At 42.9% G+C, this 72,089-nt stretch overlaps 1 long non-coding RNA gene across 2 annotated transcripts; it reads right to left on the reverse strand.

Annotated features, from left to right (window-relative positions):
- Positions 1-2,945: 2,945 nt before the first annotated feature.
- LOC134346191 (uncharacterized) lies at positions 2,946-51,692 on the reverse strand. 2 transcript variants are annotated; one of them, XR_010017852.1, is made up of 6 exons: positions 51,574-51,692; positions 47,499-47,649; positions 36,209-36,282; positions 32,288-32,370; positions 7,669-7,829; positions 2,946-3,510 (listed from the first exon to the last, which is right to left on the reverse strand). It is a non-coding gene; the product is annotated as an uncharacterized LOC134346191 (long non-coding RNA). The 2 variants fall into 2 exon arrangements; XR_010017853.1 differs by lacking the exon at positions 7,669-7,829.
- Between the last annotated feature and the right edge of the window lie 20,397 nt (positions 51,693-72,089).

The following is a 72,089-nucleotide window of genomic DNA, read 5'->3' on the forward strand; positions in this document are numbered from 1 at the left end:
ACCCTGGGAAACAGATACTCTCTGTCCACTCTATCTATCTCAGCCTGTCATAATCTTGTAGATCTTTATCGGATCTCCCCTCAGCCTCTGGCACTCTAGAAAAAAAACACCCTAAGTTTATCCAGCCTCTCGTGATAGCTCATGCCCTCTAAACTAGACAGCATCCTGGTAAACCTCTTTTGCACCCTCTTCAAAGCCTCAACATCCTTCCTATAGCGGGGCGACCAGAATGTAGGAAGTACTCCAGATGTGGCCTAGCCAGATTTATAAAGTTACAAAACAACCTCTTGACTTTTGAACTCAATGCCTTAACAAATAAAAGCAAGGATTCCACATGCTGCCTTAACTACCTTATTGAACTGCATAGCCACTTTCAGGAAGCTATGAGCTTGGACCCCAAGATCTCTCTGCTCAACAACATTGTTAAGGCTGGTGCCCTTACAGACCACTGTCTCCTTGCATTGGTGCTACTGAGATGCAACACCTCACATTTATCTGGGTTAAACTCCATCTCCTACATCTCTGCCCATATCTGCAACTCATCTACTGTATATTGTGCTGTATTCTTTGCCAGCAGAAATGGTCACCACACTTAAAGCAGGGCAGAACACAGTATATTGCTAAGTGCCTCTCAATGCTGAGTCTAACAGGATTTCAAATGCAGGACACCTTATATGGAACTTATCACAGTGTATCGCACAACTTGTCTCATTGTTATTTCTTCAGCCCTTTACCTCTTCCACGTATCCTCTTCCAGCTTCTCACACAATTCCGTTTCATTTCCCATTCCCCACCGACCTATCTTCCCCATCACCTGGACTGGCTTGTCACCTGCCAGCTTGCAGATCTCCCCCCTTCCCCTTCCTTTTTATTCTGGCTTCTCCCTAAAATGTCAACTGTTCATTTCCCTACACAGATGTTGCCTGACCTGCTGAGTTCCTCCAACATGTTCTTTGTGTTTCTCAAGATTTCCAGCATCTCCAGAATCTCCTGTGCCTTTGACTCTGCTGTTGCTCAAAAGCCTTGCATTACCAATGTGTGTTTCATCCCTTTTGCTGCCGAGCCACTGAAATGCTTTTCCACATGCAGTCACCACTGTACAATGGTGGAGGATTACAAATACCTGGGGATACGAATTGACAATAAACTGGACTGGTCAAAGAACACTGAGGCTGTCTACAAGAAGGGTCAGAGCCATCTCTATTTCCTGAGGAGACTGAGGTCCTTTAACATCTGTTGGGCGATGCTGAGGATGTTCTACGAGTCTGTGGTGGCCAGTGCTATCATGTTTGCTGTTGTGTGCTGGGGCAGCAGGCTGAGGGTAGCAGACACCAACAGAATCAACAAACTCATTCGTAAGGCCAGTGATGTTGTGGGGATGGAACTGGACTCTCTGACGGTGGTGTCTGAAAAGAGGATGCTGTCCAAGTTGCATGCCATCTTGGACAATGTCTCCCATCCACTACATAATGTACTGGGTGGGCACAGTACATTCAGCCAGAGACTCATTCCACCGAGATGCAACACGGAGCGTCATAGGAAGTCATTCCTGCCTGTGGCCATCAAAGTTTACAACTCCTCCCTTGGAGGGTCAGACACCCTGAGCCAATAGGCTGGTCCTGGACTTATTTCCTGGCATAATTTACATATTATTATTTAATTATTTGTGGTTTTATTTTGCTATATTTATACTCTATTCTTAGTTGGTGCAACTGTAACGAAACCCAATTTCCCTCAGGATCAATAAAGTATGACTATGACTATGACTATGACTACAAGAGCATAAGCCAGTTTCAGCATGGTGAACTCCCTCAAAATGGATGGTTAGATTATAGCATTTCAATGCCTGAGGGGTAGATTGTGTTCATCATGGTGTCCCTTTGGTCCTAGTCACAGAGAAATCAGTATGTGGAGCCCTATTACATGACATCCTGGGCACCTCATTCATAAGATGTAGGAGCAGAATTACTCCATTTGACCCATAAAGTCTGCTTCATCATTTTGTCATGGCTGATGTTTCAACCCCATTCTCCTACCTGCTCCCCGTAGCCTTTGAATTTCTTACTAATCAAGGACCTATCGACTTCTGCTTTAAACATTTCCAGGTCCCTTCAGCAGTGAGGCAGCAGTGATAAATGCAGAGCCCTGAGCAGGTATTAATCCTAATGATGCCATGAAGCATTGGAATAAGTGTCACTTGAACAACTTTTTCATTCAACACTAACCTGGCACAAGAGTATTTGTCACTAATCACACTTTGCAAAATCAGTTCTATGGACTTCAATGTGATAACACAAAAAGAAGGGATCGGTTCTCACACAAGTTTAAAGTCAGCAATCTTGAACATGATCCTCAACCCATGAACATAAAAATACCGAAGGTAAACAACTAATAACATTTTTAATATAACATGTATAACCTGGAGGCCTAAATGTTAATCCCAGCGAAATCCAAAGGGAAAAGCTGAAGGTGGAAGTCGAGAGCACAGTGACCCTGAAAGCAGAAGCCTGAAAGTAGAGGCTCGAAGGAGTCATGAGGGCCTAAAGGAGTCATGAAGGCCCAGACAACTGGGATTGGGGGTCCATCCGAGTCTGGAAGCTGAGGGCTGTAGGATGTATCCATGATTGGCAAAGATCAAACCTATGAGTGGTAAGTCCTAGGGTGAAGCCTGAAGTTCAGCACTGGACTGTCATTCAGCTATACTCCCACCACTTCCGGACAATTATGCCCTTGTGTTTCAGTCTCTCTATTCCTGCACAGCACTAAAAACTGTGTCCTGCAGTCCTTACTGTTTCTACCATCAATATTGTGGCATCATTGGATTTCAAAAGAAGCTGGCTGAATTCTCTTGTGTAGGAGGGATAATTGCCTGGCACGTGATGTACATGGTGTTCACCAACTTGGAGTCAAAGTTCAAAGCCAGAGTTGAGTTTATTGTCATAGGCACAAGTGCAATGGAAAACTTCTTGCAGCAGCTTCACAGGCACACAACACAAGAAAAAAACTTAATTAAACATAGATTATACAAAATTATGCAAGACAGAATAAAATTAGAACAAAATAATCTAAGTTTATTATAGGGCAAAGTCATAGTGTTGGTCGGCTAAGGTAGTGATCAGGGTTTTGCAAATTGGTTCAAGAACCAAATGGTTGAAGAGAAGTAACTGATCTTGAACCTGGTGGTGTGGGACTTTGGGATTCTGTACCAACTCCCAAATGAAGCTACAAGATGACAGCATGTCCTGGATGGTGGGGACCTTTGATGACTGATCTTTGATGCTTCTTGAGGCAGTATATGATGGAGACACTGCCAAGAGTGGAGAGGAGTGTGACCACTATGTATTGGCCTGAGTACATTCCTCTCTGCAGCTGCAAATTGCAGGACCAGTCCATGATGCAGTCTGTCGTATTTCCACTGTCCAGGCTTGCTGCCCATTTCACTTTCTCCAGCTGGAGCTCACCAAACACCCACTTATCATCTCATCCAAAGAGAGTCAAGTAGATAAGAATCTGAAAGATCGAGGTATAACAGATAATGAGAAATGGATACGGAGGAAGAGTTGATGCAGCATAGATCAGCCATGGAAACATCAGATCCTACAGATGCTAGATCTGGAGCAATGCTGGAGGAACTCAGCAAGTCGACCAGCATCTTTGCAGGAGTGAGGAATTTTCCACCATAGATCAGAAGATCAGCTATGTTTATTGTGAAAGGTGAGGGAGGCTTGAGGGACCAAGACTTGTCAGTGGTGCTAAATTAAATGGGACTAAATTTCTGAAAAAAAATATATTTGCACACCACTGCCTTTCCCATTTCATGCTTGCAATCAAGGGCAGATTAATAAACTCTGTGCAACACAAACAAAATGCTGGAGGAACTTAGCAAGCCAAGCAGCATCGATGGAAAAGAGAAAATAGTCGATGTTTCGGGATGAGACTCTTCATCAGGACTGGAAAATTTTTTTCAGTCCTGCTGAAGGGTCTCAGCACAAAATGTTGACTGTACTCTTTTCCACAGATGCTGACTGGCCTGCTGAGTTCCTCCAGCATTTTGTGTGTGTTGCTTGGATTTCTTGCATCTGCAAATTTTCTTGTGTTAATAAACTCTGCCTTGTTTCTAAAGTCACGGACACCTATCAGGGATTAACTCAGTAGCAGAGTTTCTACTTTATTTGCATCAAGAGAGATGTTATCCTTGACCTGCAAAAGATTGATTTGATGTTTCTGCATGACATGGCATGACTAATGTTAGCCACACAGCATAGATTTGGGCTATCAAATACAGTCAAGTTGTTTTGCTTCTGGGTTGTCTTGTTAAATAGTGCAGAGTGTTCACTAATAGGATTTCCAGCGGGACCGGGAGAGGTTTTACTAATCATTTATTTTTGTCCACCTTTGTTGACTTTGCCTGATCCATTTATTCAGTCAACAGCTTGAGTCTCTGCTACCTACTCAACCTGAGGATTGTTTGTTCCCTTGGTAATTGCATGCCTCTTCTCATAAAGTCTTAATCAACCCTTCCACCTTTCACTAATACCTGCTCCCTGACTGAACATGGTCTGGAATCCCCAAGGCAGAGCCAAATTTAATATACCAGCAAAGAGAAAACAGGCAATGAAGAGAAAATGTCCCACCAAATCTGCATACATTCAAGCCTCTTTCTAACACAGCACTGTTATTATTTAGCTTGTTTTAAATAGTGGAAATGAAGGAAGTCACAAAGACACTCAATTATACTCTCTGTAGGAGTCAGTTTCTGCGGTAATTTAATTTCTAACCTTTCCTCACATAGACAGATAATTGCTACCACATGTCGTTATGGGCAATATATGCATTCACTGTGAACATCTACCATAAGCAGAAACTCTGTGTGACAAAAAACTTCTAAAAAATCTGCAGGAGGTGCTGCTGTTCAATCAACACTAATAAACACTGCTTTTCTGGGAAGGTTTATCAGAGCCTTTCGAAAGGAAATGAATTAGTCTATGCTTCCAAGAAAAGGGAATCATTAAACACCTCAAGAAGTTTTTGATAAACTGCCATATTTTTTCATAGTTTCAAAACATCTGTACTCCCCATGAATATTGCCTTTACCGCAGTTGCCATAATGATATGTATGATTTGTTGCTGTGTAAAAAAAGGTGTAAAAAAAACAAACAAGATAATGAGATGTGTTATTACAATCTATCTATTAACCGTTTTGAAGTTGAATTGTGTAACTTTCATTCAAATACCTGCATTCCTATCTATTCATCTGGCTTCTTGATCTGCACATTCAAACATTGTTAATCTGTATTTACATAGCAACTTTGAAGAACAAAGTTCTTCACAGGAGAATTAGCAAACAACATTTAACACAGATTCTCAGAATAGATTTCTGGAGGTATTGGAATTAGAATTCTTTTATTATCACATGTATTGAGGTGTAGTGTATGGTACCGTGCAAAAGTCTAAGGTGTCTAAGCATAGTACTGCAGTGTTTTTATGTATTGCACTGTACTGCTGCCACAAAACAAAATTCCAAGACATATGTCAGTGATGTTAAACATGAATAACTACTTTGGTTCTGTCTTCAGTAAGGAGGACATAAATAATCTTCCAGAAATAGTAGGGGACTGAGGGTCCAGTGAGATGGAGGAACTGAGCGAAATACATGTTAGTAGGGAAGTGGTGTTAGGTAAATTGAAGGGATTGAAGGCAGATAAATCCCCAGGGCAAGATGGTCTGCATCCCAGAGTGCTTAAGGAAGTAGCCCAAGAAATAGTGGATGCATTAGTGATAATTTTTCAAAACTCGTTAGATTCTGGACTAGTTCCTGAGGATTGGAGGGTGGCTAATGTAACCCCGCTTTTTAAAAAAGGAGGGAGAGAGAAACTGAGGAAATATAGACCGGTAAGCCTGACATCGGTGGTGGGGAAAATGCTAGAGTCAGTTATCAAAGATGTGGTAACAGCACATTTGGAAAGCGGTGAAATCATCGGACGATGTCAGTATGGATTTGTCAAAGGAAAATCATGTCTGATGAATCTCATAAAATCTTTTGAGGGTGTAACTAGTAGAGTGGATAGGGGAGAACCAGAGGTTGTGGTATATTTGGATTTTCAAAAGGCTTTTGACAAGGTCCCACACAGGAGATTAGTGTGCAAACTTAAAGCACACGGTATTGAGGGTATGGTATTGATGTGGATAGAGAATTGGTTGGCAGACAGGAAGCAAAGAGTGGGAATAAATGGGACCTTTTCAGAATGGCAGGCAGTGACAAGGGGGGTACTGCAAGGCTCAGTGCTGGGACCCCAGTTGTTTGCAATATATATTAATGACTTAGATGAGGGAATTAAATGCAGCATCTCCAAGTTTGCAGATGACACAAAACTGGGCGGCAGTGTTAGCTGCGAGGAGGATGCTAAGAGGATGCAGGGTGACTTGGATAGGTTAGGTGAGTGGGCAAATTCATGGCAGATGCAATTTAATGTGGAAAAATGTGAGGTTATCAACTTTGGTGGCAAGAACAGGAAAACAGATTATTATCTGAATGGTAAACAACAGGAATTCTGCAGATGCTGGAAATTCAAGCAACATACATCAAAGTTGCTGGTGAACGCAGCAGGCCAAGCAGCATCTATAGGAAGAGGCGCAGTCGACGTTTCAGGCCGAGACCCTTCGTCAGGACTAACTGAAGGAAGAGTGAGTAACTCTTCCTTCAGTTAGTCCTGACGAAGGGTCTCGGCCTGAAACGTCGACTGCGCCTCTTCCTATTATCTGAATGGTGACCGATTAGGAAAAGGGGAGGTGCAACGAGACCTGGGTGTCATTGTACACCAGTCATTGAAAGTGGACTTGCAGGTACAGCAGGCGGTGAAAAAGGTGAATGGTATGCTGGCATTCATAGCAAGAGGGTTCGAGCAGGTAGGTACAACTGCAGTTGTACAAGGTCTTGGTGAGACCACACCTGGAGTATTGTGTACAGTTTTGGTCCCCTAATCTGAGGAAAGACGTTCTTGCAATAGAGGGAGTACAAAGAAGGTTCACCAGATTGATTCCTGGGATGGCAGGGTTTTCATATGATGAAAGACTGGATCGACTAGGTTTATACTTTCTGGAGTTTAGAAGATTGAGGGGGGATCTGATTGAAACGTATAAAATTCTAAAGGGATTGGACAGGCTAAATGCAGGAAGATTGTCCCCGATGTTGGGGAAGTCCAGAACGAGGGGTCACAGTTTGAGGATAAAGGCCTTTTAGGACCAAGATGAGGAAAAACTTCTTCACACAGAGAGTGGTGAATCTGTGGAATTCTCTGCCACAGGAAACAGTTGAGGCCAGTTCATTGGCTATATTTAAGAGGGAGTTAGATATGGCCCTTGTGGCTAAAGGGATCAGGGGGTATGGAGAGAAGGCAGGTACAGGGTTCTGAGTTGGATAATCAGCCATGATCATACTGAATGGCGGTGCAGGCTCGAAGAGCTGAATGGCCTACTCCTGCACCTATTTTCTATGTTTCTGTGTTTCTATGATTCTGATATGGGTCTCTACTGTGGACTGAGAGTGGGAAGGGGAAAGTGAGAGGGGAATCATGGTAGAGGAAAGGGGAAGGGAGAGGAGAGAGAGCTGAAAGCACTAGAGAGACATTCTGTGATGATCAATAGACCAGTTGTTTGGAATCAAGTGACCTTGTTTGGAGTCTCAAAGCAGGGTGCGTCTGCACACGTGCCCTGCCCTCCGCTCCAGCACTCCTTCACTGCCACCTGTCCGACACCCCTTTCACCGTGCTTCACCCTCGACATTCCCAACATCCTTTGCTCTCGCCAGATTTACAGATTCGCTTTCCCCTCTGCGATGACAAATACAGTACTGTAGATCATGAAAGCAACAACAAACCTTGTGAAACATCCGTATACTGAAAATCATACAAATCAAGTCATTACACTGTGCATTGAGATAGAACAAGGTAAAGCAAAAGCACAATGCAGAATAAAATACAACAGCTGCAGTGCAGGTAGACAATAAGGTGTGAGATCATACCAAGGTAATTGTGAGGTTAAGAGTCCATCTTATCAAACTCGGGGATAGTCTTACAACCATGGGATAGCAGCTATTATTGAGTCTAGTTCTAAGTGCTTTCTGCCTTTAGTATCTTATGGTTGATGGGAGAAGAGAGAAGAGAGAACATTCAGGGTGGAGGGGTCTTTGATTATGCTGGCTGCTTCTCTGAGGCAGCGAGAAGGCAGAACCCATAGAGGGGATGCTTGTTTCAATGTTTACTATTCTCTGCAATTTCTTGCGGTCTTGGGCTCTGCAGTTGCTATACCAAGCTGTCTTTGCTTTGAGAGACAAATGGAGGTAAAATTTGAAGAGTGTCTTAAAGAAGGAGAGAGAGAGACAGAGAGACAGAAATAGTGATAGAGGCATAGTGCAGGAATTCCAGAGTTTGTGCGCAGGTTGCTGAAGACATGGCCAGTAATGGAGTTGGAATAAATTGGGAAATGTCCAAGAAGGTCAAAATTTGAGGAAGGGAGGTAACTCAGATAACAAAGCTCTACAATTTTATGATCCCACCAGCTGATCCTGAGTAAATTTATGTCCAATACATTATTGTGCAAGTTTAATCTCAAATATGGTATCGGAAACACTGCCATCAATTTGCATATATCAAGCTCCAATGGATAAAAATATAGCCATGATTAGAACGTTGTGTTAGGTAAGAGATATAACATTTTGACATCACTATTCTTCATCTGAATAGTAGCATTGAATGCTTTAACAGAAAGAGAATGTTGATCTGTTTAACATCTGAACCAAAAATAAAACACCTTTAACATCACGCTGTAGATTCTGTCTGGCAAATGACAGCCCACTGATCATATTTTGAATAGGTTCAAAGTTCAAAGTTAATTTGTAATCAAAGTTCATATACAGTGCATATAAAAAGTATTCACCCCTCTTGGAAGTTTTCATGTTTTATTATTTTACAATATTAAATCACAGTGGATTTAATCTAGCTTTTTTGACATTGATCAACAGAAAAAGACTCTTTCGTGTCAAAGTGAAAACAGATCCCTACAAAGTGATCTAAGTTAATTACAAATATTAAACAGGAAATAATTGATTGCATAAGTATTCACCACCCCCCCCCCCTTTAATATGACACACCAAATCATCACAGGTGCAGCCAATTGGTTTCAGAAGTCACATGATTAGTTAAATGGAGATTTTTTTTGGAGATCTGTGTACAGTCAAGGTCTTTCAGTTGATCGTAGTAAAACTACACCTGTACCTCTGTACCTGGAATGTCCAACTGCTGGTGAGTCAAAATCCTGATAAAAACTACACCATGCCGACAAAAGAACACTCTAAGCAACTCGGTGAAAAGATTATTGAAAAATATAGGTCAGGAGATGGATACAAGAACATTTCCAAGTCACTGGATATCCTTTGGAGCACAGTTAAGTCAATCATCAAGAAATGGAAAGCATATGGCACAGCTGTAAATCTGCCTAGATCAGGCCATCTTCAAAAACGGAGTGACCTTGCAAGAAAAGGACTAGTGAGGGAGGCCACCCAGAGACCTATGATAAACCCGAAGGTGTTACAAACCTCAGTGGCTGAGTTGAGAGAGACTGCGCATACAACAACTGTTGCCTGTGTGCTTCACCAGTCACAGCTTTATGGGAGAGTGGCAAAGAGAAAGCCACTGTTGAAAAAAACTTGCATGAAAGCTCGGCTAGAGCTTGCCAGAAGTCATGTGGGAGACACTGAAGTCAGTTGGAAGAAGGTTCTGTGGTCTGATGAAACCAAATTGAGCTTTTTGGCCATCAGACTAAGCACTATGTTTGTGGTAAGCCAAACACCGCACATCATCTAAAACACAACATCCTACCATGAAACATGGTGGAGGCTGCATCATGCTGTGGGGATGTTTCACTGTACTAGGCCCTGGAATACTTGTGAAGGTAGAGGGTAAAATGAATGCAGCAAAAGACAGGGAAATGTTGGAGGAAAAACTAATGCAGTCTGCAAGAGAACTGCGACTTGGAAAAAGATTTGTTTTCCAGCAAGACAATAACCCCAAGCATAAAGCCAAAGCTGCATAGGAATGGCTTAAAACAACAAAGTTAATGTCCTGAAGTGGCCAAGTCAGAGTCCAAACTTCAATCCAATTGATTATTTTTGGCTGGACTTGAAAAGGGCTGTTCACTCGTGATCCCCGTGCAATCTGAGAGAGCTTGAGCAGTTTAGTAAGGAGGAATGGGGAAAAATTGCAGTGTCCAGATGTGCAAAGCTGATAGAGACCTGAAGCAGTGAATACTTATGCAATCAACTATTTTGATTTTTATATTTGTAATTAACTTAGATCACTTTGTAGAGATCTGTTTTTACTTTGACACGAAAGAGTCTTCTTCTGTTGACCCGTGTCAATAAAACCAAATTAAATCCATGAGATTCAATGTTGTAAACAATAAAACATGAAAACTTCAAAGGGGGAGTGAATACTTTTTATAGGACTGCATGTCACCATAAACTACCCTTTGATTCATTTTCTTGCAGGTAATCACAGTAAGTACAGAAAAACACAGTAGGATCAATGAAAGACTGCACACAACCAAGACGGACAACCCAATATGCAAAAGACAACAAATCACACAAATATAAGCAAATAAATAAATAAGTATTGAGAATATGACTTGCAGAGTCCTTGAAAGTGAGTCCATCTGTTATGGAATCAGTTCAGTATTGGGGTGAGTGAAGTTATCCACTCCGGTCAAAAGCCTGATGGTTGAGGGGACATAACTGTTCCTGAACCTGGTGGTGAGGAATGAAGAACCTAAGGCTCCTAGATTTCCTTGCTGATGGGAGGGGTGAGAAGGGAGCATGGCTTGGATGGTGGAGGTCCTTGATGATCGATGTTGCTTTCCTACAACAGTACTCCTTTCCGATATGCTCAATGGTGGGGATGGATTTTCCCGTGATGGACTGAGCCATACATATAGGTTTTTGTAGGCTTTTCTGTTCAAGGGCATTGGTGTTTCTGTACCAGGTCAGGATGCAACCTGTCCTTATGCACTCCACCGTGCATCTATAGAAGTTTGTCAAAGTTATAGATGACATGCTGAAATTTCCCAAACATCTGTGAGAGTAAAGGCACTGCCCTGCCTTCTTTGCAATGGCATTTATGTGCTGGGCCCAGGACAGATCCTCTGAAATGATCAGGCCGAGGAATTTAAAGTTGAAGACCCTCTCCATCTCTGATCCCCTAATGAGGACTACCTCATGGACTTCTGATTTCCTATTCCCATTGTCAATAAGCAGCTCTTTGGTTTTGCCGATGTTATGTGAGAGGTTGTTGTTGTGGCACCATTCAGCCAGATTTTCAATCTTCCTCCTATATGTTGATTCATCACCACTTGTGCCAACAATAGTGGTGTTATTAGCAAACTTAAATATTCTCCAGATAACACTCAACCAATCTGAATTCCTCTAACTTCCGATAACTGCACCGTACTATCTGCCCTTTGTTTCTCCTTATCCCATCGGCCTTATCACCCCTTCTCTTTCCCCCTCCTGTGCCATCTTGATCTGCCCATCACCCATGCATTCCTCCCACCATTCCCCACCCCACCTCCTTCCCTTTATTCTATCCTCCACCACCATCTCCTATCAGATTCCATCTTCTGCAGCAGTTTGTGACTTCTACTTATCACTTCCCTGATTCTTACATTGTTTTCAGACAACCCCTTCCTTACCTGCCTGTCACCGCACCACACCTGGATCCATCTATGATCGGTCAATGTTTGCTCCACTCCTTTCCACCAGCTCTTTATACTCCCCTCTTTCTTTCTAATCGTAATGAAGGATCTAGAAGCAAAGCATCTGCTGTTTAATTCCCTCGAAGTAAATTCTGCCTGACCCATTCAGCTCCTCCAGTATTTTGTACGTTGTTCCAGATTTCCAGCAACTGCAGTCTCAAGTATCTCCACAGCTGAGTTCATGCAGGATTAAGGGGTGGTTGATGGTTGGCGTTGGATTAATGGGCTGTAGGGTCTGTTTTCAATGTTGTATCTTTCTATAACTCCATCATACGTACCTGGACCCTCATTATTAACATCTTTATTTCAATAAGTGAGTTAATTTTTCAGTCACTCTATTCTCCCATGTTTCATGTGTTATGTGGATACTGTTAGATTGTATTTTCCTTATTTGGTCTTCTGAAGCTCAGTAGAGATGAAAAACCTGAAAAGAAGAACATTTGAAGCTGCCTGCCACCATCAAACTTTCATCTTATAAAGATAAATGGTATCATTTTGCAAAGAAGAATTCATGCGAGATGCCTAAAGAGATTAAACAACAGACACTGTAGAACAAGTAACTTTACAAAGGTTTTGAAATAAATTTTTAATGAATCTTGCAGAAGATCAAAAGAGAACAATGTCAGCAATCAAAATAAATAAATTAGATGATTTGAAAAGATTAGTGGAAAGTAAATTCTCTCAGATATGTTTGAGCAGGTGTTGCAAGGCTTATTAACAAGGTAGTTTCATGTAACATGAAATCAACCTGAAATATTAACTGTTTCTCTGTCCCCAGATGCTGTATGACCTGTTGAGATTTTCCAGCATTCTTTGTTATTATTTTAATTTCCTACATTGCCAATTGTTAATTGCAATTCCGGAGGAAGAACTACAAAACTTAATTGATATAATTGTTGAAGAAACTGCAAAAATGGGTCTATCTATCAATTGCAAAAAGGCAGAATGTATAGTGATATCCAAAAAGAAGGAAAATCCTTTCTGCAGGTTGAAAACAAATGGGGAAGGCATAAAACGAGTACAGAACTTTTGCTACTTAGGAAGCTGGGTGATATCAGATGGCAGGTGCGATGTGGGCATCGAAAGAAGAATAGGGATGGCAAAAGACACCTTTACGAGAATGAAGAGTATACTGACCAATACTAGGCATGACAACCCGCCTCAGAGTACTGAAATGTTACGTTTATCCAGTTATGTTATATAGCTCAGAATGTTGGACAATATCTAGTAACATGAGGAAATGCATTGAAGCAGCAGGGATGTTATTTTTGAGGAGGATGCAAAGAATATCATAGATGAAACAAATATCTAACGAGAATGTCATGAACAGAGAAAATACAAAAAGAGAAATGATGTACCAGATCATGAAAAGGCAATGTAACTTCATTGGACATGTGATTAAGAAAGAGGAGTTAGAATGCACAGTATTTATGGGAAAGATTGAAGGGAAGAAAGCAAGAGGAAGACAAAGACAAATGATGATGGAAACAGCAGCCAGAGAACTGGAAATGAATACAAATGAATTGATCCACTTGACCCGAAACATGAGTATGTGGGCCATGGCAGTCAAAGCTCAAACTGGGCACGGCACCTGCTGATGATGATGATGACATTGCCAAAAAATATATATTACCTATTGTGTCTTCTAAAGTTATAGCATGTCTGTAAGTGTTCAGAATTCATAAGTGTCGTGGAAAAGGTAGTGGATTCAGCCCAATACATCACGGGTAAAGCCCTCCCAACCATTGAGCATTTCTACATGAAATGCTGTCACAGAAAAGCAGCATCCATCATCAGTGATCCTTACCACCCAGCTCATACTCTCTTCTTCCTGCGGCCATCAGGTAGAAGATACAAGAGCCTCAGGACTCGCACCACCAGATACAGGAACAGTTACTACCCCACAACCATCAGACTCCTGAAGAAAAGAGGATAACTATACTCACTTGCCCATCCATTGATGTGTTCCTACAACCAATGATTGTATCTGCCTACCTGGACTCCATTTTGTCACCCATAGTTCAGTCCCTCCCCACCTACATCCGAGATACATCCCATGCCCTCCACCTCTTCAATTACTTCCAGTTCCCCGGTCCCAACCACTTCATTTTTACTATGGATGTCCAATCCTTATACACCTCCATTCCCCATCAAGAAGGCCTCAAAGCCCTCCACTACTTCCTGGATAATAGACCTCACCAGTTCCCCACCACCACTACCCTCCTCCGGTTGGCAGAACTGGTTCTCATACTTAATAACTTCTCTTTTGGTTCTTCCCACTTTCTTCAGACTAAGGGTGTAGCTATGGGAACTCGCATGGGACCCAGCTACGCCTGCCTCTTCGTTGGTTATGTGGAACAGTCTGTGCTCCAAACCTATTCTGGTACTGCTCCCCAAATTTTCCTTCAAAACATTGACGACTAGATTGGTGCTGCTTCCTGCACCCATGCTGGGCTCGTCAATTTCATCGTCTTTACTTCAAACTTTCACCCAGCCCTCGAATTCACTTGGTCTATCTCTGACACTTCTCTCCCCTTTCTCAATGTCTTGGTCTCCACCTCTGGAGACAGACTGTCCACTGACATCTTCTACAAGTCCACTGACTCTCATAACTACCTCGACTATACCTCTTCCCACCCTGCCACATGCAAAAATGCCATTCCCTATTCCCAGTTCCTCCGTCTTTGCCGCATCTGCTCCCAGGATGAGGCTTTCCGTTCCAGGACATCTCAAATGTCTTCTTTCTTTAAGGATCGTAGTTTCCCTTCTACAGTGATCAATGATGCCCTCATGGGTATCTCCTCCATTTCCCGCACTTCGACCCTCACTCCATCTTCCCGCCACCACAACAGGGACAGAGTTCCCCTTGTCCTCACCTACCACCCCACCAGCCTCCAGATCCAGCACATTATCCTCCGCAACTTCTACCACCTTCAACAGGACCCCACCACTAAGCACATCTTTTCCTCTCCACCCATCTCCGCTTTCCACAGGGATCGATCCCTCTGCGACTCACTTATCCGCACGTCCATCCCCACGGATCTCCCACCCAGCACTTATCCCTTTAAGCGTAAGTGCTACACCGGTCCCTACATCTCCTCTCTTGCCACCATTCAGGGCCCCAAACAGTCCTTCCAGGTGAGGCAACACTTCACTTGTGAATCTGTTGGGGTCACCTATTGCATCCGGTGCTCCCGGTGCGGCCTCCTCTACATCGGTGAAACCCAATGCAGATTAGGGGACCGCTTCGTCGAGCACCTCCACTCCGTCCACCACAACAGACAGAACCTCCCAGTAGCCACCCACTTCAACTCTGCTTCCCATTCCCATTCAGATATGTCCATACATGGCCTCCTCTACTGCCATGATGAGGGTAAACTCAGGTTGGAGGAGCAACACCTCATATACCATCTAGGTAGTCTCCAGCCCCTTGGTATGAACATAGAATTCTCCAACTTCCGGTAATTCCCTCCCCCTTCCTTCCTCTATCCCTATTTCACATCACCTCCCTCATAGTTCTGCCTCCTTCTACTATTGTTCTCCTGACAATCACCTCCCTGCTTCCCCTTCCCCACCCCTTTGTCTTAAAAATTACTGTTTTTTTCAACTACCTGCATTCTTCACAAAAAAAAAAGATTAGTCGGCCCGAAACGTCAACTAATCTTTTCAACTGATGCTGACTGACCTGCTGAGTTCCTCCAGCGCATTGTGAGTGTTTCTTTGACAACAGCATCTGCAGATTATTTTGTGTAACCAATGATCTAACTGGTTATTTTTTGTCCTCGTTATATATTGCTATTTATTTATATTTGCATTTGCAGTTTGTTGCCTTCTGCATTCTTGTTGATCTTCCATTGATTCTGTTTTAGTTACTATTCAATAGATTTACTGAGTATACCACAAGAAAATGAATCTCAGGGTTGTATGTGGTGACATATATGTACCTCGATAATAAAATTTAATTTGAACTTTGAGTGTAGATACAATTTGTTCCTCCTCAGTTCTGGGTCTGCTGTCGAGCATCAAGGCAATGTAAATGAGCTGAGGACAATTTAAACTGGGTCCAGCTTGGATGAGAAGAATGTACAGGCATTCTGCAAGACTAATGATGTAATAAAACTTTAATACAAGGTTTTTATAAATGGGAGTAGGATCTGGAGTTACAAGGAACCACAGATGCTGGATTCTGGGACAAAAAGAACAGCTGGCTGGAGGAACAAAATGGATCAAGCAGCATCTACAGAGCAAGAACGCAATTCATTCTTCCACCTCCCCAATAACAGATCTGTTCCCTGTGATGAATTCTTTAGCAGATTTTTTTATTAGATCAGGAGTCGGCCACTCTGGAATGCAATGCAATAATGGCTGATCTGTTAGTTACCAAATCTACTTTCCTCCTTGATCCTTCTCGACTCTCTCTAGACCAATGGTCTATGTATTTTGGTGATGAAATTGGCTGTATCTTCACAGCTCTCTGGATCTGAGAATTCCAAAGTTTGGTGACCCTGCAGAAGAAATTCCTCTTCCTTTCCATCTTAAATGGCCAACTCCTTCAGGTTATGGAGAATCCACAAGAATCGTGTTGGCTTGTTATTATTTTTAGGACCTTATACATTTCAAGAAGATCTAGGTGTGGAGATCTGCTCCCTCAGAGCCAAAGGACATTACTATTTTGAGAAGTAATTGTTACCCCCAGCTCTTTCTGTTCTGATAATCACCTTAAATGCAAATCAATTAACCTTAACTGCAATTGGTCAAGTTTCAAGCCTAGCTAAGCACAATGTAAACACGAGGAAATCTGCAGATTCTGGAAATTCAAGCAACAGACATCAAAGTTGCTGGTGATCGCAGCAGGCCAGGCAGCATCTCTAGGAAAGGGTACAGTCGACGTTTCAGGCCGAGACCCTTCGTCAGGACTAACTGAAAGAAGAGCTGGTAAGAGATTTGAAAGTGGGAGGGGGAGAGGGAGATCCGAAATGATAGGAGAAGACAGGAGGGGGAGGGATGGAGCCAAGAGCTGGACAGGTGATTGGCAAAAGGGATATGAGAGGATCATTGGACAGGAGGCCTAGAGAGAAAGAAAAGTGGGAGGAGGGAAAAAGCCCAGAGGATGGGCAAGGGGTATAGTGAGAGGAACAGAGGGAGAAAAAGGACAGAGAGAAAAAGAATGTGTGTGTATATAAATAAATAATGGATGGGGTACGAGGGGGAGGTGGGGCATTAGCGGAAGTTTGAGAAGTCAATATTCACGCCATCAGGTTGGAGGCTACCCAGACTGAATATAAGGTGCTGTTCCTCAAACCTGAGTGTGCCTTCATCTTTACAGTAGAGGAGGCCGTGGATAGACATATCAGAATGGGAATGGGATGTGGAATTAAAATGTGTGGCCACTGGGAGATCCTGCTTTTCTCTGGTAGGTGTTCGGCGAAACGATCTCTCAGTCTGCGTCGGGCCTCGCCAATATATATAGAAGGCCATATCGGGAGCACCAGACACAGTATATCACCCCAGCTGACTCACAGGTGAACTGTCGCCTCACCTGGAAGGACTGTCTGGGGCCCTGAATAGTGGTAAGGGAGGAAGTGTAAGGGCATGTGTAGCACTTGCTCCGCTTACAAGGATAGGTGCCAGGAGGGAGATCAGTGGGGAGGGATGGGGGGGACGAATGGACAAGGGAGTCGCATAGGGAGCGATCCCTGCGGAAAGCAGAGTGAGGGGGGAAGGGAAAGATGTGTTTAGTGGTGGGATCCCGTTGAAGGTGGCAGAAGTTATGGAGAATAATATGTTGGACCCGGAGGCTGGTGGGGTGGTAGGTGAGGACAAGGGGAACCCTATTCCTAGTGGGGTGGCGAGAGGATGGAGTGAGAGCAGATGTGCATGAAATGGGGGAGATAAGTTTGAGAGCAGAGTTGATAGTGGAGGAAGGGAAGCCCCTTTCTTTAAAAAAGGAGGACATCTCCCTCGTCCTGGAATGAAAAGCCTCATCCTGAGAGCAGGTGTGGCGGAGACGGAGGAATTGCGAGAAGGGAATGGCATTTTTGCAAGAGACAGGGTGAGAAGAGGAATAGTCCAGGTAACTGTGAGAGTCAGTAGGCTTACAGTAGACACCAGTAGATAAGCTGTCTCTAGAGAAAGAGACAGAAAGATCTAGAAAGAGGAGGGAGGTGTCGGTAATGGACCAGGTAAACTTGAGGGCAGGGTGAAAGTTGGAGGCAAAGTTAATGCGGTCAACGAGCTCAGCATGCATGCAGGAAGCAGCGCCAATGCAGTTGTCGATGTAGCAAAGGAAAAGTGGGGGACAGATACCAGAACAGGTTTGGAACATAGATTGTTCCACAAAGCCAAGAAAAAGGCAGGCATAGCTACAACCCATACGGGTGCCCATAGTTACACCTTTAGTTTGGAGGAAGTGGGAGGAGCCAAAGGAGAAATTATTAAGAGTAAGGACCAATTCCACTAGACAGAGCAGAGTGCTGGTAGAGGGGAACCGGTTAGGCCTTGAATCCAAAAAGAAGCAGAGAGCTTTGAGACCTTCCTGATGGGGGATGGAAGTATATAGGCACTGGACATCCATGGTGAAAATAAAGCGGTGGGGGCCAGGGAACTTAAAATCTTCAAAAAGTTTCGGAGCGTGAGAAGTGTCACGAAAAAAGGTAGGAAGGGATTGAACAAGGTGGAATAAAACTGTGTCGAGGTATGCAGAAACGAGTTCGGTGGGGCAGGAGCAAGCTGAGACAATAGGTCTACCAGGACAGGCAGGTTTGTGGATCTTGGGTAGGAGGTAGAAACGGGAAGTGCGGGGTGTGGGAACTATAAGGTTGGTAGCAGTGGATGGGAGATCCCCTGAGCGGATAAAGTAGGTGATGGTGTGGGAGACAATGGCCTGGTGCTCCTTAGTGGGGTCACGATCGAGGGGTAAATAAAAGGAGGTATCCGCGAGTTGTCACTGTGCCTCGGCAAGGTAGAGGTCAGTATGCCAGACTACAACAGCACCCCCCCTTATCGGCGGGTTTTATAGTAAGGTTAGGATTAGTGCGGAGGGAGTGGAGAGCAGAGCGTTCGGAAGGAGTGAGGTTGGAATGGGAACAAGATGCGGTGAAGTCGAGACGGTTGATGTCCCGTCGGCAGTTAGTAATAAAGAGATCCAGAGCAGGCAGAAAAACAGAGCGGGGTGTCCATGAAGAGGAGGAAGGTTGAAGACGGGAGAAGGGGTCCTCGGTGGAGGTGGGAGAGTCCTTGCCGAAGAAGTAGGCTCAGAGATGGAGCTGGCAGAAGAAGAGTTCAGCCTCATGGCGAACACGGAACTTACTGAGGTGTGGGCGAAGGGGGACAAAGGTGAGGCCCTTACTGAGGACAGAGCGCTCTGCCTCAGAGAGTTGAAGGTCGGAGGGGATGGTAAAGACCCGGCACGGATGACAGCTGGGATCAGAGGGGGAAGGGGGGAGGCTGGGGGTGTCAGTGGAGAGGGGAGGGTTGGGGTGAGAGGAAGATGGAGCCTTTGAGGGCCCAGGAGCTGACGGTGGGATCTGAGGGAGATGAGGTTGCAGAGTGGTAATGGGGGAAGGGGAGACGGGAGTCACAATAGTGGCACATAAAGACCCGGCCTGGAGTTCAAGGCTGGAGTCGCAGTTGGTGGTTGCTCAATTGCTCTGAAGGTGTCCATGTCTTGTGCTTGATAGATATAATGAGCTAAAATGTGGGTAGGGCCTTTATGTCTACCCCTCTAGATGTATTTTAAGAAAGGCAGTAGCCAGTCTAAGCCATTAATTTCCACTGATGTGATATCATCCATTGTTATTCTGTAAGCATACTCAGGGCAGATAGTAAGAATATATTCCTTTCCCCCATGGTGGAGTTGTTTTAAGCAAGAGGGGAGAGTTACAAGGTGTGGAGAACCGAAGAAGATTTTCCCACCCAGAGGGTTGTGGGAATCTGCACTGCTTGAGCTGTTGGTGGCAGGTAATCCTGTGACATTGAGCAAGAATCTAGGTAAGCAGCTGAATCTCCAAGGCAATGACAGCTACGGACCAAAGTTGAATACAGTGGGGTCAAAGGCATGTTACTGTGCTGTATGACTCCATGATTCCACGCCCATGTTTGTTCAGGTTGAGGGACTAGGTCACTGGGAGCTATCTAGCTGAGAGAACAAATGGGGCCTCAATTTGCACTTTGTCTGGAAAAAGAATCCCCAAATATTACAGGGTTACAACATATAGCACCGTGAGAGAAAGTTGTAAATATGAAGCTACTCAGATTTAGATAAGGTAGATGCAGTTATCAGGCTGAAGTATTATGTGGGTTTGTGGATTGTGATCAGATATTTCACAAACCTTTACACAGACAAAATGTTTCTGTTATCCTGCATGTCTTCAGCAGGCATGCTGCGAATAATAAGTATTCTGCAACTGAAACAAATACTGCTTGAAAAACAGACATCAGAATGAACACATCAAAGAAGAGGATGCAATATATACTTTATTAAAAGCCACATCAACATTCAGTGTTATGGTCCAGAGGTTACTGCATAGGCTCACTTCAAGAAATGTATTTCGCACCCACCTTCCATCTTCCTCCAAATCAGAAAGAAAGTAATAATTCAGTCAGGGTGGCTGATTGAAATTGTGTGGAACAGAAGTAAAAATTGAAATTTTGTGCAGTGTTATTTTATATGTTTTGCTGGGAGAGTAAGTTCAAGGAATACAGCAAACATCTCCTACTTAAAGATTCCTACAAAACATCAAAACGCTATCCCATATTAACTGGCGGAAAAAAGATTTGTATTTACACTGAAAATCAAAAGATTTGGAAAGTGTTCCAATCACAGGTGAAACAAAACAATTTTGCACTCATCAAGGTCCCATAAATAATGCTGTGAATGCGACCAAGTAATAGTAATTGAGGGATAAATATTCCCATTCTCTTCTTCAAGAAAACTAGGGCGGATTTGTATTGGACAGGTAATTGATTAACAGAAAATATGAAAGATGGCACCTTTGCACAACTTCAGAATTGGTATTGGAATTGATTTATTACCGTAACATGTACTGAGGTACAATGAAAAACTTGTCTTGTAAACTGTTCATACAGCTCAAAACTTGTCTTGCAAACTGCTCATGCGGATGTGAGAGGCACATCTTTTTACACAAAGTGGTGGGTGTCTGGAACAATAGAGATTTTTAAGAGACATTTAAATAGGCACATGAATGTGAGGAAAATAGAAAGGTATGGACATTTTGTTGGCAAAAGGGATTAGTTTAGTTAGCCATTTGTTTATTAATTTAACTGATTTGGTACAACATTGTGTGTGGGCTGAAGAGTTTGCTCCTGTGCTGTAATTTTCAATGCTCTATGTTCTATAAAACATTACAGAGTGCATTAAAGAAGTGCAAGGTAAATCAAAAAGAGATTGCAGAATAAAGTGTGACAGCTGCAGAGAACGTAGGGTGCAGGTAGACATTAAAGTGCAAGATCATAACAAGGTAGATCATGAGGACAAAGGCCCATGTTGTCATATAGGGAACCATTCAATAGTCTTATAACAGTGGGTTAGAAACTGTCCTTGGGCCTGGTAATATGTATGTGCTTTCAGACTTCTTCACCTTCTGCCCAAGAGGAGAGGGAAGAAGAGAGAATGTTCGACATGGTTGGGATCTTTTTATAAAGCTGGCTACTTTACTGAGGTAGCAAGAAGCATAGACAAAGTCCATGGAGGGAGATTCGTTTTCATGATGTTCTGAGCTGTATTCACAAATATGCAATTTCTTGTGGTTGCCATACCAAGCTGTGATGCATTCAGGCAGGATGCTTCCTAGAATTCTGGGTAGAAATATTACCACAGTCCTAGATTTAATGGTCTCAGTATGGACGGTGCAGCCAATTGATCTGTAAGCTTTAAGTATGAGAATCAGAGTTAGGTTTATTATTGCTAACTTTTCTGGGGATAAATTTGTTGTTTTGCAGCAGGAGTATGGTGCAAGAAGACAAAATTACTATAGATTACAAAAATAAATGAACAGTGCGAAGAAGTAGTTATGAAGCAGTATTTATTGTTCAGAAATCTTATGACAGCTGCCTCTGAGACACTGAGTGTGGGTCTTCGAATTCCTGTGCCTCCCCCCCATTGGTGGTGTAGGGTAATGTACTTGGTGGAATCGTACAAATTCAAGGACACCGACGTTGAGTTGGGATTCACCTTAAGAGGCTGGTCTGATGTAATGACACAATTACGTAAAGTACTCTTACTACACTTTGTGTTCAGTGTTTGGAGTACTATAAATGAGTTGCTATGAGTTTTCTTAAACATAAAATGCCTCACGCCTCTTTTGTTTGCAAAAACCTACAGTAGTAACAAAAACTGTAAGTTACAGATGGTAAGCATGTTCCACATGGTTTCTTTCTACTGTTTTATTTATTTTTGTGTTATTAAATCATCACAAAATATCCTCAAAACATGGCTCAATTTCTCATGTTTGAGAGACTTTACCAGGTTTATTCAGTTTCTCTGATAATAATTTCCTGAATTTGCCTCCTCTTTCCTTTCACACCAATATACCCTGCTTAGTGTATTAGCCATTTGGTTGCTGGAGAGTATTAGTTTTTTCGTGTCTGCTGTTAATTAATAACATGAAAAGCAAGTTAGCAACATTGCCAGAGGAAAGCAATCCCACTGTCACTTTTGCAAAAACAGAGCTGTGAAAAAAACAGTTGAGAGCTTTATGAATCCAGTATCTATTCAATTAGAGGATGTATAAAGACTTCAATAAATAAAGAACAAATATCAATTTTCTTCATTCGAAGGAAACATGAAGGAGCAAGGTCTAACTTACTTCCTCAAAGATTTGATAATGCACTGATGCAAAGCTGCATAAAATCCATGGTAGATATTTCATTCAGCAGATGAGAAATATTTGTTCAAGGTTGCTTGTATATCATGGAAGCCTTTGCCTCAAAGTACTGAGAAACATAGCATCCATGCTGCTATACTCAACCTAAAAGACTTCATACATTGATTATTCAGAGTTGGAAAGAAAATATTTTTATGTGTTGTTCAACTAAAGAGTCTTTTTTAGAATCAAAGCTGATCTGTCAGTCTCTTGTGCCTTTGTTAACTAAGACATTAAGACATTTGGAGTGAAGTTCTTTCTTGTCACATAAAGTGCTTCTGCACCACTCTGTTAGACTTTCCTTTGTCTCTGAGCCCCAGCAGTTACAAAGGCCACACCCCAGCTGAGCAGTTGCAGTTAAATCTAGTCCTTTCATTGTTGTCACTCAATGAAACTTATTCTAGTGTTATGGATAATGATAGCAACAATTATAAATAATAACTGTGCCAAATTTTTTTTACAAAAATTCAAGATTCAAAGATTCAAAAAACATTATTGTCATTCTAACCGTACATCAGCTCTGCAGGGCAGAATGAGACAGCGTTTCTCAGGAGCAGTGCAATCATAACATAACAAACGCCACACTAAATAATAAACATAACAATAAATAATAAAACACAACGGCCACATGTCAGTTAAAATCAAGATCTAAGTGTCCAGTGCAAGTTTTAAAAGTGTCCAAAGCAGAGTCAGGTGGAGCAGCTATTTAGCAGTCTGACTGCCTGTGGGAGGAAGCTGTTTAGTAGCCTTGTGGTTTTAGTTTTGATGCTCCTGTAACGTTTGCCTGATGGCAGAAGAACAAACAGTTCATGGAGATGGTGTGTGGGGTCTTTAATGATGTACCATATCTTCTGGAGGCATCGACTCTGAAAGAGATCTTGGACAGAAGGTAGGGAGACCCCAATAACCTTCTCTGCTCCCCTAACCACCCTCTGCAAGGCTTTTTTGTCGACAGCACTGCAGCTGGAGTACCAGGTTGTGATGCAAATTATAAATGATTACTAACAAATGTTAAAATAAAACTGGACAACATTTTTTCCCGAAAGCGTTGCTTCCTCGGAATTATTTTTTTTGTTTATGATAGACCACTTGAAGCTGAACACAAATATAATTTCAGACTATGTAGAAACTATATATCATGCAGGAATTTTGAGTAACAAAATTAACATTTTTTGAATATAATGCATTTAATTGCATAACAGTGCTGACACTTTGCAATAGTTCAACTAAGCTATAAAAGGTTTTGTTGATGATTTTCATTTGTATTTAGTGTCTGAGGCTTCTTGCTCAAATTTCCAATAATAATCAGCTAGTAGTGATGGATTTTAGTTGCCCTGATACCATTTCTCCATGACCGCAATGTCTGGTCAAACCTTTCACCATACTCGTTACTGGTAGCATCAGGGTTTTTAGGGAAAAGTCTAAATAGAAATGCATAAAGTGAATCTTTCGCGACATGTTGCACTTCATGGATTTGTAAGCTTGAAGCATGTTGTCAACCAGCTGTGCATAGTTATTACTCTGTAGTTGTGAAGAAAAATTTTCAACAACATCCTTGTATGCCTTCCATGCGATTTTCTCCAGTTCCATTAGAAGTTCTTCAATTTGGCTGTCATTGATGAAGTGTTACATTTATGGACCAGCAAAAATGCCTTCCTTAATCAATTATTCTGATTCGAATTATGAATTGAAATAACAAATATAGGTGATTTTTTTAAAATGGTGCATATTAGGGAAATTTCATGGTGATTTTCATGAACAGCAGCCTAAAATCCGTAAGATAAACTCAATAGCATTCAGGAAGCAAAATCTTTGTTGTCCCAGTAATTACACCAACATAATGATAACTTTACTACAAAAAGGGCAATAGTTGTAAAATAGATGGAAATAAATGTGTTTAAAATTTGGTAACATCTACACATGGTCTCAGCTGGTTGGTCCAGACTAAGTGAGAAACCTCCATCCACTGTAGTCTTTCTTCTAAGTGCTTTGGATTCTCAAATGACCAAAATAACATCAATCTGTACTCAGTTGATGTAGCCCAATATTGGAAGTTGCTATAGATTTGTACATTAGAGTGATTTATTGTTACATACACCAATTCTTTGCTTACATGAAGCTCAGAAAAGTAATCAAAAATACATGGGAATTATATACACAATAATAAATGCAGTGATTAGAGCAACACATCAAAGTGCTGGAAAGATTGTAGTAGAAATCGAAGCAATGCAAAAAAAAAAGCTGAAGTAACAACAATGGAGGAAGGTAGAGTAAAGAACCCAGTTATGTGGCAGCTGTACTGGGAAGGGGGTTATGAAAGAAACGATTGGTTCAGAAGAGTGATAGCAGTACAGAAGGGATCAGCTGTCTGGGCTTTCAAGCTCCCACATCACCTTCCAGAAGGTAGATGAGACAAAAGAGAATGGACAGGGTAGCAGGCATCCAAAAGGGTACTGTTAGCATTCCTGAAGCAAACACACCATGAAGATCGACTGGATGGTAGGAAGTGACGAGTCTCTGACGGACTGGGTACTGGAGGGGGATGAGGACCATCACTGGGTTCCGGCAAACTAGCAACAGAGGAGCTGTGGGCAGTGTGGACAGGGCCAATGAACTTAACTTGTTCTTTAACAGATTTGACATGGTGGCCCCTGTCCATCCCCCACATGAGCCATCTGTTGTCAACCCCCAACCAACACATATTCCACTCTCCCCTCCTACCCCTCCTCACAGTCCCCCAACCTGCTCTCATGACTATACCCCTTCCCCACATGAAACCACCACGGTGGGCTTCACAGCTGAACAGGTGAGAAGACAGCTGAAGCGTCTCAACCCAAGCAAGGCTGCAGGACCGGATGGTGTCAGTACCAGGGTGCTCAAAGCCTGTGCCCCTCAGCTATGTGGAGTACTTTGCCATGTATTCAGCCTGAACCTGAGGCTCCGGAGGGTTCCTGTACTGTAGAAGATGTCCTGTCTCGTTCCTCTGTCGAAGACACCGCACCCAGCGGCCTCAATGACTACAGACCGGTGGCATTGACCTCCCACATCATGAAGACCCTGGAGAGACTTGTTCTGGAGCTGCTCCGGCCTATGGTCAGGCCACACTTAGATTCCCTCCAGTTCGCCTACCAGCCCCGACTAGGAGTCGAGGATGCCATTGTCTACCTGCTGAACCTTGTCTACGCCCACCTGGACAAGCCAGCGAGCACTGTGAGGGTCATGCTTTTTGATTTCTCCAGTGAGTTCAACACCATCCGCCCTGCTCTGCTGGGGGAGAAGCTGACAGCGATGCAGGTGGATGTTTCCCTGGTATCATGGATTCTTGATTACCTAACTGGCAGACCACAGTACGTGTGCTTGCAACATTGTGTGTCTGTCAGAGTGATCAGCAGCACTGGGGCTCCACAGGGGACTGTCTTGTCTCCTTTTCTCTTCACCATTTACACCTCGGACTTCAACTACTGCACAGAGTCTTGTCATCTTCAGAAGTTTTCAGATGACTCTGCCATAGTTGGATGCATCAACAAGGGAGATGAGGCTGAGTACAGGGCTACGGTAGGAAACTTTGTCACATGGTGTGAGCAGAATTATCTGCAGCTTAATGTGAAAAAGACTAAGGAGCTGGTGGTAGACCTGAGGAGAGCTAAGGTACTGGTGACCCCTGTTTCCATCCAGGCGGTCAGTGTGGACATGGTGGAGGATTACAAATACCTGGGGATACGAATTGACAATAAAATGGACTGGTCAAAGAACACTGAGGCTGTCTACAAGAAGGGTCAGAGCCGTCTCTATTTCCTGAGGAGACTGAGGTCCTTTAACATCTGCCGGACGATGCTGAGGATGTTCTACGAGTCTGTGGTGGCCAGTGCTATCATGTTTGCTGTTGTGTGCTGGGGCAGCAGGCTGAGGGTAGCAGACACCAACAGAATCAACAAACTCATTCGTAAGGCCAGTGATGTTGTGGGGATGGAACTGGACTCTCTGACGGTGGTGTCTGAAAAGAGGATGCTGTCCAAGTTGCATGCCATCTTGGTCAATGTCTCCCATCCACTACATAATGTACTGGGTGGGCACAGGAGTACATTCAGCCAGAGACTCATTCCACCGAGAGCGTCATAGGAAGTCATTCCTGCCTGTGGCCATCAAACTTTACAACTCCTCCCTTGGAGGGTCAGACATCCTGAGCCAATAGGCTGGTCCTGGACTTATTTCATAATTTACTGGCATAGTTTACATATTACTAATTAATTATTTATGGTTCTATTACAATTTATTATTTATGGTGCAACTGTAACGAAAACCAGTTTCCCCCGGGATCAATAAAGTATGACTATGACTATGTTTACCACTCTCTGCAGGTTCTGTCAGTTCATTCTACTTTCTATACTATATCTGTGGACATTCAAAAGGATTCTCATGGACTGCCAGGTCTTCTTGGGTGCCTATGAGAATAATTATGATGGCCCACATTTTTGACCTGTGTGAAGGGACCAGGTGAAGCTGCTGATGCTAAGAAACTTAAAGCTGTTGACTATACCTATATTAGCTCTGTTGATAAGGATAAGGTTGTGTCACCACCACTATCAAACCACAATACTCCAACCCGACTTCCTTTGGTCAAACACCAACTCTTTCATCTTGTTGAAATTAAGGGCAAGGTTATTGTTCTGACACTATCACATAAGGGTTGTGAAATCTTTCCTGTACTTAATCCCAGTCAACTACAGTAGTATCATTCTAAGTTCAAGTAAATATATTATCAAAGTATATTCAGTATATATTACCAGATACAACCCTAAGATTCATTTTCTTGCTGGTAACCACTGTAAGTACATAAAACACAATAGAATCAATGAATGAATGCACCCAACAGGATGGACAAACAACCAATGTGCATAAGACAACAAACTGTGCAAATACAAAAAGAAAATATCAATCAATCAATCAATCAATCAATAAATAAGCTATAAATATTGGGAACATGAGATGACAGATCTTTAAAAGCGAATCTACAGGTTGTGAAAACAGTTTAGCGATGAGGGAGTGAAGTTAAGTGAAGCTAACCCTCCTGGTTCAGAAGCCTTGATAGTTGAGGGACAATAACTGTTCCTGAACATGGTGGTGTGGGCCTTAGGCTCCTGAACCTTCTTCCTGATGACATTGGCGAGAATAGAGCATGGCCTGGAAGTGGGGGCTTTTGACTGCTTTCCTTCGACAGGGCTCCGTGCAGATGTACTCAGTGGTGAGAGGGCTTTACCTGTGAGGGACAGGGCTTTATCCATTACTTTTTGTAGGTTCTTCTGTACAGGGGCATTGGTTTTTCCATTCTAGGCCATAATGCACAGAGTCAATATTCTCTCAACCACACATCTTTAGAAGTTTGTCAAATTTTTAGATGTTATGCTGAATCTCCATGAAATTCAAGGAAGTAGAGGCGTAGCTGTGCTTTCTTAGTAATGACACTCATTCATTATGCATTATCATCTGTGAGGTGATAACACCGACAAATTTAAAGTTGCTGACCCTCTCTACCTCTGATCCCCTGATCTGGCTAATGAACCTCTGGTTTACTCCACCTGAAGTCAATAATCAGCACCTTGGTTCAGCTGACATTGAATGAGAGGTGGGTGTTGTGGCACCACTCAGCCAGACTTCCAGTGTCCCCCTTTTATGCTGATTAATCACCAGCTTCGATTTGGCCAATGACAGTATGTTATCAGCAAACTTTAATATGCCATTGGAGCTGTGCTTAGCCTCACAGTCATAACTATAAAGCGAGTAGAGCAGGGGCTAAGCACAGAGACTTGTTGTGCACCTGTGACCTGCGTTAATGGAGATTGTGGAGGAGATGTTGTGGCCAATCTGAACTGACCGGAGTCTGCAAGTGAAGAAATCCAGGATCCAATTGCACAATGAGGTATTGAGGCCAAGGTCTTGAGGCTTATTGTGTAGTTCTGAGGGGATGATAGTATTGAATTCTGAGCTGTACTTGATAAAGAGCATCTTGATGTATGCATCTTTGCCGTCCAGATGTTCCAGGGTTGAAAACTTTAGCTCAAACAGGAGGCATTTTGCCCATAGAAGAGTTGGAGAGCGCTGTGTGGATAAGTATCTGCAGCCAGCAGTGAAGTATGGCAAAGGTCCCCTACAGGTTTGGGGTTGCATTTCTACAAATGGAGTTGATGATCTGGTCAGAATTAATGGAATCATGGAATCGTCAATGCTGAGAATTACAAACAGATTCTCATTCATTATGCAGTATCATCTGTGAGGCAGCCGATCAGTTATAGTTTCAATCTGCAGCTGGACAATGACCCCAAATACATGGTCAAGGTCATAGAGAACTACCTTCATGTGAAAAGAAGAACAAAAGATTCCCTGGGTGAGGAAGTGGAGGGATGGGTTTGTAAATTTGCTGATGACACAAGGATTGGGGTGTTGTGGATAGTGTGGGAGGCTGTCAGTGGTCACAGTGGGACATTGATAGGATGCACAACTGGGCTGAGAAGTCGCAGATGGAGTTCAACCCAGATAAGTGTGAGGTGGTTCATTTTGTAGATCAATTATGATGGCAGAATATAGTATTAATGGTAAGTCTCTTGGCAGTGAGGAGGATCAGAGGGATCTTGGGGTCCAAGTCCATAGGACACTCAAAGCTGCTGCACAGATTGACTCTGTGGTTAAGAAGGCATACGGTGCATTGACCTTCATCAATCGTAGGATAGAGTTTGAGAGCCAAGAGGTAATGTTGCAGCTATATAGGACCCTGGTCAGACCCCACTTGGAGTATTGTGCTCAGTTCTGGTCGCCTCACTACAGGAAGGATGTGGATATCATAGAAATGGTGCAGAGGAGATTTACAAGGATGTTGCCTGGATTGGGAAGCATGTCTTATGAGAATAGGCTGAGTGAACTCAGCCTTTTCTCCTTGGAGCGACAGAGGATTAGAGATGACCCGATAGAGGTGTACAAGATGATGAGAGGCATTGATCGTGTGGATAGTCAGAAGCTTTTTCCCAGGGCTTGGAAGTAGGTACAGAGGAGATGTCAGGGTAAGTTTTTTTACGCAGAGTTGTGAGTGCATGGAATGGGCTGCCAGTGATGGTGGTAGAGGCGGATATGATACAGTCTTCTAAGAGACTTTTGGATAGGTACATAGAGCTTAGAAGAATAGAGGGCTATGGGTTACCATAAGTAATTTCTAAGTTAAGGACATGTTCAGAACAGCTTTGTGGGTTGAAGACCCTGTATTATGCTGTAGGTTTTCTATGTTTCTTCTATGTTTCTAAAGAGTTCTATTACAATTGGTTTGGCCTGCACACTGCCCTGACCTCAAAATCATTAAGGTTGTTTGCGATTACCTGGAGACACAGAAGCAAGTGAGACATCCAACGTATGCAGAAGAACTGTGGCAAGTTCTCCAAGATGCTTGGAGCAATCTACCAGTCGATTTTCTTTAAAACTACAGGACTGTGGAGAAATGAAGCAGTTTTAAAGGCAGTGGGCGATCTCAGCAATTATTGGTTTGATTTACTTTTTTATGTTTATTCATCTTTCTCATAAACTTTTTTGATATTTAGAAACTTTTCATTTTATTATTTTTGGAATCATTTTTGCTTTACAGATTTTTTTAAATTCATGACTAAGACTTCTGTACTGTACTGTAATTGAAGTTGGCTTGAACCGGGTGGCTACCACAGACTGCAAAAGTGAGAGGTTAAGATACCAGTGAGCCATCTGATCAGCACAGGTCTTTAATATTCAGCCAGATACCCCATCTGGGCTGGTGCTTTCTGTGGGTTCACTTTCCTGAAGGATGCCCTCACATTGGCTTCAGAGACCAAAATCACAGGGTCTTCAGGGAGTGTGGAAGTTTGTGAAGATGCCTCCATGTTTTGATGGTCAAAGCGAACATAAAATGCATTGAGCTCATCTGGGAGTGAACCCTTATTGTAATCGATGTTACTTGGTTTCAAGCTTTCAAGCCCTGTCTCAGCTGTCGAGCATCCCTCATTGATTCAAGTTTAGTTCAGAATTGCCACTTAGCACGTGAGAAGATTTTCTGGAGAACGTACCAGCCCAGTTGCGTGTAACTCGGTCACCAGATCTGAATGCCGCTGATGTGGCCCTCAGCAGATTGTGGATCTTGTGGTTCATTCAGGGTTTCTCGTTAGGGAAGACTCCGAATGATTTTGTGGGCTGTTTTTATGAAGTCTGTGACAAATGTGGTGTATTCTTTCAGATGAGTCCCTGAACACGGTTAAGTCCACTGGTTTGAAGCAGTCCTGTAGACACATTGGCAAACTTAAAGGCCAAAATATCTGGCTGTACAGTTATGGGTATAGAGGGTGTAGAACAGGGGACTGAGTACACATCCCTGGGGAGCACTAATATTAAGGGTCAGGTTGGTTAAAATGTTTGGACCAAACCTAACCAAATGAGGTCTGCCTGTAAGTAAATCTACAAGCCAGTTTTAAGTGGGGTCCCCAAGTTCAAAGTCCAGACTTTAGCGGTGAGCTTATTTGGTATTATGGTGATTTCCACGTGAGCTCCAGGCACTTCCACTGCAACAAACATCAGAGTAACATCTGGATTTCACTGAACTATTGGATACATCTTCCGCCCCTGAATATCATCCCAATATTGGATATCGTTACCATGCAGTCACTCTGGAAACTTGGCTACTATTATTCTTATTCCACTGTTCATAATGACATGCTATTATGGATACAATCACTCAAGTTAACTTCCACCCCATGATTCAAAGACAGATGTATGAGATCAGTTGCAACGTAGCCCATCTAAGCTTCAGAATCTCTTCTTTATCTACTGTACATATATGCACCTTGTGTTCATTGTACCTTCTGGAACAGCGAGACATGGGTGAGCCTATAAGTTGGTCAGTCAGTGTGAAGAGCAGGAGGAACTTTCCCAGTTGGAAAGCTAGTGATGGATCCCGCTCAATGAGAAATCCAAGGAGCAGCTCCAGGGAGCCGAGCAGAGATTCCAGCATTGACTTAGTCCAATACCAAAGTCCAAAGTACATTTTATCATCAAAGTATGTCAAATGGATACAACCTTGAGATTCGTCTGCTTACAGGCAGCCCCAAAACAAGAAGTGTCGCGGATAAAAATAGGGTATTTTAAGAGCCTCTTAGATAGGTACATGGAGCTTAGAAAAATAGAGGGCTATGCACTAGGGAAATTCTAGACAGTCTCTAGAGTAGGTTACAATGTCGGCACAACATTGTGGGCCGAAGGGCCTGTCATGTGCTGTAAATTTCTGTGTTCTATGTTCTAAACCAATTTAAAAAAAAAGACCGATACCCAATGTGCAGGGTAAATAAAAACCCATATCAAATCAGATCATGAAATCAATAAAGGAAGTATCAGCATTCAGAACGAAGTGGAGTCCGTAAACCTGAAGCTGGGAGCAGCCAGAATAGCTGCAAAGTCTCAGTTTCAGTCTGCCACGCAGAGGCAAATAGCTGCAAAGCTGGAGGGCACTAAGACTGGAGCAGTCGGGGCATGGCATTGCCTCAGCCTCAGCGCCAAGGAGAGCAGAGTAAAATGTCACAGAGCAGAACCAGCTCGACCCTTACCTCCAGTCCCGACACCTTGCCTTTTCATCTTAAACCGGAAGCTGGCTTAGTCCAATACCAGTGGTAGAGACAGACAAGGACACCTGAAGGGAAATATGTGCAAGTGTTTTCATTTCAGTCATTGCCAAGGCCCTGTGCATGAACCTTATATTTCTTAATAATTCTAATTGGCCAATATCTCTTAGCTATAACATTGACATCTGACTTGACACCGTCTCTCTCAGGGTGTAGCAGTGTTTCCTCATTTACTCCTGGATGACTCGAGTCTAATTTTTGAACTCTATTCTCTAATGCTTACCCTCCCCTAACAACAAAGAGTTTTCCTCTAAAAACCACCCAGTTCCCCTTTAATACCTTGAAATCATCCATCTCATGCATGTTCACTGACACTTACTGCATTCTGTAAAAATGATTGTTTCAAAAGTTATACAAGAAAGATATTTTCATGATTAATAGTTCAGTGAATGTTGCCAATTTACACCAACTGTTATAAATCATTTGTGTAATCCCCAGAATGATTATAAATAGGTCAACAGTGGTCAAGACATGAAATGGTATAATTTCTTCAAATTAATCACAAAGTAAAGATTTAAAGCAAGGTCCACAAAGTTCCAGTGACAGTGATTGCATTGTATAATTATCTCTATGATGTTACTCATACTTGGTTGGTTAAGACTGGTATAATCTATTGGCTGCTCTGCCCCCCATGGTTTAAATCTAAAGTAATCTGTATCTAAATCCTGTCATATGGAACATATCTCCATACTCCCAGCAGTAATTAAGTGAAGGTTTGATGCAGCTAATTCTGTGGAAATAAGTGGCATTCTTAAAGATCTGACCAAGCTCCCAGGAGATCAGAACTGAGCTTAATTGGCACTGTTGCATCTTGATGGATCTGGGAGAATTTTAATGGGAGATTCTCTTGTGCTTCTTGCAATAATCCCTTTGCACTGAATCTAGCCCAAAGATTAGGCTATTTCCTAGTTTCATTACATTCATGCTTGAAATAATCTTAAAATATATTTTGACAGTACTGAAGACAGTTAGGATTCATACTTGTATGTATGTTTCACTTTACTTGTTGAAAGACATCAACAGATCTCGGAAAGCTGGAGCTACAAACAATCTGCTAGAGGACCTCAGATGGTCATTCACCCATTCATATCTCCGAGCTTCCTCCCATCCAACTTCCTCTGAACACCCAACCCTCCTCTTTCCTCTGACCCTTCTAACTCTCTACTTCCTCTTTCTGGGTGGCTGCCAGTGACTAGTGGTGTTCTGCAGGGGTCAGTGTTGGGACCGCTTTTATATCAAAGACTTAGATGATGGAATAGATGGCTTTGTTGCCAACTTTGAAGATGTTACGAAGATTAGTGGAGGGGAAAGGTAGTGTTGAGGAAATAGGTAGACTGCAGAAGGACTTAGACAGATTAAGAGAATGGGCGAGAAAGTAGCAAATGAAATACAATGTTGGAAAATGCATGGACATGCAATTTGGTAGAAGAAATAAACATGCAGACTATGTTATAAATGGGGAGAAAATCCAAAAATCTGAGATGCAAAGAGACTTGCTAGTCCTTGTGCTAGTCCTAAAGGTTAACTTGTAGGTTGAGTCAGTGGTAAGGAAGGCAAATGCAATGTTAGCATTCATTTCAAGAGGTCTAGAATACAAGAGCAAGGATGTGATACTGAGTATTTATAAGCCACCAATGAGGCACACCTTGAGTATTATGAACAATTTTGGACTCCTCATCTAAGAAAAGATGTGCTAGCATGGAGAAGGCTCAGAGGAGGTTCACAAGGATGATTCCGGGAATGAAAGGGTTATCATTCGAGGAATGTTTGATAGTTCTGGGTCAGTACTCACTGGAATTTAGAAGGATGAGGAGGATCTCATTGAAATCTTTTGAACATTGAAGACCTAGACATGGTAGATGTGGAGAGGATGTTTCCCATGGTGGGGGAGTCTAGGACAAGAGGGCACAGTCTCGGGATAGAGGGGCGTCCATTTAAAACAGAGATGCGGAGAAATTTCTTTAGCCAGAGGGTGATGAATTTGTGGAATTTATTACCACATGCTGCTGTGGAGGCTAGGTCAGTAGGTGTATTTAAGGCAGAATTTAATCAGTTCTTGATTGGGCATGGCATCAAAGGTTACGGGGAGAAGGCTGGAGAGTGGGGCTGAGGAGGGGTAAAAAAAGGATCAGCCATGATTGAACAGCAGAGCAGATTCAATGGGCCAAGTCTAGATCAATCCGTTAAGTCACTGGCAACATCCTTGTAAATCTTTTCAGCATACTTGGCTTTTTAATAACTCCTTCCCTCTAGCAGGGCGACTAGAACTAAACACAATACCCAATCATGCATGTGCAGCCTCGCCTAAGAGCTGGAACTTTATTCCTTTGTGTGTAACAGACTGAGATATGATCTTACAGAGGTTTACAAACTCATAAGGGGCACTCACAGGGTGAATGCACTCAGTCTTTTTCCTGGGTTGGGAATCAAGGACTAGAGAACATTGGTTTAAAGTGAGAGGTGAAGGACTTAATAGGAACTGGAAGGGCAACTTTTTCACACATGGAGTGCTATTTAGGTGGAATGAGCTGCCAGAAGATGTGACTGTGGTAGCTAGAAGACAGTTGGACCATTACATGGATTGGAATGATTTAAAAGGTCTCGTAGTTGGGCTCGTGGTTGTAACGGACCAGTTGGGCCCAATCCATCCTATATTGCTCTATGATTCTATTAGCTTCAGGTGCCATTTCTGATTTCATGGTCACATGATATCAATATTTGCATAATTTAAGTCTTCACCTAAATCTAAAGCAAAGTGGCCAATCATGAAGAACAGAATGCTAAACCAGTGAGTCACCTTGAAGAAAAAGTATCAGGTAACTTCAGTTTGACCAAATATATGTGAGGTTTCTGAAATATTGTAATGCTTTCATGGCATTGTATTTATGGGACCATTAAATCACTGGTCTGGCATGTTGAGGCCACAGCTATTGATCCAGTAACATGAGTTCAAACTCCCCCAGAGCAACTGAGGAATTTAAATTCAAGTAATTATACCTATAAAATGCTAGCCTCAATAAAAGTGACCACAAAACTGTTGGAAAATCCATAGGACAGGATAGCCACTGCTCTCATCCACTTTGTCTTGCACGTGGACGCAGATCCTTTAATTATCTGAAATCACTAATAAGAGCTATGGATAGTATGAAAGTATGCAGCCTCTTTCCCAACAAGGGAATCAAGAACTAGAGTAGGTTTAAGGTAAAAAGGGGAAAGATTTAATAAGAATTTGAGGGGCTTTTTTTTTACACAAAGGTTGGTACGTATCTGGAATGAGCTGTAGAGGAAACAGTTGGGGCAGGTACAGTAACACCTTTTAAAAGACACTTGGACAGATAAATCGATTGGAAATGTTTAGAGCAAGGGTTCCCAAACTTTTTATATGCCATGGATCTCTACCATTAACCGAGGGGTCTGTGGACCCCATGTTGGGAACCCCTGGACAGAGGGATTTGGGCCATACAAAGGCAAATTGGACTGGCTTGGATGGACATCTTGGTCAGTATGGAGAAGATGCACCAAAGAGTCTGGTTCCTTACTGTATAATTCTATGGCTAAACAAGCCAACTTAGTTCAAGGCCAATTAAATGCAAATGAGAAGTATTGGAATCTGGGGTACAGATTAGAGTAAGCAACACTAAAATAGTGGTAGAGGTTGCTTGCATTTTTTAAAAATAAAACGCTGAATTGGAAAGTTGCGCCAAACTTGCATGGCTCTTTGGTTATGCTCTACAAAAGGGTATAGAGACAATGAAGAGTTTCCTTGAACAAGGGGGAGAAATACATCTTTACCTGCTGGCCACATAAGTTTTACCACATAAAACTTTCAGCCACACCTGTCCTCACCTCTTTCCATCTTGCTGTGGTGACTTCAGAAAAAGCTAAAGTGGTCCATCAGCAATCTTCAGAATTGTGTGGGCCTTGAATTGCAAAAAGTGAAGGAGCATCATTTACTGAAAAAAATTTAACTCCATTCAACCAAACTGTGTCAGAATATACATCAGGCAAGAGAACCTTTGAAGACTTACATCAACATGTTCAAGAATACCCATTTCCCTTCCACTATACAGTTTTTGAACCAATTGGCACAAATGGCCACTCCCCCTCCTTTTAAATCAACTACTCACTTTTTTTCTCCTGTCCTGCCAAAGGGTCTCAGCCTGAAATGTCAAGTGTACTTTTTCCATAGATGCTGCCTGGCCAGCTGATTTCCTCCAGCATCTTGTGTGTGCGGCACAATCCTAATGAGCACTTTGCACTGAAGTGGATTTATTCTTCTAATTGTATTTTCATTCTTGTAAGTAATATTTATAATTTCTACTTAATTTATGTACTTTGAGATCCTTGCTGCAAGAAGTCCAGGTCTGAAGTAAATAGATTTGTAGCAGATGGGATTCAATTCTGAGAAGTGTGAAATGACGCACTTGTGAAGTTTGAACTTGGAAGGCAGAGTTCAAAGTTAATAGCAGTGTGGAGGAACAGAGGGCCCTTGGAATCCACATAACGTAGATCCCTCAAAGTTGCCGCAAAGTTCGATGGGGTGTTTAAGAACAAGTTCGGTCTGTTGGCCTCCATTAGTCAGGAAACTGAGTTCAAAAGCCACCAGGTCTATAAAATTCTGGTTAGGCCACTCTCAAAGTATTGTGTTTGGTTCTGGTCACCTCACTATCTGAAGGATGTAGAAGCTTTAGAGAGGGTGCAAAGAAGATTTATCAGGTTGTTGCCTGGATTGGAGTGCATGTTTTATGAGGATAGGTTGAGCAAGCTAGGGCTGTTCCCTTTGGAGCAAAGGAGGATGAGAGGTGACTTGACAGGATATTGATGGAATGGTCAGACGACACCTTTTACCCAGAGTAGCAATGGCTAATATGAGAGGGCATCATTTTAACGTGATTTAAGAGAAGTATGGGAGGGATGTCAGAGGTAGTTTATTTTTACACAGAGAGTGGCAAGTTCATGGAATGCTATTGGGATGGTGGGTGTGGCAGATATATTAGGGACATTTAAGAAACCCCTTAAATTGGCACATGAATGAAAGTAAAAAATGGAGGGCTATGTGTAAAGAAAGATTAAACTGATGTACACAAAATGCTGGAGGAACTCAGCAGGTCAGAGAACATCTATGAAACTAAATAAACAGTCATCGTTTCAAGCTAAGACCTTTTGCCAGGACTGGGAAGGAAGGGTGAAGCTCTTCATATCTTATAAGATTATAAGAGGAATGGACAGACAACACTTGTTTCCTAGGCTGGCACAGAGAATGATAAGTGCCTGGAATGCACTAGATGTGGTAGAAGCTGATACAATAGGGATATCTAAGAGGGATGGATGAAAGAAAAATTGAGGGTTATAGGTTGTGCAGAGGGAAGGGTTACATTGATAGTGGGGCAGGTTTGTATAGATCAGCACCACTGTGGCCCATACTGTGTTGTACAGTTGTGTGTTCTATTTTCTAATCCCCTCTCTCCTGTAGAGATAGAGGTTTCTGAGCAGCTGGCTATCGTCCTGCTCACGCTGCTCTCATCTGAAACACAATTTCCAGTGGAGATATCTGAAATGCTGTTGACAGTTAGGTATGCAAAAGATGCTTTGATAATTTGTTCTTCCGATCATGCAGGCTCCAATTTACAAGATAAAACTAGAAAACATCAGAATTACCAAAGCCACTGAAACTGGTGCATACAAGGAAACTAAGCTAATTCAATGTGGAAAGTCTTTGTGTAATTAATTTGTCCTTGTCTTTTTCTGATCTTCTAAGTAACATCCAGTGATCAGAACTCCCAAATGTCACTCAGATCTTTATAGCTGCCATAGCCACCTATCAGGATGCATCACCACTTGGTATGGCAATTGCTCTGCTGGGACCACATCAAACTGCAGTTGTGGACATAGTTCTGCACATCACAGAAACCAATTTCGCCTCATGGACTCTACCTACATCGCTCCCTAACTTGGTGAAGAGCCAATATGCACCCTAGAAATTATTGCTTCTCCTTTCTCCCATCAGGCAGAAGACATAAAAGCCTGGAAGCGTGTACCACCAGGGTCAAGGACACTTTCCACCCCACCGTGATAAGACTATTGAGTAGCTCCTGGTACAATAAGACAGACACTTGACCTCATAATCTACCTTGTTATGAATTTTGCACTTTATTGTTTACGTACACTGCACTTTCTCTGTAACTGCATTCTGCATTCTGACATTGTTTTCCCTTGTACAAACAGTGTAATGAATTGAACAATATGCAAGATAGCCTTATGTTAAACTGTACCTCGGTACATGTAACAATAATAAACCAACTCCTATTCCAAATTCCAGAGTAAATGCTGTGAGTGCTTTCCACAAGCAGCTAGAAAGGAATTATGAGACCTCTGTATTTCTATGTTATTTTCCCTCCACATTTGCAGCCCCTTTAGTTGTGAGGTATACTCACCTCAATTTTGTTCAACATTGCCAAACTACTTGCTAATATTACTATCACTCATCAGATTACATATCAAAATCCATATTCTGCTTCTCCCCAAAGGATTTAGTTACACGTGATCTGTCATTTTGAAATATATACCTACTGTATATATGTTGTCAGCCTACCTGCTAGCTTCCAAGCCCACCTGGATGTGGACATTGCAAGTTAAACCAAAGATTTTCAGTGCTCTTTGAGATTTTGAATAATTCAGGGAAAAACATTTTTTAATGTGAGATGGGCAATAATTCTCATAGAACACAAACTAAAAACTAAAATGGGAATTCATTGAGGCCAAAAAACAAAAAGGAAAAAAACAAGGTTTATGTTGAAATTCTGCTTTCCTTGGGATCTCTGGTGCTTAAAGTTAATTTTATAATTACTGATGGTGCAGCATTCAAAGATGCCAAGCCAAAGTAGGTTAGTTTACTCTCAAATTTGTATCCCCGTAAGAACTCTAAAACTCAACAAGACGCAGGTGTAGCTTGGTATGATTGCATTAATGAAAGGTAAGCCGCCCTCTCTACTTCACTGGTTCACCGGATGACTGTTATTCTACATAAAATTTGTAGGAAACTCAAAATAATATAATTAATATCAGTGATAGGTTTTGTACTTCCAAACACTAGTTAGGTTCAACAGTAAAAGGGCACAAAGATCTTGATTTCTAAAATACCTTTTATTCATTCCAAAGCATCTACAGCTGATGAACAACTTTCCAAATGTTGGTCACTGCTGTCAGTCAGCGAATTTCTGTGTAGGTGGCAGTGTGATTATGACCATCAGTCCAATGTAATGTTATTGAGGGATAAATAGAACACTTTTCTTTGGAATAGTTCAGAAGACTTTCCTGTGACCTCAGTTTAACACCTCATCCAAAAGGCAATACCATCAACTCCAGTTTGATAGGGCAACAGGGTGTCAGACTAATGACCTATCTTGAATTGGAAGTGAACTCACAACTTTCTGAGTCCAAGACAAAAGTGAGCCATAGCAATGGCTGGAATGAAAGAGAAGGAATGTGGGAAAAGTAATGGTGTTCTGAGCCACCCACACAAAATAAATTTGAAGACTTGGAACAGAGTACAAGACTTCTTAGCAATACAGAATTATGTTTAGCAATGAGGTCAATGTTGCTGAGATAGAATCGATGAATCTACTGATTCCTATCAGAAATAAGTTTGACCTACTGCCCTTCTCTTTCTTGATGGAAATGATCATGGATCTAGAACATGATGTCAGACCAGTCCGGGTTGCAAGTGTACTATCAAAAAATCAACAACAAAGTTCCATTTGACATGTTCCACAGACAACAATGTGAAAGTAACCAGATCATCTGTTAATGAACTAGTCATGTGATGTTTGATAGGTACATATTGGCGAAGCCTTTCTGGGGAACATTTCGAATCCTCTTCGATATATTGCATACTTGATGACCAACTGACCGCTCACAATGACAGAGAGAAAATTAGGTTAACATCATATCTGAAGAAAGGATCTCCAGTTCTATCTCATAGGGTAGAGCTGTCATCTACAATGATTAACTTATTTTAAAAGATTGAAAGACCTGCAACTTTATGTTGTACTTTCCTGATATTTGCTGTTATAAACCTTTAGGGGAAAAAAAAAGCCCTTTTTAAAGCTCAGTGCTTTTGAGTTTAGAACCTACCTGCCCTGCTGAGTTCCTCCAGCATCTTGTGTGTGTTGCTTTGATTTCCATTACCTGAAGATATGCTCCTCTTGCAGGATGTGGGAAGTCAGGGAGCCCTCCAATATCCCTGACAACGACACCTGCAAAAAGTGCATCCAGCTGCAGCTCCAAACAAACCGCATTAGGGAACTGGAGCAGGAGCTGGATGACCTGCGGATCATTCGGGAAAATGAGGAGATTATAGATAGTAGCTACAAGAAGGTAGTTACGCCAAAGGAGCAGAGCACAGGAAATTGGGTCACTGGCAGGTGAGGGAAGAGGAAAGGGCAGGCCGAGCAGGGTTCCCCGGGGCCATTCCCTCAACAACAAGTGTACCGTATTGGATACTGTTGGGGGGGATGACTTACCTGGGACAAGCTGCAGTAGCCAGATCTCTGGCACTGAGTCTGGCTCTGCAGTGCAGAAGAGAGGGGGGAAAAAGAGGAGAGCGGTAGTAATAGGGGACTCGATAGTTAGAGGTACAGATAGGAGGTTCTGTGGTCGTGACAGAGAATCCAGGATGGTTTGTTGCCTCCCGGGTGCCAGGGTCAAGGATGTCTCTGATCGCTTGCATGACATTCTGAAGTGGGAGGGTGATCAGCCAGATGTCGTGGTGCACATCGGTACCAATGACATAGCAAGGAAGAGTGAGGAGGTCCTGGAGAGTGAGTATAGAGAGCTTGGTAGGAAGTTGAAAAGCAGGACCTCGAGGGTGGTAATCTCAGGATTGCTACCTGTGCTAGGTGCCAGTGAGGGTAGGAATAGGATGCTCTGGAGGATGAACAAGTGGCTGAGGAACTGGTGTAGGGGACAGGGTTTCAGATTTCAGGATCATTGGGACCTCTTCTGGGGCAGGTGGGACCTGTATGAGAGAGACGGGTTACACTTGAACTACAAGGGGACCAATATCCTGTCAGGGAGGTTTGTTAGTCCTATTGGGGAGGCTTTAAACTAGATTTGCAGGGGGATGGGAACCAGAGTGCCAGAGCTGACAGTGTGGCTGGGGTGAAAATAAATGATGTTAAAAGTTCAAGCAAAGCCGCAAATAGAAAGGTTGTGAGTGGTGGTAAAAATCTTCTGAGGTGTATATATTTCAATGCTAGGAGTATTGCGGGGAAGGCGGATGAGTTGAGGGCGTGGATTGACACGTGGAATTATGACGTTATAGCAATTAGTGAAACTTGGCTACAGGAGGGGCAGGACTGGCAGCTTAATATTCCAGGGTTCCGATGTTTCAGATGTGATCGAGGCAGAGGAATGAAAGGTTGGGGGTGGGGGGCGATTGGGGTAGCATTGCTTGTCAGGGAAAATATTACAGCAGTGCTCAGGCAGGACAGATTAGAGGGCTTGTCTACTGAGTCCTTATGGGTGGAGCTGAGAAACAGGAAAGGTATGGCCACATTAGTGGGGTTGTATTATAGACCACCCAATAGTCAGCGAGAATTGGAGGAGCAAATCTGCAGAGAGATAGCAGGCAACTGCAGGAAACATAAAGTTGTGGTGGTAGGGGATTTTAATTTTCCGCATATTGATTGGGACTCCCATACTGTTAGGGGTCTAAATGGGATAGAGTTTGTAATATGTGTTCAGGAAAGTTTTCGATATCAATATATAGAGGTAACAACTGGAGGGGATGCAATATTAGATCTCCTATTAGGAAACAAGTTAGGACAAGTGATAGAAGTGTGTGTAGGGGAGCACTTTGGTTCCAGTGATCATAACACCATTAGTTTCAACTTGATCATGGATAAAGATAGATCTGGTTCTAGGGTTGAGGTTCTAAACTGGAAGAAGGACAAATTTGAAGAAATGAGAAAGGATCTAAAAAGCGTGAATTGGGACAGGTTGTTCTCTGGCAAGGATGTGATCGGTAAGTGGGAAGCCTTCAAAGGAGAAATTTTGAGAGTGCAGAGCTTGTATGTTCCTGTCAGGATTAAAGGCAAAGTGAATAGGAATAAGGAACCTTGGTTCTCAAGGGATATTGCAACTCTGATAAAGAAGAAGAAAGAGTTGTATGACATGTGTAGGAAACAGGGAGTAAATAAGGTGCTTGAGGAGTATAAAAAGTGCAAGAAAATACATAAGAAGGAAATCAGGAGGGCTAAAAGAAGACATGAGGTTGCCTTGGCAGTCAAAGTGAAGGATAATCCAAAGAGCTTTACAGGTATATTAAGGGTAAAAGAATTGTAAGGGATAAAATTGGTCCTCTTGAAGATCAGAGTGGTCAGCTATGTGCGGAACCAAAAGAAATGGGGGAGATCTTAAATGCGTTTTTTTGCATCTGTATTTACTAAGGAAACTGGCATGAAGTCTATGGAATTAAGGGAAACAAGTAGTGAGATCATGGAAACTGTACAGATTGAAAAGGAGGAGGTGCTTGCTATATTGAGGCAAATTAAAGTGGATAAATCCCCAGGACCTGACAGGGTATTCCCTTGGACCTTGAAGGAGACTAGTGTTGAAATTGCAGAGGCCCTGGCACATATATTTAAAATGTCGGAGTCTATGGGTGAGGTGCCGGAGGATTGGAGAATGGCTCATGTTGTTCCATTGTTTAAAAAAGAGTTGAAAAGTAATCCGGGAAATTATAGGCTGGTAAGTTTGACGTCGGTAGTGGGTAAGTTATTGGAGGGTGTACTAAGAGACAGAATCTACAAGCATTTGGATAGACAGGGTCATAAAGAGAGCTTTTGGTACATTGGCCTTTATTAATCAAAGTATTGAGTATAAGAGCTGGAATATTATGATGAGCTTGTATAAGGCATTGGTGAGGCCGAATCTGGAGTATTGTGTTCAGTTTTGATCACCAAATTACAGGAAGGATATTAATAAGGTTGAAAGAGTGCAGAGAAGGTTTACAAGGATGTTGCCGGGACTTGAGAAACTCAGTTACAGAGAAAGGTTGAATAGGTTAGGACTTTATTCCCTGGAGTGTAGAAGAATGAGGGGAGATTTGATAGAGGTATATAAAATTATGATGGGTATAGATAGAGTGAATGCAAGCAGGCTTTTTCCACTGAGGCAAGGGGAGAAAAAAACCAGAGGACATGGGTTAAGGGTGAAGGAGGAAAAGTTTAAAGGGAACATTTGGGTATTCTCTAGCGCTGGAAATAGTTACATCCCGACACGCGGGACAGAAACAAGGTCGTATTGTGTATTCCACGGACCAACAAAGACTGGCCGGCTTAGCGAACAGAGTGGTGGATACCCCTGCTGAAATCTGGAAGAAAACACACAGAGGGGGATCACAAAGCCGAGGAAAGAGGACAGGGTCGAGACAACAGAGACTTTTAGAGAAGAGGAGTTCAGTGGGTAATACCGTTCCGGCTGACCGGAAGTCAATGGTAAGCGTAAAGGAATTGGGTGCTTACTGTTCTGGCTAACAACGGATGGTGCAATCCGGGGTATATTATGATCGAGGAACGTGTTTGCAGACTGGATAATGAACTTTTTACTGTTGGACTTTGGCCACATTCCACCGTGATACAACACTTAGCAGCACGGGAGGTCGTTCCTGCTTGTGGCCATCAAACGTGCAGCTCCTCCCGTGGAGGGTCAGACACCCTGAGCCAATAGACTGGTCCTGGACTTATTTTCCATCTGGCATAGTTTGCATTTTGGTGTTTGATTGTTGTGGTTTTTTGTATTGCTATATTTACACTCTATTCTTGGTTGGTGTGGCTATAACGAAACCAAATTTCCCTCCGGATTAATAAAGTATATCTATCTATCTATCTATCTATTAGGGGAGGCTTCTTCACACAGAGAGTGGTGGGAGTGTGGAATGAGCTGCCAGACGAGGTGGTAAATGTGGGTTCCTTTTTAACATTTAAGAATAAATTGGACAGATACATGGATGGGAGGTGTATGGAGGGATATGGTCCGTGTGCAGGTCAGTGGGACTAGGCAGAAAATGGTTCAGCACAGCCAAGAAGGGCCAAAAGGCCTGTTTCTGTGCTGTAGTTTTTCTATGGTTTTCTATGGTTTCTAAGATTTTCTCTTGTTTGTGAAACAGAACAAGGAACAGTTTAGCACAGTGTAGCATAGAACAGGCCCTTCAGCTCATGATGTTGTGTTGACATAAATAAACTTACTTCATGATCAATTTAACCCCATCCTCCTACACAGCACATAGCGCTCTATTTTTCTTTCATTCATGTACATATCTGAGAATCTTTTAAATGTTCCTATTTATTAGCCTCTACCATTACACTGAGCAGTGCATTCCTGGCTTCTGCCTCTTTCTGTGTAAAACACTGATCTCTGACATGCCCCCTAAGCTTTCGTTCAACTCATATTAAATGGATGTCCTCTAGTAGTGCCCATTGTTGCCTGGGGAGAGAAAAAGGTGCTGGTTGTCTGCTCTACTTATGCCTCTTATAACCTTATACAGCTTTAGCAGGCCATCTCTCATCTTCTGTCACTCCAAAGAGAAAAGTGTGAGCTCTCTCAATCTTTGTCTACATTTGTAAGCATAAACTTGAGATGTAGAAATTCATCTCGAGTCAATAAAATTATTGGATTTAGATTTCAGAAATAGGGCACAATGCATAGCTGCTGCTATGCTGCATAGTACAGGTGTCCCCCGCTTTTCGAACGTTCGCTTTATGAATCCTCACTGTTACGAAAGACCTACATTAGTACCGTTTTTGCTTTCAGGTGTTTTCACTGTTACAAAAAAAATTCAGCACGCGAAAACAATCAGCACGCAATAGAAAGCAGCGCGCGCTCCGAGCAGCCGCTCTCCCCTGATTTGGAACAGCATTCTCGCCAGCATTGCTTTAACACGAGCCTGTGAGCAGTCATTTGCAAGATGAGCTCTATGGTGTCGGAAAAGCCTGAAAGAGCTCGCAAGGGTGTTACACTTAGCGTAAAACTAGACATAATTAAGCGTTTCGATCGTGGTGAACGAAGCAAGGACAAAATGAGTTTGGCTTGTGGACGCTGTCGAAGATGATGTTGAAGAGGATTTGGCATCCCATGAGCAAGAACTGATGGATGAAGAGCTGATGCAATTGGAAGAGGAAAGGATAACAATCGAACCCGAATGAGTAATGATAAAGTACGACTTTAATTTTGAAAGGGTACTTAGGGTATATTTGCAAGATTCTTTGAGTCCTTACAAAGAACTGTATGATAGAAAAATGCGCGAGGCTCAGCAGTCAAGCAAGCCTTCTACATCAGCCACAGCAGACGACGAACCTCGCCCTTCAACATTGAGGTTTGTTATTACTGTACGTTACTGTTATTTTAGGTTTTATGTGTTATTTGACATGATTTGGTAGGTTATTTTTGGGTCTGCGAACGCTCACAAAATTTTCCCATATAAATAAATGGTAATTGCTTCTTCGCTTTACGACATTTCAGCTTACGAACCATTTCATAGGAACGCTCTACCTTCGGATGGTGGGGGAAACCTGTATACACTTGGACAGAGAGCAAATATCCAACCAGAAAAAAACTATCAAATAGCTTTTTTATATGAAAATTTCCACAAATAAGCCACAACTGAATATTATTTTATCCAATCACGTACAATGTTTGCTTTGTCAGTATTTCAGATGGACATTGATATGGTTTAGTGGACTCTTGCCTAATTTAGTATAAAGATAAAGATTAGCCTTATTTGTCACATGTACCTCAAAACATGCAGTTTTTATGTGTTTTTTTGCATCAACAACCAACACAGTACGAAGATATGCTGGAGACAGACCACAAGTGTCTCCATACTTCCACCACCAACATAGCTTGCCCACAACTTATTAACCTTTACTAACCTGCAAGTCTTTGGATTGTGGAAGGAAACTGGACTATCTGTAGAAAACCCACACAGTCACAGGGAGAACATGTTAATGCCCTACGGACAGTGGTGGGAATTGAACCCAGATCCCTGGTGCTGTAAAATGTTATGCTAACTGCTATGCTACCATGCATCCTTCAGAATGGCCTTATCCTCAGTAGGCGAATGGCCACATTCTGTTAAAAGAAAACTTTGCTTTTAACTGTGTTGTATCTTCGTAGTACTAATTCATGTCCAAGATGGCACTGGTGAACCACGGTGACATTTTGCAGGCTGCTTACAAAACTTCTAAATATACTTCTTCCAAATTGCTCTCATTGCAATCTGCAGCTTGTAATTTCACTTTAAGCACACACTTTTGAACCATCTTAATGATATAGCGATCTCACAATCTTCTGAAAGACTCAGCAGACTTAACTGTCAAGCATGCAGGTACAGCAGCTTTAAGCAGATTAAGGTACATCTCCATGGCTGGAAGAGGAGGACGAGGAGGGGAGGACTCCAAGCCACACTGAAATACCAAGCAATGAAAGATCATCTACACAGCATTTTGTTAGCAAATGTACTGTTGCTGTAGAACAAAGTTGTGGATCCAAGGGTGAGAAAGCTATATCAGATAGAAATGAGGAATTGTGGCACTCTGTGTTTAACAGAGAAATGGCTCACTCCATACTGACTGGATGCATTGGTAAGACCTGAAGCTTCTTGATATGCAGGATGGACCAGGTTGCTGATTTGGAGAAGTGAAAAGGTAGGGGTCCGTGCTTCATGATAAACTATTTGCGGTAGTTGGGCATGGCAGTTTTGTCTCACTCTATAGGTGGCGACAATGTTTCATTTCCAGATGAACTCAATGCCTTTTATGCTTGCTTTGACTGTCAAAACTGAGGAACGTTCATACACTCCCACAGTTCCTGATGACCCCGTGATTTCAGTCTCTGAGGCTGATGTAAGAACATCCTTCAGGAAAGTGAACCCATGGAAAGCATCTAGCCTAGATGGAGTTCCTGGCTGAGTACTAAAGACCTGTGCTGATCAACTGGCTGGAGTATTCATCGATATCTTTAACCTCTCACTTAGGCAGTCTGAGGTATCAACCTGCTTCAAGCAGGCTTCAATTATATCAGAGGCCAAGAGGAATTTAGTAACCTGCCTCAACAATTATAATCTAGTGGCACTTACATCCACAGTGGTGAGGTGTTTTAAGAGGTTGGTGATGAAGCATATTAACTCCTGCCTGAGAAGTGACTTGGATCCACTCCAATTTTCCTAGAGGCACAACAGGTCCACAGCAGATGCCATTTCATAGGCTCTTCACCCGACCCTAGAACATCTGGAAAGCAAAGATACATACATCAGACTGCTCTACATCAACCACAGCATCAGCATACAATACTTTCTTGCCCTGAAAGCTAAACAATAAGCCTCAGGAACTTGACTTCAATACCTTCTTGTGCAATGGGGTCCTGGAATTCCTCACTTGCAGACCCCAGTCAGTTCTGATTGGCCACCATCTCCTCCACAGTATACATCAGCACAGGTGCACCGCAAGACTCTGTGCTTTGTACCCTGCCCTACTCACTTTATATTTTTGACTGAAAAGCTAAGCACAGCTTCAATGTCATAGATAAGTTTGCTGATGACACCACTGCCATTGGTTGAATCAAAGGTAGAAATGAATCAGCATATAGGAGGGAGATTGAAACAGCAACAAACTCTCACTTATTGTCAGCAAGACCAAGGAACAAATTATTGGTATCAGTAGAAAGAACTGGATGTCCATGAGCCAGTCCTCATCAGGGGGTCAGAGGTAGAGTGTTGTTTCATGGCGGGGTATGAAAACACCAATGCCATAACTCCTCTCACTCCACTACTAAACTGTCTCACAACCTATAGATTTACTTTTAAGAACTCTTTATTTCATGTTCTCAATGTTCATTGCTTACTTATTTATCTTTATTTTTTTCTTTTGTATTTCCATGATTTGATGTCTTTTGCACGTTTGTTGCTTGCGCATCCTGTTGGGTATGGTCTTTCATTAATTCCATTGTGTTTCTTGGATTTATTGTGTATGTTACAAGAAAATGAATCTCAGGGTTGTATATGGTGACATACATGTACCTTGATAGTAAAAATACTTTGACTTCTGATTTTTCTTTAGCGAGTTTTCTTACTTGACAACCTGCAGGCCAGTCAGAATATTCTGTAGCACAAGAACAGGACTAAACTAACCCGGTAAATTAATGTCTTTACCCTGTACTGTTGTCACAAGACAACAAATTTCACACCCTGTAAAACAATGATAATTATCCCAATTGTGATTCTGATTCTCTACTGAAAATCAAAATAACTACAGTTGCTAAATAAAAGCAGAAAATACTGGAAACACTGAGCTGGTCAGGTAGCACTGGGAAGCAGGTTCAGAGTTTACACTTCAGAAAAAAGATCCTTCATCTGAACTTTGTCCTGGTCTTAGAAGGTCTGATTCTTTGCAATAGTGTGGAGTTGTTTTTTTTTTAAGTTTGCTTTGATAATCACAGCGAGCTTGGGTTTATGTGACCTTTGCTTTCGTACAGCATGTGTACATTAGCTTCACAAAGTCACAGTACTAGGCCAGACCATATTGCTAAGTCTCAAATGCTAGAGTCTGCTTTGATAAATGCTTCTAACAAAACATTTCTGTAGATGTGCAGTGGAAAGCATCCTGGTTGATTGTGTCACAGCCTGGTATGGTGGCTCTAACACACAGGATCGCAAGCGGTGTTTAGGCTCAGCAGCTCCGCTACAGGCACAAGCCTGCCAACCATCAAGGATATTTTCAAGAGTCAGTGCCTTAAGAGGCAACATCTATCACTGACATGACTTTGATTGGCCTTATTTCTAGTGGTGATGAGACAGCCTACAGAGGAGAGGTTGACACGCTGACACAGTGGTGCCAGGATAACCACCTTGCCCTCAATGTCTAAAAAACAAAAGAGCTGATTGTGGATTACAGGAGGAACGGAGACAGGCTTGGCCGGATCAACATCATTCAGTCTGCAGTTGACAGCGTGGTAGCTTCAAGTTCCTCGGTATACAAATGACCGATGGCTCACCTGGACTGTACATACTGGCGTTGTGGCAAAAGAAACACAACAGCGTCTCTTCCACCTCAGGCAACTGAAGAGGTTTGGCACACACCCCCAACTCCTCAAGACCTTCTACAGGGGCACCACTGAGTGCATACTGACTGGCTGTATCACCGCCTTGTACGGGAACTACACCAACCTTGATCGCTGGGCACTGCAGAGAGTGGTACAGACAGCCCAGCGCATCTGTGGGTTGTGAACTTCTCTCCACTGAGGACAGTTATAGCAACAGGTGCAGAAAGAAGGTCTGGAAGATCATCGGGGACACTGGTCACCCCAACCATAAACTGTTTCACCTACTTCCGTCTGGCAAATGCTATTGCACCATTAAAACCAGGACCCACAGGCTATGGGACAGCTTCTTTCTACAAGCCATTCGACTCATAAATTCACATGTCTGTACATTGCAACGGAGTCGTAACACAAAGGTTTTTACTCCCTCACATTGTGGAACGGATGTGAGATTTAAATAAATTCTAAATTCTGCGGACCTTCGCTATCCACCTTCTTGCTACAACCATCAGGGAGATTCAGAAGCCTGAAGATCCACACTCTGTGGTTCTTGCCCTCCGCCATCAGATTTCTGAGCAGTCCATGAATCCATGAACACTACCTTGTCATCCTTTCCCTTTGCCCTGCTTAGTTATTTTGTAATTTATCGCTTTTTTTATGCCTTTACTGCTGTCTCAAAACAACAAATGTCATGACACATAAGTCAGTGATTATAAATCTGATTCTGAAGTCCAGTTCAATCTGCATTGTAAATCTTGATAGCAGATCTCATTGGTGCTGTTTCTATTTTTCAAATGGAGTTCACCATCCAGATGAAGTATTAGAAGTATCCTCCATTCACAGATCATTACCTGCTTCAACCATTCATTCCTTAAACCAAGTGACACAACTCTAGCCACTACAGTTTGGCACCACTATAACTACACTGAAATGAACTTTGTCTTTTTGTGAAAAATGTTTTCGTTTTTTTTTTGTTAAACCTGTTTGACTGTGATACTGCTGCAGGTAAGTTTTTCATTGCTGCTGTGCATTCATGTACTTGTGCACAATGACAATAAACTCGATTTGACACCATAAACCCAGACCCTGCTGTGTTTTCACCCCTCAGTTGATTTGACCTCTCCAGAACTGGTTTGTTCAAATCCTCGAGGGTTGCTCTCTTCATTGAATTTCCATTAGACACACGAGTTATTGAAGAGCTAATCATGTAAAAAGGCAGAACTGTCTTGCTTGCTTTTAAATCACAAACAATCCCTTCATTAATGTTTATTTTATATATAGAGAGTTGTTTTACAATGTTATTTCTTCTCAGCTTCTCAAGGATCGCAGGTTTCTTATTATTGATCAAAATTATATTTCCATCTGCAGGGCCCTGAGGATATGCTTATTGCAAAGTATGACTCTCCAGGGTACAGTGCTGCTTTGCAAATACTGAAGCTTCAATAAGCTTCAAAGCTGTAATGTTTTTACTGTAGTCTATCTGTAGTCAGTATATATTCTCTGAAGCTCCCTAGAGATGTACCTTTAATTTTAAAGCATGATCTTTTTAAAGAGACAACACCCCTTTGAATACTCCTATGGTTTAAGCTCAAGCCAATGAATCAACTAACTGGGAATTGACTGTACTTGATAATACCACTGCAAAGTCCCTTGAAATGGTTTTGTGATACCAGCAATAGAAGTTTTAGAGACTGTAAATGCTGAGGGGAATGTTCTTCAATGGTTCTCAACAACATTTCAGGGGAAAATTAAGGCAAAGCAGAAAATCGACACCAAATGATGAGAGAAAATGAATTAGCACAGAGAAAGCCCTGTTGTACAAAAGATAGAATAAGTCCAAGTAGAACAGATATCAATAAAGACAACACATTACATTTTGTTTAGTGGCAAGTGGATTGCTCCTTTGTAAACTGTTAACAGTCACACAAATCCTCACTGCTGTCAGCCAGATGGAGAACAGTTTGATTACTATTCCTAAAGTGATTTTTGCTTAAAGAAAGAATCTTTCAAGAGGCCTAAAATCAGACTAGAAAAGGAAGTACAAATATACTAAGAATTTCAAGTCGGGGAAATAAACATGTGAATGCCAACAGCAGTTCCAGGTCTGCTTACCTTACCTTCTGAACGGAATACAGGGAGAATATAAAATAGCCTCTTCTTTGATACTGCCCCAAGATTGTAGAGTCTTGATTAAGTAGAGTTCGCTACCCAGACTTGCAACTGAGATACGCAATTGCTGCTAGCTGAGTTATGTGTATTTGTAGTAAAGAGCATGTCTAATGATTGGTAAATCACTGGCCTCTTGGGAAACTATTCTGCAAAGTGACACCATAGTTCAGCTGTCTGCCAAAGCCATTAATATTTTTTAAAGTTTCTGTATGCTCTAGATTCAGGGGTCCCCAACCTTCTTTGCACCGTGGACCGGTTTAGTATTGACAATATTCTTGCGGACCGGCTGATGGGGGGGGGGGTGTTCAAGTTCAACAGTGCGTGGCAGGGAATGAGGAAAGGCGCAGCTGACTCATATCGCCTCATATCGCCAAATCATATTGTTTCCTCGTGGCCCGGTAACACATGCTTTGTGGCCCGGTGGTTAGGGACCACTGCTCTAGATGCTCAAATTAAGAAAAAAATAATCAAATAACTTTTAATTAAAGATAATTAAAATATAAACATAATCACTTCCTGCAGATTTCTGAAGAATTAGTGACACCAGGGGAGGAATAAATGAATGGATGGTAATGTAGTGGTTAAACAGGTGGAAGATCGGTCAGAATTGTGGGCCAGTATTCCAGAGAAAAGAGGTCAAAGCCCACCATAACAGCTGGGAGATTTAAATTCAGGTAATTAAATAAATCAGGAATTAATATTTTAAAAACATTTTTTTTCTTGGTAAAAACTACTGAATTAATAAAAAGACCTTGAATTCATGAGTTATAGAAACAAGTCCTTCATCCCAATTCACCAATCCAGATGAAGATAAATTCCTGAGCTCATCACTTTTGCCTGCTTTGTTCCTTATCCCTCTAAACCTTTCTTATCCTTTCTGGTTCACTTATGTCCTTCCAGGGAATAAATTTTCTATGTTTAATCAGTCTACTCTATACATAACTGTTGATCTTCTAATGCGATTGACTCTAAACCACATCATCAACTCAAGAATAATGAGGGTTGGGCAATGAATAGTGACATGGACCACAATATCAACAAATTGTGAACCAGCAAACTATATCTGCAAAATAAATAAAGAATAAATTCATATTTTTATCTTGTAGTTTCATTCCAAAGGGAATAAAGGGCTTGTGGAACCTGAGTCCCTGGATAAAGCGATGAAGTCCAAGCAAGGAAAGAGTGAGCAATTTCAAGTTCCTGGATGTCAACATCTCTGAGGATCGATTCTGGACCCAACATACTGGTGCAGCTACAAAGAAGGCACGACAGCAGGTATATTTCATCAGGAGTTTGAGGAGATTTGATATTTCTCCAAAGACACTCACAAGTTTCTACAGAGGTTCCATGGGGAGCATTCTAACAAACTGCATCACTGTCTGGTATGGGGGCGGGGGGAAGTAGGTGGTGGGGCCTACACCACAAAATCAAAATAAGCTGCAGAGGGTAGTGAGCTTAGTCAGCTCCTTCACAGGCACTTGTCTCCTTAGCATCCAAGACATCTTCAAGGTGTGATACCTCAAAAAGGCGGCATCCATCATTAAGGTCCCCCATCACCCAGTTCATGCCCTGTTCTCATTGCTACTATCAAGAAGGACATACAGAAGCCTGAAGGTACACATTGAATGATTCAGAAAAAGCTTCTTCCCCTCTGCCATTGATTTCTGAATGGATATTGAACCCACGAATATGACTGGTCTACTTTTTTTGCATTAATTTAATTGAAGGTAGATTGGAAAAATCAGGTTGGTTCTCTATTCCAGGATGGGGAATTTCTAGAGTCCCTACAAGGCAGCTTTTTACAGCAGCACGGGTGTTATGCAATGAACTGGAATTGATTAGAGACCCTAAGGTAAAAGAACCCTTAGAGGAAACTGATCAAATTCACCCTGAAATTTGAGAAAAAGCTAAAGTCTGATGTGTCAGTCTTACAGTGGAGTCAAGGGAATGACAGAGGCATGAGAGAGGAGATGGCCAGAATTGAATGGAAAAGAACACTGTCAAGGATGATGGCAGAACAGAAATGGCTGGAATTTCTAGAAACATTTCTGAAGGCACAGGATATATATATACATACATATATCCCAAAGAAGAAGAAGTATTCTAAAGGCAAGATGATACAATCATGTCAAACAAGAGAAGTCAAAGCCAACATAAAAGCCAAAGAGAGGACAGATAATAGAGCAAAAAATAGTGGGAAGTTACAGGATTGGGAAGCTGTTAAAAACCAATAGAAAGCAACTCTAAATTCATTAGGAAGATAAAGATGAAATATAAACGTAGGCTAGTCAGTAATATTAAAGTGGATACCAAAAGCTTCTTCAGATCCTTGAAGTGTGAAAGGGTGGCAAGAGTGGATATTGGACTGCTGGAAAACAATGCTGGAGAGGTAGTAAGTGGGGGAAAGGAAATGATGGATGAACTGAGTAAGTATTTTGCAATATACATCAAAGTTGCTGGTGAACGCAGCAGGCCAGGCAGCATCTATAGGAAGAAGCGCAGTCGACGTTTCAGGCCGAGACCTTTCGTCAGGACTAACTGAAGGAAGAGTGAGTAAGGGATTTGAAAGCTGGAGGGGGAGGGGGAGATGCAAAATGATAGGAGAAGACAGGAGGGGGAGGGATAGAGCCGAGAGCTGGACAGGTGATAGGCAGAAGGGGATACGAGAGGATCATGGGACAGGAGGTCCGGGAAGAAAGACGGGGGGGGGGGTGACCCAGAGGATGGGCAAGAGGTATATTCAGAGGGACAGAGGGAGAAAAAGGAGAGTGAGAGAAAGAATGTGTGCATTAAAAAGAGTAACAGATGGGGTACGAGGGGGAGGTGGGGCCTAGCGGAAGTTAGAAAAGTCAATGTTCATGCCATCAGGTTGGAGGCTACCCATACGGAATATAAGGTGTTGTTCCTCCAACCTGAGTGTGGCTTCATCTTTACAGTAGAGGAGGCCGTGGATAGACATGTCAGAATGGGAATGGGATGTGGAATTAAAATGTGTGGCCACTGGGAGATCCTGCTTTCTCTGGCGGACAGAGCGTAGATGTTCAGCAAAGCGGTCTCCCAGTCTGCGTCGGGTCTCACCAATATATAAAAGGCCACATCGGGAGCACCGGACGCAGTATATCACCCCAGTCGACTCACAGGTGAAGTGATGCCTCACCTGGAAGGACTGTTTGGGGCCCTGAATGGTGGTAAGGGAGGAAGTGTAAGGGCATGTGTAGCACTTGTTCCGCTTACACGGATAAGTGCCAGGAGGGAGATCAGTGGGGAGGGATGGGGGGGACGAATGGACAAGGGAGTTGTGTAGGGAGCGATCCCTGCGGAATGCAGAGAGAGGGGGGGAGGGAAAGATATGCTTAGTGGTGGGATCCCGTTGGAGGTGGCGGAAGTTACGGAGAATAATATGTTGGACCCGGAGGCTGGTGGGGTAGTAGGTGAGGACCAGGGGAACCCTATTCCTAGTGGGGTGGTGGGAGGATGGAGTGAGAGCAGATGTACGTGAAATGGGGGAGATGCGTTTAAGAGCAGAGTTGATAGTGGAGGAAGGGAAGCCCCTTTCTTTAAAAAATGAAGACATCTCCCTCGTCCTAGAATGAAAAGCCTCATCCTGAGAGCAGATGCGGCGGAGACGGAGGAATTGCGAGAAGGGGATGGTGTTTTTGCAAGAGACAGGGTGAGAAGAGGAATAGTCCAGATAGTTGTGAGAGTCAGTAGGCTTATAGTAGACATCAGTGGATAAGCTGTCTCCAGAGACAGAGACAGAAAGATCTAGAAAGGGGAGGGAGGTGTCAGAAATGGACCAGGTAAACTTGAGGGCAGGGTGAAAGTTGGAGGCAAAGTTAATAAAGTCAACGAGTTCTGCATGCGTGCAGGAAGCAGCGCCAATGCAGTCGTCGATGTAGCGAAGGAAAAGTGGGGGACAGATACCAGAATAGGCACGGAACATAGATTGTTCCACAAACCCAACAAAAAGGCAGGCATAGCTAGGACCCATACGGGTGCCCATAGCTACACCTTTAGTTTGGAGGAAATGGGAGGAGCAAAAGGAGAAATTATTAAGAGTAAGGACTAATTCTGCTAGACGGAGCAGAGTGGTGGTAGAGGGGAACTGATTAGGTCTGGAATCCAAAAAGAAGCGTAGAGCTTTGAGACCTTCCTGATGGGGGATGGAAGTATATAGGGACTGGACATCCAAGGTGAAAATAAAGCGGTGGGGGCCAGGGAACTTAAAATCATCGAAAAGTTTAAGAGCGTGAGAAGTGTCACGAACATAGGTCGGAAGGGATTGAACAAGGGGTGATAAAACAGTGTCGAGGTATGCAGAAACGAGTTCGGTGGGGCAGGAGCAAGCTGAGACAATAGGTCGGCCAGGACAGGCAGGTTTGTGGATCTTGGGTAGGAGGTAGAAACGGGAAGTGCGGGGTGTGGGAACTATAAGGTTGGTAGCAGTGGATGGGAGATCCCCTGAGCGGATAAAGTCGTTGATAGTGTGGGAGACAATGGCCTGGTGCTCCTTAGTGGGGTCACGATCGAGGGGTAAATAAGAGGAGGTATCCGCGAGTTGTCGCTGTGCCTCGGCAAGGTAGAGGTCAGTACGCCAGACTACAACAGCACCCCCCTTATCAGCGGGTTTAATAATAATGTTAGGATTAGTGCGGAGGGAGTGGAGAGCAGAGCGTTCCGAAGGAGTGAGGTTGGAATGGGGACAAGGTGCGGTGAAGTCGAGACGGTTGATGTCCCGTTGGCAGTTGGCAATAAAGAGATCCAGAGCAGGCAGAAGACCAGAGCGGGGTGTCCATGAAGAAGAGGAGGGATGAAGACGGGAGAAGGGGTCATCGGTGGGGGTGGAAGAGTCCTTGCCGAAGAAGTAGGCTCGGAGACGGAGACGGCGGAAGAAAAGTTCCGCATCATGGCGAACACGGAACTCGCTGAGGTGTGGGCGAAGGGGGACAAACGTGAGGCCCTTACTGAGAACAGAGCGTATTTTGCATCAGTCTTCACTGTGGAAGAAACTAGCTGCAAGGTGGAAGTTAGAGGTGTCGGGTTCATGAAGTGGGTGAAGTTACCATAACTAGGGAGAAAGTTCTTGGGAAACAGAAAGATCTGAAGGTAGGTAAGGCACCTGGACCAGATGGTATATACCTCAGGGTTCTGAAAGAGGGGGCCAAAGAGATTGTGGAGACAATGGTCTTTCAAGAATCACTAAATTCTGGAATGATTCGAAATGACTGGAAAATTGAAATTGCAAATGTCACCCCACTCTTCAAGAAGGGAGGGAGGCAGAAGAAAGGCCATAGTCCATATTGTTTCCTCAAGGGAAAATATTGCCTGACAAATCTTACTGTAACTCATGTGTTATTTCTGTGTTACTATGTATTGCATTGCATTGCTGCTGAAAAAATAACAAATTTCATGACACATGTGGGTGATATTAAACCTGATTCTGCTTCTGAAGTTTACTCTTGCCACTGGAGGACAGTGGGAACAAAGTGATGGATTAGTCATGAGGGATGAATCTTAGGGTTGTTTATGGTGATGTACGTGTACTTTGATAATAAAATTTACTTTGATCTCTTGATCTTTGAAATCTGATTCATTGATCTAATGACATAAAGGTAAATCTCACCATGGAAACTAAACTCATTCAGGATCAGAAACTATTGCCATTCTGAATAAAGATAACCAGAGTGTTGCCAAAGCCCATCTAGTTCACTAATGTTCCTCAGGGTTAAAATCAACTGCATAATTCTGGGTTTTCTAACATATAAACTCTTGGCTTGAAAACATCGGACCTCCAGACTTTCGGACAGCTTCAATTCTGCTCTGCTAAGATTCCAGTATGGTAAGAATGAACACTTGACAACAAAATTTAACTTGTCATAGTCCTTGCACCTTTACTGTGTAACAGAATCCTAGATTTCTTGTAAATGTAACACTGTATACAGTGTTACATTTACAAGAAATAACTCTGTTATTGCTTTGCTTTTGTACTCTTTTGTGTAATTGTGTTTAAATGATCTGCATGAATGACATGCAAAACAAAGTTTGTCCCCCATCCGTTATTTATTTATATACACACATTCTTTTTCCTCCTTCTCCTTTTTCTCTCTCTGTCCCTCTCACTATACCCCTTGCCCATCCTCTGGGCTTCCCCCCCCCTTCTTTCTCCCTAGGCCTCCTGTCCCATGATCCTCTCATATCCCTTTTGCCAATCACCTGTCCAGCTCTTGGCTCCATCCCTCCCCCTCCTGAATTCTCCTATCATTTTGGATCTCCCCCTCCCCCTCCCACTTTCAAATCTCTTACTTGCTCTTCTTTCAGTTAGTCCTGATGAAGGGTCTCGGCCTGAAACATCGATTGTACCTCTTCCTAGAGATGCTGCCTGGCCTGCTGCGTTCACCAGCAACTTTTATGTGTCTTGTTTGTCCACTATATTTTAGTACATGTGACAAGCAGAAACCTACTCATCAATTACCTGGGTTCAGGGGCAATGAAGGATGGAGGATAAACTTAAGCAATCTGTCAATTCCACAAGAAAATTGACACACTAATATTTGCGGATCTATGCATTTCTGACCTCAAATCCAAGCATTACTTCAACTTCCTTTCCATGGCCATCAACAGATTAGGGGTCTATACCTGTACTTGAGGTCAGCCAGGTGTGTGTTTGGGTTGGGTTTCCAATGGAGCTGACACATACAAGTTGAAACCTACTTACGTAGAAATTGTTCCATCCATGCAGGAGTTATTGCCAACAGCCTTGGTAGCATCCATAGGTTCTGTTACCCATAGCAAGTCTGAGTCCCAAACATTTAGGAAAATGGGGATTCAGTATAAGTAACAAAAATATGCCAAGCCAAAACTTAAAGCACGGCTAGCAGGTCATCCATTTTATGCAGTAAGCATTTCAGAGCTGACATCATTATGAGCCTGTCCTGACCGAGCAGGTAGATGTCATGGTCAAGAATGCTCAGCAGTGCCTCTACTTTCTCTGGAGGCAAAGAAAACTGGTAAGTTCCCTTTGACTCACTAGATTTTATGAAGCACAATAGAAATCCTCCTCCTCGGATGCATCACAGTTTGGTATGGTAACTGCTCTGTCTAAGATCTCAGGAAACTGCAGAGAGATGTGGACACAGAAATCAAACTTCAGTCCATGGACTCTGCCAATATGGTACTCCTCAATACCTCAGTAAAGCAGCCAACATAAAGATCCTATCCAACTAGAAGTTCTAACTTCTACCTCTCCCATTGGGCAGAAGATACAAAGGTCTAAAAGCACGTACTAAGCACAAGGACAGGCTCAACCCAACTATTCTAGGATTCTAAAATGGTCTGCTAGTTGATAAAATGGACTCTTGGCCTTTCAATCTACCTCATTATGAACTGGCAGCGTATCGTCATGAACCTTTCAGACCAGTGCCGGGTGCCAGAGAAAGTCATGGCTTGGCACTCCTACACACCTGAACATCAATGTTTTGTTTAACTAGAAATTGTTTAGTTCCTGATTTAATCGTTAATTTTTCCTTGTGCTTGTCATGTTGCTTGCTTATTGAATGTGGGTTCCTCACGCATCCTGTTTTGAGATTATTGAGACTTAATTTTGATACGTATGATATTCCTGTGTTATATTTAAATTTGTCATGATGAGCATTCATCATGGAATCCTGAATTAGGGTCCCAAGTGAACTAATATTCTGTGTACTGTAGTCCTCTCAAGCAATTACACTGAGTCATTTGTTACTTCTCTGTTATGTTCATCGAATAAATCATCGTTGTTTCTTTCTACCTTCCAGTCTCAAGTTTGCTCTGTGCCTGGGTTCACTTGCCTGAAGATCTTGTTACAGTTTATAATCTCTGTGCACTGCACCATGGCACGTTGTCCTGCATCCAAGGCTTTGGAGAAGGTGCAGAAGAGGTTTACCAAGATGCAGCCTGGATTAGAGGCCATGTGCTGTAACAAGAGGTTGGAAAAGCTTGCATTGTTGAGGTGGCTGAGGGGAGATCTAAAAGAGGTGTATAAGATTATGTGAGGCATAGATAGAGCAGATAGTTAGTAACTGTTTCCTGGGGTTGAAATGTCTAAACTCGGAGTGCATGCAATTAAACTGAGTGGGGATCATTTCAAAGGAGATGTGAGGGACATTTTTGTTTACTCAGCGAGTGATGATGCACTTCCAGGGGTAGTGGTAGAAGCAGAAACATTAGAGATTTGTAAGAGATATTTAGATAGGCACGTGAATGTGAGGAAAAAAGAGGGACATCGACATTATGTGAGCAGAGGGGATTAGTTAGTTGGCCATTTGATGACTGATTTATTTGGTTTGGAACAACATTATGGGCCGAATGGCCTGGTCCTGTACTGTACTGTTCTATGTACTATTCAATATTGAAGTTCAAAGTACATTTGTTATAAAGGTACATATATACAACCCCGAGATTCATTTTCTTGTGGGCATACTCAGTAAATCTAATAACAATAATAGAATCAATGAATGTCCACACCCAACAGAGCAGACAACTAGTGTGCAAAAAATAACAGCTGTGGAAATACACAAAGAAGGAAATAATGGTAACAAATAAATAAGTAATAAATATTGAGAATGTGAGATGAAGAGTCCTTGAAAGTGAGTCCATAGGTTGTGGGAACAGTTCAGTGACGTTATTTATTATTCTGTTAATGCTTACCCTGATGGCACCTCACTGCATTGATGTGATGACATTTTCTGTATGGTTGGCCAATTTACTAAACATATCATCAGATCTGCTGGAGCCAGACTCAGAAAGGAGCTAGATAAGCAGCCAAAAGGAAATAATTCATGTTGCTATAGAGAGAGGGCTGTGGGATCACCTGTGTTACATTTGTGCGGTGTTGGAATGGACTCAATGTGCCAATCCTCCTCCTGCCCCCGTTACCATTCTACAATTATTTTTTATTTTTGCACATTGGCTGTTTGTCAATCTTTGTTTGTGTAGCCTGGGGAAAAATACACACTCAGGACAACAAATACTTGTTCGGGTTTTTATTCCTTTATCGGTTTTCGATGTTTAAGTGCCAGAAGAGGGTCGTGAAACAAAACAAACAAATTTACAACCAGTTCTTGCTGTTACAATCTCAGTTTAACTTTCGCTCCACACCCTTGTGCATGGACAGAATTTCATATGCAGTATAAAAATACCAGAACTAATATGGTACAAATACGGTAGTGGCAATCCTACTTGGATGGTGAGGAACTTGGTATAAGCCACGCTACCTAGCATTGATTTCTTCACTCGTGGAAATCTTTCCTCACCATGCTCAGCTTCAGGGGGAACCAAATCCCAACACCTTACCACGTCTTCAGCAGAAAGCAAAATGGTCTCCCACTAACCCGCGCGTGCGTAATGACATCACCGTCTCCCTTAAAGGCACAGACAACTATTCTAGCATTACCCGGATGGCTGCCTAAGTACACTTTTAATGATACTGAATAAGATCCGATGGTCACCTGGTTACATTTGTATGTAATTTTCATTTAATCTATTGTATTTCATTGTTCAGTTGTGAATGACTGTAAGAAACTGAATCTCAAGGGGAACATGAGGGGAAGCTTCTTCACTCTAAGGGTTGAGAGAGTGTGGAACGAGCTGCCAGCACAAGTGGTGCATGCAAGCTCGATTTCAATATTTAAGGGATGCTTGGATAGGTACTTGGAAGGTAGCAGTATAGAGGGATATGGCCCCAGTGCAACTCGATGGGAGCAGGTAGTTTAAATGTTTCAGCATAGACTAGATGGGCCAAAGGGCCTGTTTCTGTGCTGTACTTTTCTATGACTCGATTACTCAAGTTAATATATATATATATACATTGATAATAAATTTACTTTGAACTTGAACTTTTAATGACTTTTAAGTGGAAGTATCAGCAATTCTTTCATGAATTGCTGACAAAACCCAACCAAATCAAACCCATTCACTTCCATTAACACTCCCTGAAGGAGCTGGAGGTGTGTGAAGCAACTTCATTTTTTTTGGCATGTGCCTGCGTGCGTGCGACTCTGTGCGTGTGCGACCGTGTGTGCCTGCGTGCGTGCGCGTCTGTGCGTGTGTGTCTGCGTGTGCGTACGTGCGTCCGTGATTATGTCTTTTTCATGGCTTTTTACAAGGCACAGAGTGAGAGAGAGACTGTGTGGCACGCCACTCCTTACACAGACATTTTTTTGCAATATTTTTCCTTTTTATTTTACGAGGTCGAGTTGCGAACTCAACACTCAACCCGGCATGGATGGAAAGCGTACTCGGGAGCGGACCTGAGTGGTTTCAAACCCGGGAACCTCCGCTCCCGTGTCTGGCGCTGATGTCATTGCGCCACCAGCCGGCCCACGTGAAGCAACTACTTAAAGCTGGTTTATACTTCTGCGTTAACTGGACGCCATAACCTACACAAGTGGCCTACGCACGTTGTGAGCATTTATATTTGTGCGTTGTGTCTGCGTCACTCAGTAATTCGCGCACGGCACGCATGCGCAGTCACCTGCCCGCGCAAGGCTTCATGGTCATGGTAGTCTCGGGGTAAACAAGACACGAACATCTTTTTTCGTGCGAAATGTGTCCTCCATAATTTCGGAGGTCTGTAAAGCTTTATGGAAAGCATTGCAGCCAGAGTTCCTTCCCTACCCTTCAGTCGCCCAATGGGAAGCTACAGCGGTGTAGGATGACATGCGATGCTACCAAGCGGACCAATCACAGTTGTTGCGTTCTGCATTGCAGCGACGTGCGGTTACATTTTGGGAGAGGTGCGCGTCGCAACAACGCAAGCTCTCACGTAGTGTTCGGCATCGGCTTTGCGTAAGGTTTGCGGTGACGCAGACCTTATGGCGACGTGTTGACGCAGAAATATAAATCAGTTTTTAATCATGGTCCATTTTTTGACTGCTTTCATTTTTGCTGCTTTACAGCATTCATTTTACAAGTTCTTTTGTCATCCAATCGAGAATTCAATCCTTTTCTCAGCTTATCAGTCAGCTTGCAGGACCAGACAGACAGACCCTCTGACACAGGTCAATCTTCTTCTGATTGCTTTCAGATGGAAGTGAAGAATTTAGTTCTTTAAAATGGAAAATTTTAGGAGTGAAAAAGTCTGACTTACCTTGCAGCATGTCACTAACAATGCCGAGCAAATTGTCAGTCTTCCTGAAATGTGATTCATTTCAGTGACACTCATTCACACCATACCATACTGCACTGGAACTATGCAGTTCTTAAAAATTGTGTTTGTCCACTATCCCTCCAACTCCCTTTGTTCTCGTTTACTGTGAATCCTTCTTCTGGATATTTAGTTAATTTACTTTGCTGTCGGTTTTATCCTTGAAGACATTCTATTCCAATCCTTTTCAGGGTCAGTTTACAGCCAATAACTTTTTGTTTGTAATAATGGAACACCAGTTGCAAATGTCCACAAAGTAAGCTGGCATAAACAACAGTGCAAAATGACAAGATAATCTCCTTTGGATGTGATTTTACTTAAAGACTAGGACAATGAAGTGAAAAAAAATCTAAAGAGGTGGGATTGCAGAGCCCTGATGCACAGAGAGATTCTTGCTCCCCTATATTTTTCTGTATAACAATAGCATTGATGGGTAATGCATAATTAAGAAAGCAAACAGAATGTCATTGTTTATTGTTAATGGATTTGGATAAAACCAGAATCAGGTCTATTGTCTCTGTGGGAGTGAGAGGAGCTAAGGATGGTTTTGCCAACCCGGGCTACGTACTCGAGTTCAACTAAACAGTTTAATTCCTCTCTTCTCATGTCTCCTTTTCCTTTTTCAAGGTGTTGGAGTAGGTGCTCTTTCTTCTGGATATCTAGTTAATTTACTTTGCTGTCAGTTTTACCCTTAAGGACATTCTGTTCCGATCCTTTTCAGGGTCAGTTTACAGCCAATAACATTTTGTTTGTAATAATGGAACACCAGTTGCAAATCTGCCCACAGTAAGCTGGTGAAGCCCCCCTGACCAGCCTCAGGGTCGCTCGGCTCGCTGTCGTCTAGGGAAACAGCCCTCGGCCCCGCCAAACTGGGTAATAGTTTGTGTGGATGCTGTGTGTTGTACCCCACCCCTCCCAAATAACAGACAATACACCAGATACGATTAAATGATTTACAGTTTATAGATATTACTGGCACTATATAATTAATAGAGAATAAAATATAAAAGGAAAATAAAAGGCGCCACACTTATCAAAGTTCAATCTCTTCGTGTACAAACAGTTGGAGCTCAGGACCCTTCTTCTTCACCCTGCGACCCCTCGGACCACCTCGACCGGCCGCCTGGGACCAATAACGGTGGTCGACCAGACGCTCCACACGAGTCCATCTCCGTCTCCTCGCCGAACGCTTTTCTTGGGGTTCGGTCCCATTAAAGGACTCACAGCACCTGGTCCATCCTCTGTCTCTCTCTCCCGCCTTCTGTCCCAAAACCCCACGCATACAGCATCTTCAAATACACCAAAAACATAACAACTATCCCAATTGGTTCGTGACATATTCTTATCACACTCCTAACCCAAAACAAGCTGCTAGCGCAAAAAATTTCTCAGCATTTAACATAACAAAGAAACATTCCCAAGTATAACATAACAAAGAAGCCATTTTAATTAGCCCAGGCAGTAACATAAGAGACAAAACCCCCTTACACTGGCATAAGCAACAGTGCTGGTACTGTCTGATGAAGATGGCAAGCTGCTTAGCCAGGGTGCGGTTAAAGCGCTTCGCCAGCCCACTACTTTGAGGGTGAAGCAGGGTGGTCCATGTTTTGGCAATTTCCAGCCACCTGTAGACCTCACCAAACACCTGCATCTCAAAGTTGCACCCCTGGTCACTGGGGCATTTCTCAGGGGTGCCAAAATGACCAAAGAACTCCTCTATGAGTCTCTTAGTGTTGGTTGTGGCACTCTGGTCCAGGACTGTGCATGCCTCTGGTCTCTTTGTGAAGTAATCCATGGTCATGAGAACGTAGCAGTTAATGTGGGAGAAGGGGCCCAGGATTCCCCCCCATGTGCTCCACCTGGGCCCCCACCATGTACTGCTACATTGGCACCCTAGACCAGCTGCCTGGCCTCTTCTGGGACATGCAAGTGTCACAGCAGTGCACAAACAGCTCCGCGTCCCACCTGCACCCAGGCCAATAGAAGTGGTCGAGCAACTTGCCCACATCCTTGCAATCCTGAAACGGCCAGCCCCCAATAGCCCATGCACCGACCGCAGCTGCGTGGCATGAAGCCCCTGGGAGACCACCAACTGGAGGAGGTGTCTGTCACCTACGGGAAATTGCCACAGTTGCAACAGCAATCCATCGCACACCTTAGCATGCCCCACTGAGAGGACAGGGCTTTGGTCTCTGGGTCCAGGGCAGAGACATCTGCCCACTCCGGCTACCACTTCACACTCAGCCATCACCTCACCAGGCCAGCTCAGGATCACTTGCCTGCTCACTGTGTAGCTGAGGTGATCCATGTTGGGGAGGTCTACCTTGCTGCCGGCTGCCACCGGAAGCACCTCCATGGCCACTTGCCCCTGGTTCCGCTGAGTTGCATTGGACCACCGCAGGGTATGCTGCGCTGGTGGTGGTTGCTGTTGCATCCGCCTGGTCCGCTTCCTAGATCCAAGGCTTCAGGGCCGAGGTTGGGTGTTGCCCCCAGCACATCCACATGGCTAAGGGACAGCTGCTCCAGGACAGTGAGGCAGGAAATCTAGCAGTAGTTCATAAATATTTTGTAATTCAGGTATCTTTTATAAAGCAGAAGTATTTAAAAGCATAAATCGCCCAAGTGTTAAATTTGTGTGAAGAACTATCTGTCTAACTTTAAACTTGTATCAATAAAAACAAAATAAAATGTGTTTATGCTACCTTGTTAGCTGGAAGTATTTCCTCCTTCATAGGGAGAGGGAAACACACCACTCAAGCAGTGGGTATTGGCAGCTAGACCTCACCACAGGAACTAGACAGAGAATTAAGCTAGTCTTTGAAGAGTAGGTAGGTCCTCCCGATAATGAAGATACCCATAGATACCTCTATAAAATAGGGCTTAATCTTCTTTTGATTGTAGGATTTTGTTAGATGGTGAACTCAATAATGTCATGCTGTAAGACTTTATTCAGCATTGTGTTACTTTTCTCTCCCTTAACCTATGGTGCCTGCGTATAATGCTCCTTCGGTCGACATCTGTTGGATAGATCATGAAAACCCCCCTCTCGTTCACCATTCCCCATTCCTGTTTCCCTCTCTCACTTTCATTTCCCTTTGGTGCTCCTCCACCTTTCTTTCTTCCATGACCTCCTGTCCTCTCCTATCAGATTCCTCCTTCTGCAGCCCTGTATCTATTTCACCAATCAACTTCCCAGCTCTTTACTTCACCCTTGCCCCCCCTCCCTGTTTCACCTATCACCCTGTGATTCTTCCTCTCCTCTTCCCACTTTCTTACTCTGACTCCTCATCTTCTTTACCAGTCCTGCTGAGGGGTCTCGGCCCGAAACATGGACTGTACTCTTTTCCATCGATGCTGCCTGGGCCACTGAATTCCTGCAGCATTTTGTGTGTGTTACATCCATACAATTCACTTTTTTAACGTCTTTTACATTTGTTTTTCACCTTAGAAGTGATTCTGGAACCGTTGGAGCCTGTGATTTGCTGAGTTTTGTGTGGGGAGGGGGGATTTGGGGTTGATGATCGTGTTGCCTTTCTTTCCTTTCTTGGTTTCATGGTTACCCAGAGAAGAAGAATTTCCCAGTTGTAAACTTCGATAATAAATAGACCTTTGAATTTTACATTACCTTGATATACTGATATGATGAAATGACCTGTATGAGTAACACACAGAACAACATTTTTCACCATACCTCAGCACGTGATAATAAAAAAGCAAATTTCCAATTTGACAAATTCTCCTCTGTTACGTTTCATAATCTCTAAGTGCAATCCTCCACAGATCAGCTGTGATTATGAAAATCCATCTCCCTAGCCTTAAATGACACCAGAATTAATTGCTTCGTCTTGACAATCCTGATCTCCATCCAATTATAGACATCCCCTTGGTTTTTCCATCTGTCTGTCTCCCAGTAAATCAAAACTTACTTGTTTTTCACTCTTCACATTTTATTAAAGGTACACTGCCTGAAACTCTGATCCTTGCTCCCCAGTTTCTGACTCATCATTGGCATCATCCTCTGCTTTTATTTGTCAACACTCTACTCACTGACACTTAGCTGAGCTGCAAATTTGATTTTTATAAATTCTCATACCAAATCCCTCTCTGTCATCAAAATTCAAAGTTCAAATTAATTTTATCATCAAAGTACATACATGTCACCATAAACAAAACTGAGATTCATTTTATTGCAGACATACTCAATAAGTCCAAGAAACATAACAGAATCAATGAAAGACCACACCTAACAAGACGGACAACCAATTTTCAAAATACAACTAAATGTGCAAACGCAAAGAAAAAAGCAATAAACTTCAAGAACATGAGATGAAGGCAACTTCAAAGTGAGTATATAGGTTGTGGGAACAGTTCAGTGATGGGGTGAGTGAAGTTGAATGAAGTTATTCCCGTGGTTTAAGAGACTGAACATGGTGGTGTGGGACCTGACGCTCTGGTACCTTCTTCCTGATGGCAGCAGCAAGAAGAGAGCATGGACTGAGAGCTGGTCATCTTTGACGATGGATGCTGCTTTTCTGCAATAGTATTCTGTGTAGATGAGCTCAGTGGTGGGGAGGGCATTACCTGTGATGGACTAGGCCATATCCACTACTTTTTGTAGGACTTTCCATTAATGGCATTGGTGTTCCATACCAGGCTGCAATGAAGTGGCGTTAGGTAAATTGAAGGGATTGAAGGCGGATAAATCCCCAGGGCCAGATGGTCTGCATCCTAGAGTGCTTAAGGAAGTAGCCCAAGAAATAGTGGATGCATTAGTGATAATTTTTCAAAACTCGTTAGATTCTGGACTAGTTCCTGAGGATTGGAGGGTGGCTAATGTAACTCCACTTTTTAAAAAAGGAGGGAGAGAGAAACCGGGGAATTATAGACCGGTTAGCCTAACGTAGGTGGTGGGGAAACTGCTGCAGTCAGTTATCAAGGATGTGATAACAGCACATTTGGAAAGCGGTGAAATGATCGGACAAAGTCAGCGTGGATTTGTGAAAGGAAAATCATATCTGACGAATCTCATAGAATTTTTTGAGGATGTAACTAGTAGAGTGGATAGGGGAGAACCAGTGGATGTGGTATATTTGGATTTTCAAAAGGCTTTTGACAAGGTCCCACACAGGAGATTAGTGTGCAAACTTAAAGCACATGGTATTGGGGGTAAGGTATTGGTGTGGGTGGAGAATTGGTTAGCAGACAGGAAGCAAAGAGTGGGAATAAACGGGACCTTTTCAGAATGGCAGGCAGTGACTAGTGGGGTACCGCAAGGCTCAGTGCTGGGACCCCAGTTGTTTACAATATATATTAATGACTTGGATGAGGGAATTAAATGCAGCATCTCCAAGTTTGCGGATGACATGAAGCTGGGTGGCAGTGTAGGCTGTGAGGAGGATGCTAAGAGGATGCAGGGTGACTTGGATAGGTTGGGTGAGTGGGCAAATTCATGGCAGATGCAATTTAATGTGGATAAATGTGAAGTTATCCACTTTGGTGGCAAAAATAGGAAAACAGATTATTATCTGAATGGTGGCCGATTAGGAAAAGGGGAGGTGCAACGAGACCTGGGTGTCATTATACACCAGTCATTGAAAGTGGGCATGCAGGTACAGCAGGCGGTGAAAAAGGCGAATGGTATGCTGGCATTTATAGCGAGAGGATTCCAGTACAGGAGCAGGGAGGTACTACTGCAGTTGTACAAGGCCTTGGTGAGACCACACCTGGAGTATTGTGTGCAGTTTTGGTCCCCTAATCTGAGGAAAGACATCCTTGCCATAGAGGGAGTACAAAGAAGGTTCACCAGATTGATTCCTGGGATGGCAGGACTTTCATATGAAGAAAGACTGGATGAACTGGGCTTGTACTCGTTGGAATTTAGAAGATTGAGGGGGGATCTGATTGAAACGTATAAGATCCTAAAGGGATTGGACAGGCTAGATGCAGGAAGATTGTTCCTGATGTTGGGGAAGTCCAGAACAAGGGGCCACAGTTTGAGGATAGAGGGGAAGCCTTTTAGGACCGAGATTAGGAAAAACTTCTTCACACAGAGAGTGGTGAATCTGTGGGATTCTCTGCCACAGGAAACAGTTGAGGCCAGTTCATTGGCTATATTTAAGAGGGAGTTAGATATGGCCCTTGTGGCTACGGGGATCAGGGGGTAGGGAGGGAAGGCTGGGGCTGGGTTCTGAGTTGGAGGATCAGCCATGATCATAATAAATGGCGGTGCAGGCTCGAAGGGCTGAATGGCCTACTCCTGCACCTATTTTCTATGTTTCTATGTTTCTATGAACCAAGTCAGGATACTCTCTACCACACATCTGTAGAAGTTTGTCAAAGCTTTTGAAGTCATGCCAAATCTTCTCAAACTTCTAAGGAAGTAGAGATGTCCCATGCTTTCTTCTTAACTGCACTTACATGCTGGACTCAGGAACTATCTTCTGAAATGATAACACAGAGGAATTTAATGTTGCCTACCCTCCCCAACTCTGATTCCCCAATGAAAACTGGCTCATGGACTTTTACAGAGATTCCTCCTCCTGAAATCAATAATCATCTCCTTGGTCTTGCTGACACTGAGTGGGAGGTTGTTGTTGTGGCATCACTCAGCCAGATTTTCAATCTCCCTCCTATATGCTGATTCATCACCACCTTTGATTCGGCCAATGACAGTGATGTTGACTGCAAACTTAAATATGGATTTGGAGCTGTGCTTAGCTTCTCAGTCATAAATATAAAGTGAGTAGGGCAGGGTACAAAGCACAGAGTCTTGTGGTGCACTTGTGCTGATGTATACTGTGGAGGAGATGTTGTGGCCAATTAGAACTGACTGGGGTCTGCAAGTGACAAAATCAAGGATCCTATTTTACAAGAAAGTATTGATGTCAAGGTCTTGAAGCTTGTTGATTAGTTTTGAAGGGATGATAGTACTGAATGCTGGTCAATAAAGAGCATCCAGATGTGTGAACCATTGCTGTCCAAATGTTTAAGAATTGAGTGCAGAGCCGATGACATGGCATTTGCTGTGGATCTGCTTTAACTATTTTTCTTTCCACAGACTGCACTGGTTTGCTGAGCATTTCAGATTCAGATTCAGACTTATTTATCATATGTACATCAAAACATACAGCAGAATATGTCATCAGTGTCGCTCAGGGATGGGCTGGTGCCAGCTCACGAGTGTTACCACACATTCCACACCGATATAACATGCGCACAATGTTCAGCAGGACAACACAAGCAGCAGAAATAACAAAGCAAAACAAGGCAACAGCAAAACAGTCATTTTCCATCATTCCTCTCACCAAAGCACTCATATTCAAAGACAGGATTCTGACCCCAGGATAGGCTACCTTCAGGCCTTCAGTCCTTGGCATCAGAACCTCAGAATCGCAGACATCAACACCTCCAGCAAGCCGATCCAGGGGCTTCAACCTTCAGGCTTCCACCTCTGGATTCACCTTTGGTCTTTGAACTTCAGACTTCTTTCTCCAGACCCTTAGAGCTCTGAACTCTGACCTTTGGCTTTGTTCTCTGGCTTCCACCCCTCACTTCTCCAATTCTGACTTCTTGATGCTTTCTGATTCGATATCCTCTGCCTTTGCCTTCAGCTTCAGGCTGTCATATTCTTAAACCATGTCTGAAAGAATGAGAACCATTGAACTTCTTTTCGACCATTCAGCCCATCGTCACCCTTTGGTTAAACAACTCTATCAGTTATATTTCCTGTAACACTTGCTTTCCTTCAACCAACTCCCAGACTCCCCCTTTATGTTTCTCTACCACCTTCTCATCCAGAACAATTTCCTTTGTACTGAAATCTTTGAAAAGCCTTTTGGTCACCCTAATGCGGGGATGTGAAATATTATTTGTGAATTGGTTTTGGATATTTCATTACATGGAGGATACAGTTTAAAGCTGGTTGCTGTGATAAATTAAGGGTTTCTCCTTTTGGGGGCTGGCTGGTGGCGTAGTGGTATCAGCGCCGGACTTCGGAGCGAAGACTCCCGAGTTCGAATCCAACCGGCTCCCTTGCACGCTGTCCATCCATGCAGGGTTGAGCGTCGAGCTAGCAACTCGGCCTCATAAAAAAAAGAAAGCCTGCTATAAAACACCATCATGACGGCAACCTAATGACTCCACTCAGAGATAAGGGCTTTCTTCTTCTTTCCTTTGGGGATTTGCTCATACACATAGAGCATTCCCCTGCTACAGAAAATGTAATGTTAGATCAGGCACAGTGATCTGCAAGATTAGTTATCTTCAAGTCTGCCTCAGGCACAGTGACCAGCAACACTCCTACCACAATAGAACTTACATAGAATGGCCCTTTCAACCCATGATGTTGGCTGACCTATATAAACTTACTCCATGATCAATCTAATCCTTCCCCCACACACAACACATATACTCAGTGGCCACTTTATTTGGTACACCTGCTCATTAATGCAAATATCATGTGGCAGTCACCCAATGCATGAAAGCAGTTCAGATCTTGTTCAGGCCAAACGGCAAAATGGGGAAGAAATGTGATCAAAGTGACTTTGACTGTGGAATGATTGTTGTTACCAGACAGGGTGGTTTGAACATCTCAAAGACTGCTGATCTGGGATTTTCACATGCAGCTTCTAGAGCTTACAGAGAATGGTGCAAAAAAACAGGAAGCATCAAGTGAGTGTCAGTTCTAAGGATGAAAATGCCTTGTTAATGAGGGAGATTACAGGAGAATGGCCAGATTGCTTCTAGATGAGAGGAAGCAACAGTTACTTAAATAACCACACCTAAGAGCAAGAGGATAAGACGTGAGAGAATAGACCAATTAAATGTTACAGTGGAAATCATGTATGGAACCAGAGGAGATAGCAGAGATACTTAATGAATACATTGCTTCAGTATTCACTATGGAAAAGGATCTTGGCAATTGTAAGGATGACTTACAGTGGATTGAAAAGCTTGACCATATAGGCATTAAGAAAGAGGACGTGCTGGAGCTTTTGGAAAGCATCACGTTGAATAAGTCTCTGGGACCAGATGAGATGTACTCCAGGCTACTGTGGGAGGTGAGAGAGGAGATTGCTGAGCCTCTGGGAATGATCTTTGCATCACCAATGGGATGGGAGAGGTTTCGGAGGATTGGAGGGGTGCAAATGTTGTTCCCTTATTCAAGAAAGGGAGTAGAGACAGCCCAGGAAATTATAGACCAGTGAGTCTTACTTCAGTGGTTGGTAAGTTGGTGGAAAAGATCCTGACAGGCAGGATTTAGAACATTTGGAGAGGCACAAT

This window comes from Mobula hypostoma, chromosome 5 (genome assembly GCF_963921235.1).
Source record: "Mobula hypostoma chromosome 5, sMobHyp1.1, whole genome shotgun sequence".
Lineage (NCBI taxonomy): Eukaryota > Metazoa > Chordata > Chondrichthyes > Myliobatiformes > Myliobatidae > Mobula > Mobula hypostoma.